Source organism: Lytechinus pictus, chromosome 18 (assembly GCF_037042905.1).
Source record: "Lytechinus pictus isolate F3 Inbred chromosome 18, Lp3.0, whole genome shotgun sequence".
NCBI classification, from domain to species: Eukaryota; Metazoa; Echinodermata; class Echinoidea; order Temnopleuroida; family Toxopneustidae; genus Lytechinus; species Lytechinus pictus.
Window position 1 is genome coordinate 4,841,483 of NC_087262.1, and position 72,089 is coordinate 4,913,571.

At 36.8% G+C, this 72,089-nt stretch overlaps 4 protein-coding genes across 4 annotated transcripts in view; 2 read left to right on the forward strand and 2 right to left on the reverse strand.

Moving 5' to 3' along the window:
- The first annotated feature begins 14,759 nt into the window (after positions 1 to 14,759).
- On the forward strand, positions 14,760 to 17,320 carry LOC135157526 (kelch-like protein 2). The gene is made up of 4 exons (XM_064113414.1): positions 14,760 to 14,832; positions 15,565 to 15,690; positions 16,405 to 16,633; positions 17,285 to 17,320. The coding sequence occupies exons 1-4, from the start codon at positions 14,795 to 14,797 to the stop codon at positions 17,318 to 17,320; spliced, it is 429 nt and encodes a 142-aa protein (XP_063969484.1). The 5' UTR covers positions 14,760 to 14,794.
- Positions 17,321 to 20,717: 3,397 nt separating this feature from the next.
- LOC129265124 (uncharacterized) lies at positions 20,718 to 33,479 on the reverse strand. The gene is made up of 9 exons (XM_054903113.2): positions 33,393 to 33,479; positions 29,014 to 29,100; positions 28,382 to 28,493; positions 27,777 to 27,908; positions 27,012 to 27,158; positions 26,082 to 26,296; positions 25,607 to 25,766; positions 24,580 to 24,686; positions 20,718 to 23,971 (listed from the first exon to the last, which is right to left on the reverse strand). Exons 2-9 carry the CDS (start codon positions 29,098 to 29,100, stop codon positions 23,852 to 23,854), a joined length of 1,080 nt encoding a protein of 359 aa, XP_054759088.2. The 5' UTR covers positions 33,393 to 33,479; the 3' UTR covers positions 20,718 to 23,851.
- A 1,501-nt stretch (positions 33,480 to 34,980) lies between these two features.
- On the forward strand, positions 34,981 to 50,133 carry LOC129281916 (kelch-like protein 2). The gene is made up of 11 exons (XM_064113415.1): positions 34,981 to 35,001; positions 35,357 to 35,532; positions 37,756 to 37,852; positions 38,658 to 38,802; positions 41,542 to 41,663; positions 42,190 to 42,307; positions 43,524 to 43,721; positions 44,594 to 44,695; positions 45,648 to 45,776; positions 46,669 to 46,809; positions 47,417 to 50,133. Exons 1-11 carry the CDS (start codon positions 34,981 to 34,983, stop codon positions 47,677 to 47,679), a joined length of 1,512 nt encoding a protein of 503 aa, XP_063969485.1. The 3' UTR covers positions 47,680 to 50,133.
- A 3,630-nt stretch (positions 50,134 to 53,763) lies between these two features.
- LOC129281394 (ubiquitin-conjugating enzyme E2 D1-like) overlaps positions 53,764 to 72,089 on the reverse strand; it is a 20,777-nt gene continuing 2,451 nt past the window's right edge. The window contains exons 2-5 of the mRNA XM_064112717.1: positions 66,261 to 66,324; positions 63,903 to 64,012; positions 60,999 to 61,104; positions 53,764 to 60,113 (exon numbers count right to left, since the gene is read on the reverse strand). Of these exons, the coding sequence (XP_063968787.1) occupies positions 59,971 to 60,113; positions 60,999 to 61,104; positions 63,903 to 64,012; positions 66,261 to 66,324 (423 nt within the window). The 3' untranslated portion in view covers positions 53,764 to 59,970. The remainder of the gene's footprint in view (positions 60,114 to 60,998; positions 61,105 to 63,902; positions 64,013 to 66,260; positions 66,325 to 72,089) is intronic.

Below are 72,089 nucleotides of genomic sequence, written 5' to 3' on the forward strand. Positions count from 1 at the left end.
AATGACGACAAGCCCCAGATACCTGTGTCACCCCTGACAACTTTGGGTCATGGGTGCATACATACAGCAAGGCTCCACACTAACTTTTTTTTTTCCGGTGGCCCGATCGGTCCACCAAAATCATCAATATCATATTTTTAGTGGCCCACAAAGCAAATTTAGTAGCCCTAAAACAATAGAAAACATAACAATTCATCAAAACTTTGGTAGCCCAACCGGGCCACCAAGTGTGGGCTTTTACAGAAATTTGGTGGCCCAACTCTCAACTTTGGTTGCCCTGGGCCACCAGGCCACTGCTAATGTTGAGCCCTGCATACAGTTAAAATTGAAGCTACAAAAATACAGATACCCCCTCTACAGTTTAAAGTAACCTTGTTTGTGCATTTCATCCTTAATCATGTCTCACTCAGCCTCTTTAATAAAAAAAGGATACAACTCAGGTCCAAGTCAAAGCCTTTATCAATGAATCTTCGCTTCTTCTTGCTCACCATATTGCGCAACTTTGATGCCATTCTTGAGCGAATGGAGCTGCACAAAGCTGTTGCGATAATCCAAACCGACTTGTATTCCTGTAATGGGGGGGGGGGATAGAAAATGGCTTTATCAATTGACCTTAGATCTACATGTACATGTATTCAAAGAAGATAATACACATTAGCCACTCTACGTAGAAAATATAAAACTACAGGTATAGATGTCTGGCATCTTAGACTCAGTTTCACTTGTTTTCACAATAAGCATATGACAATGTGAAAGTTATCTCTGTATTAGAGTGGAGACACTTTGGTTACTATAGATACATGTAGGGGAACTCGGGCCTGTTTATACAGGTACATGTAATTTATTAAGAAGTTGTTGAGTCCACTGTCTGACCGAAAGTTTCAAAATCCACTTCCAATATAATCATCATTATCATCAATCCAAAGTTTGAAATCCAGTTATCCTTGTGAACTGGGGTGGCCGGATTCACCTCACACTCGCTGCAACCGCCCTTACCCCTCCCTCCAGCTCCACTTTGCTTGATTCCGTACATCCTCCATCCTCCACCCAACCCTCCTCCTGCTCTCCTCCTCCACTTGCTTCGATTGTCTTCCCTCCATGGTCACCAACAGTTAATCAAGCACTGATGGAGGGCTTGAATAAAATGCTACAAATTCCATATTAAAACAGGCCTTTGATATTAGGGCTAGGCTGCTTTTCACTATGGCACAGTTTTGGTATTACAAATGGGAAAGTTTTCACATAAAATATCCAATCAAAGACAGTGATTTTCCGCGATCGCGGAAAACGGACGGAATTCACGGAAAGGGCCTTTTGAAACGGAAAATGGCATTTCAAACGGAAAATCACGGAAAACGTATTTTCCCTCAAAATACACAGAATAGCAACAGAAATTACTCCAAAATCACAACAAAATGAGAATATTAAATGGCCAAAAAACCCCAGAAAACACGATCTCACTTCGCTACTATCATGACAATTCACACATCGTGACTGCACTCGACATCAGCACACTCGATTGTACCCGTACCCCGCACCGTACCCGTACCCGGCCGGCCGGGTTGGGCTTCACATGCACACATGTATCGTTCAACTACATGTACACAGTTGTGTGTTGCTGCCCTCTACGTTTGAAGATGTAACAGCACGATATCGTGGTCTTAAAATCCAAGATGGCGGATTGGGAAAAGACGTTGACTGATGATAACGATGTCCAAAAACCCCCAAAATTATCGATGAAATATCATTTCACCGTGAAATAATGCTAATAATATGAAAGGTGAGGATGTATGCATGCAAAATGGGTGTGTTAAAATATTTTATTCACCCGCATAGATCCGATTAGAACGGATTTTATTGTGTTGTTGGTACAGTAGCAGATACAAATTTTGACCAGTGCGAGTGTGCATGTAAATGTGTAAACGGAATTGTCACTTTTCCGTGTGTACAAAGTCTATGGGGGAACGGAATTTCCGTTTTCTGACATGCTGAAACGGAATTTGAGATTTTCTGAAACGGAAAAGGCAATTTTTTGAAACGGAAAATCACTGTCCCTATCAAATGCCAATGAAAGGAATATTGACGGAAATCTAATCCAAGGACATGGCCTTGTGATTTATTTATTTATTTTATTACAGACCCTACAGTGTATTTACACAAAATTCCTTTATGTGTCTAATACTAGTGTATAATTCAAAACTAATGAGCTTGTACAACTTTTTTTTTTATAAGTACTTAACAAAATTATAATATTTTGAAGTATCTACACTATCACCTTCCCTGATGAAACTATTTGCTTGGAACCCTCCCACATCTCACGTTGGGCAAGTGCAGAAAGATTGGAAAAATAGGCAGCATTCATGTTACTTTGTCATCAAAACTCATTGTAGCCAAGCCTTGAAATAAGCGGGCGCTGAGCGCAAATTCGCGCTCATAAAGCCATCAATTGCGCCCATAAAGCCCCAAAATCATCCAAATTTTGACGACCGGGCGCAAATATTTTCCAGGTAATTGCGCCCGCCGTGAGTGAGCAGTGAAGCCATATCATACATGTACCGTAAGTAACGGTCTATTAACCGCACCTTTTTCTCGGCGGGATAGAAGCAAAAGTCGGGGGTGCGGTTTATCCACAGTGACGGGTCTGAGCCAGCCCGATCTAATCCCTCCCGAACATGTAAGACGTCTGCCAGTTCACAACACATCGAGTGGACGGACGTAGCCGCCCAGGGCAATGTCGTTTAGAGGGGTATGAGCCGCGGGTAATGAGAAGCGATTATTACGATTATTACAAATATTGTCCATAACAAACGCACCCACCTTCATGACACTAATTTCGACTTTATTCTCGGTTCAAAGCAGCGAAGTTCCCTTTCAAAGAGACGCCAAGCATACTCGGTAATATTTTGTCACATCTGAGCGAGCGCGAGAGTTGAGTGAGCTGAGCTAGCTAGCTAGCTTGCGTTGTATATGGTTATAATGCGACTTAAGCTGGCGCTATTCATTTTAACCCTCGATCCCCTCCAAAGTCCCGTTTCGCGGCAGCTTATTTTTTCTTTCCCGTTTGATTTTCATAAGATACCATGTACACCACGCACGAGAGAGACGGCACGAAGCCTTAAAAACAACTGTAAAAAATGCCAATTTCTTTGTTTCTTGAACCTTCCTGTAATCCCGTATCCAAAATTCATGCTAAGACATCAAATGCTAGACAAATTATGAAAGTGATTGTGAGTTTGTGATGCAAGAAATGTGAATGTTTCTTCCTCCTACGCCGGGAAAGACACAGATCATTATTTGATAAGATGTACTGGTAGTGGTACCGTATCGTAGTTTGCGATGTACAAGAACGGCATTGCTGTGTGTGTGTACACTGTGACTGTGAGGTGAGTGTAGTAGTGGCCAATATTGTCGGGACCTTTCTTTCTTGCTAACATTTGTAGATGAATTGATCAAGAACAGCAGATTTCCGCATACCAGTAATCTCTTTGGATACTTTGAAATCTTTAACTTAGTTTTTGTTTCTTCGTACCTCAAATTTAATGTGAGAAGGATTTTTTTTTTTTTTTTTTAGTCCAAAGTTGGGGGTGCGGTTAATCCACGGGTGCGGTTTATAGTCCGTTACTTACGGTAATTTAAATATCTGAAAAGCCAAAATCAAGTAACTTTCAATTTACGATAAGCAGTTTCAAATTGCCAAGTGCGTCTTTTTTTCTGTACCATAAAAAGTGAGCTACGTCCGTCTTTTTTTCTGTAATACATGTGCGCGCGTGCTTCCGGTAGCGGTTTTTCCATACTTCACCATGTGCAATTTCTAATGCACACATTTCCAGTTGGGATATCACAATTCTGCGATATAGTAACTCGAATTGCACAGGGGATAAATCCCTGTTCACAGCACATACGATGTGCAAGTCTTTTATCCTCACAGTCGCCGACTTTGCTTGTCAAAACAGAGCCTTAATAATCCAAAATCACTTAGCTTATACATGTAGTTGTGAATTATAGCTTTTTAATTTCTTTCTTGGAGAGGGGTAAATATCAGACAATAAATCATCAAACAAGGCTCCATCTAAAAAAAAAATAGGAGGACGCCGTGCACTTGAGTGTGGTGTTAGCTAGCCAGTTTGAGCTCATGTTCTCTGCCAGAGCTCTGGGTGAGAATTCTATCAGTTATGGCCTAAGACCGTTTCAGATTGAGTTTAGATTTCATGTTAATTTTTGAAAACTGTCAAAAAACTTTATGATTTCTTCATTGTGATGAATATTAAAGTTATTAATTAATACATTTTCACCGAATTTAGACTCTCCCAGAATGAAAGGCATTTTCTGTTGAGATCTGCGTTTTCCAATGACTTGTGAACCAACAGTTCTCTCCAGGACAGCGTGTACGCTTTTGGGAGAGTACTTCTTCAAGGTTCAAGGTACAATACATGTACATTGCCTGTGGCTATGTGCTGGAATTTGAATAGACTGAGTTAGATATTGATTTCATTTCTTCAATTCTTTAACATAATTTATATGCAATCCAAGTGCACCTCACAGTCACAATCACACACAAACCTCACCCACACCCGTGATTCTAACCATGAAAAAAAACCTTTCAAATGATTTATTTTTTTCTAAATTTATTATTATTTGATAAATGAACTCTCTCTTTCTCCATCTCTCTCTCTTTTTTTATATTTATATTTTATTTATTTATTTACATTTTTTTTTTGGGGGGGGTTCATTGTTCGTGGTTCATTAAAGATGAAAAATAAATAAGCCCATGTGTGTGTGGTTGTAAAGAAGATGTGGAGTGAGGGTGTCAAAACACACTTAAACATTTCTTAAATGTTTAAATAAGCCTAATACTTAGCATGCTATTCATGTACTAATTAAACAAAATTGCAGGAGCTGCACTTACTGCAAACAAATTTGCGGTGTGGTTCGCCGTTATATATTTTTTTTAATTTCCTCCGGTTCCTGTAAAAAGCCTGTGAGCCGGGGGCAATTTTTTTTGAAAAATTGCCCCTGGTCTGCAGCTGCTTATTCCAAGGCTTGATTGTAGCCCCATTTGTTAGATTTCCAAACTATCTGCATGTATAAAATTCACCTCCCAATATTGTAGGCCTGCACCTGGAAGTGTGACTTGTCGGCAAATTGCCCATATGTATGTGAAAGCGAGACATCAGAATATTTACAGCAACAAAACTTTTTTGCAGCTTTTGCTGATGGCTATTTTGCCCTCGCCAACAAGCCCCCTAAGCACGTATCAGCACTCTCAGAAAGGACGCTAATGTTTTTTTTTTTACTGCTGTTCCCTCCGACCCCCTATTAAAGGTCAAGTCCACCTCAGAAAAATGTTGATTTGAATCAATAGAGAAAAATCAGACAAGCATATTAATGCTGAAAATTTCATCAAAATCGGATGTAAAATAACAAAGTCATGACATTTTGAAGTTTCGCTTATTTTTTTACTAAATAGTTATATGCACAATTTAGTCACATGCAAATGAGAGAATCAATGATGTCCCTCATTCACTACCGGTATTTCTTTTGTTTTCTATTGTTTGAATTATAAAAATTTATAAAATTATAAAAAATTTGATTTTTTTACAGATTTGACAATTTTTACAAACTTGACTGAACCATTAAATGTTAAACAATTTTTAATAATTCCACATGTTCAGGGAGAAATAAAACTTTGTTTCACAGAACAATAGGGAGAAAATTATAATATTTCATATATCATTTAATAAAATACAAAAGAAATAGTGATTGATGTCATCAGTTCCCTCATTTGCATACCAACTGGTATGTGCATCTAAGTTCTATCTAACTGTTTTGTGAAAATAAGCGAAACTTAAAAATGACATAACTTTCTTATTTTACATCCGATTTTGATGAATTTTTCAGCGTTATTCTTGTTGGATTTTTCTCAAATTTTTGTTGGGGTGGACTTGTCCTTTAAATACTGCAAGACCTTTGGCCAGGTATTAAAGGTAAGACTATTCCTTCCTTTCAATTCATGAGAGCAAAGTCCTGATTTTTCCCCCTAATTTTACTTGTCACTGTCAGATACGTCTCAACATTTTTATTGATTCATGTACAGTATACCGTATCTGAAAAAAAAAATACTTGCATCGGCCGATAAATATCATGAATCTAACCTTAAATTTTAAGGCAAGATTCATGTCTTTCATGATTGTAAGCTACGATAACACAAAGACGGCAAGATGGCGACAATAACAGACTGTAAGTGTAACAAAGCTGCAAAGAAATTACAAAAAAAGTTAGTCTAAACTCTAACATTCTTATTTTCGTGTTTTTACTTTTTTTAATTTTGACTTGCATGACTTGTGTCTTGTGACGTTGTGTGACTTGTCTCGAACTTTAGTTTAACTAACGTTACACTGTACGTACACTTCTTAAACAAAATTGATCCAATGGCAATGTCACAAGCTTGCTAAGGTTGACCTCGGACGCAAGTCAAATAGAGGGTATACTAAAAATTCAAGTTTAACTGTGACATTTTCCTTATTTATACGTGCAGAGGCAGAGCATAAGTTACGACATTGTCCGTTGGCATTAGCCCGGTACTTTCCCGATAGTGAATCAATCAGTTTCCCCGAGCCCTCGGCTGCACGCGGCCAACACACGACTGTCTACACCTGTGTCATTGCATTCACACAGCTCACATACACACCCTCACACACGTTGACAGCACACGTCACTCCCGGTTCTCACCTTCTTGTCTCGACTTTAATATTCTTTCCTAGAATAGTCAATAAAACTAATCATGTCCACGAAAGGATGAGGCTGAAATAATGAGCACACTCCGAGTCACTTCTCACGGTGCCGGACAGACAGGTACAAACAACAGAAAAATAAAAATCCAAACATAACTTCTCTCGATCTCGAAAGACGAAAAAGTTTTCCACGATAAGTGCAATTTAATCGGAACAATATTATAAACAGAGAAGTTTGTGATGCGGTCGGCGGTCACCTTTCACAGCTCCAACTAAAATGTTTTATTGCGCATTGTAAAATAGCTCTACTAGCAGCCATTTAGTCTGCATGCCTGGTCTTGCACTGGCCAAGTCGTGCTTAAATAATATGCATTTTGAGGTATGTGTTAAACTTCGTGGTAAACACAAGAAATCTGGCCATGTTTTATGCTATCATTATTAGTTTTTTCAATATTAATTTGATTTAATTTGACACTCATCAAAAAGGGAATTCCCCTGGTTAATTACGAGAACGTTCTATTTCCGGCAGGAGGCCTACATTTTTATTATGAGGGAGTGTCGGTAGTGGCTGGCACCCCCCCCCCCCCCCGCCAAGTTGCCCCCAGAAATTTTGATGAGTGGAAAAGAATTGTTACCCTTAAAAGTGACATGAAGACTATTGGAGCGTTGATAGGTACAGAATTATCTGAATAGCTTTCTCTTTTACAATCTCGCCTCCGCCTATACATGTTTAGGTCAATCACTGATTGAATATGTATCGAATATATTAAACTTTTAGGGTTAACATGAAAATTGTTAGCCATAATTTGTCAAGAGTGACCTTAGTATTTTTAATGTTTCTTAACAAAGGTTGCAAAGGTTATATCCACTACTAAGTCCATTATATGAATACATGTGATTCACTTTCAAATATGATTATTACTTTTATCATAAACGAATTAAAACATCCTTTGATACACTTTCGTGAATATGGGAGGGGGACCTTTGTGGAAGCGGGGATTTTGCACGAAAAATATTTGGCCTACCATATTCTTCAAGTTACAATGAGTTACTGAAGACATTGATCAAATCAATGCCATTAATGAAACATTCATCTTTACCATTTTATCAATTTATAGGGGACTTTAAATCACAGTAATTCAGGGGCCGCGGAAGCGGGGGGCGCTGGGGACTTCAGCCCCCACTTTTTTCCAAAATCGTGTACAAAAACGTAAAAATGACCATAATGATTGTGATTTTTGCATGGTCAGCCCCCCCCCCCCACTTTTGGCTCAGCCCCCCCACTTTGAAAACCGTTCCGCGGCCCCTGTAATATTAACACAGCAATGTAATAAATATTTCATAAATGAAGTTTGCTCAATATGTGGAATGTTGCATCATCTCGATCCAATATAATCTTAAAGATTAAATATTGTGGCCTGTGGTGGCCTATATTATGATCATTTCATGATTTTATTTTTGTTTTGATTCTCATCTCACCTTTAACCACTAAGCAAATGAGTTTTCATTGAACAAAACTCGACTATTTAAATCCCTATTTGATCTTGTTCATATCCTTCTAAAGTTTACGTTATTGATAATATACCCTTATCATCCTCTGTATTTAATGCATATTATTTTAAACGAATGAAGCAACCTTTTTAAGGCTTGCTAAAATGCGCTCACCGCCGCAATTTCTCCCATAATTACACTTCCTTTGCTGAAAGACGATTTGAAAATCATTCTGTTTCTTCAAACTATGCAAAATTTGCTCGCTCTCTTCGCTCGCTTGCATGTTTATACTGTAATCCAGTACTTTCCGTCACAACAAATCCATTACAATATAATCATCATTGTGATATTCCTTCAAGTTTATGCACGCAGTTATAGCCCGTGATGTGATCATTACACACCACTTGAAAGGTTTTGGGGCAACATCACTAGCGTACCTAAGGGGGGGGGGGCAGGGGGGCAGACTGCCCGCCTGACGAGTCACAACTCATTCAGGGGACGTATCCCTGCCCCCCCTGACGAGTCACAACTGATACAGGGGACGTGCCCCGCCCCCTTTTGAGAAGCCAAATTAATAATTTGTAATGTAAAAATGCAATAAAAACCTGAAGACCTTGCTTTTTTTTGCTTGTCAATTTTTTTTTTATGGTAAGAAATCTTTTTATTTGTGGTGGTGGAAGACCTTTTTTTTTTTTTTGCTTGTCAGATTTTTTCGCAGACGAAATATCCTCCAAAAAAATATGCCCCCTTTCTGGAAAATCCTAGGTACGCCAGTGGGCAACATTCTTTCTTCCACCTACTGAAAATTTGCTCGCTCGTTATGCTCATTCGCCACATTAGCCAATAATCACACCTCATAAAAGACGATTTTGGTCATCAATGATCTTCCAACGACTGAAAATTTGCTCGCTCGGTTCGCTCGCTCACATTTGGACATCAACTGTAATTTAGTAGTTTATAACACAACAAATTCACTATTATGCCATCGAAAAAAATCATTAAATGAAAGATAAAAGGATTATGTACATGGTTGTATACCCCCGTATACATATAGCCTTAGGTGTGGGGGTGTCCCCCGAATTTTTTATTTCCATGTCAATATATTGCTTTCACGCCTCCCCCCCCCCCCCCCCACTGCTCGGACCGGATTTACGCCAGTGCTATACCAGAGGTTATACTTTTCTTACATTTCAATGTTTAACCTAATTGCTGTAAACTATATGACCACAGTGTGCCTTTAAAAAAGTTTTAAAACTATAAATAGTAGGAACGCAAAAATATGCGATTTTGAGAGGAATGGGAGAAAGCAAAACGATCGAAATGTGTGCTCTGCCTCTGCAAATTAAGCCAAAAGCCCTAAATACCGATTGATTAATTTTCACTTCCAATTGGTGGGGGTGTGAAATCTTCTTTCGTTTCCTCTTTTTCTGCACTGAGTTTGCGCCCCTCAACGTCAGTGCTGCCCGGGGCCCCCTTGGTGACAAAGTGCCATAAAAACACACAGACTTACCTTGACCCCCAAATATATATGACATCCACAGTGTCAGAGTCTTTCAAAAAGTACACTGGGTATAAGATAATTGTCATTGTCAGTCACCATGCAAGACGACATACCCAATCAAAAAAGGAGAAAAAAATCTGCCAACGGTCTAATGATCATAATGATGATTTCCTTTACATGAAAAAAAAAAGTTAACTTAATCGTTAATTTGAAACTTAAAAATTCGAAGGTCACTTCGAAATATCTTGGACCTTTGTTTTAGGACAGCGAACAATATAGGATCGTGAAAAACGTAAATTTCCCCATTTGATTGCTGATGTTATGTTCAGGCAGTGTCATAGCCAAAGGGGGGTGGGATGAGGAGGCGACGCCCCCCTAACACTCTGGATATCGTCGGTGAATCTGCCCTCCCGGAAAATGAAGAAAAGGGGCGAGGGGGGAATAGAAGGAAAGGATAAAGAAGAAATAAAAAAGTGGAAAGGGAAAGAATGAAAGAGAAAAGAAAAGAGAAGGAATTAAGAAAGAGAAATTGGACAACAAAAGGGAAGCAAAATGAGGGGTCGAAGAGAGAGAGAAAGGGAGGGGACGGGGTGCTGGGCAGGGTTTTGAGCAATTGACATGGTTGAAGAGCATGATTCCAAAAGGGGCTAAATCCACTTTTGACGAAAATTTATTTTTTGATATGATTATCTGAGAAGTGGCAAATCAAATGCACCATATCACATGCATTTGAAAAAATGTGAAGGTTGGTAAAAAAATTCATTGCAAATTTGAGTTTTATTATTCTAAAGGAGCTAAATCCACTATTATGGTAATTTGAAATTGGTTAATTTTGCTACTTTACACAAAGTTATGCATTCATTTTTTGGGGTACATGTTGTGGATACAAGTTCACCCATCAGTGCAAATTTTGAGGAAGATAGCAGAACCTTACTATTTCTATGAATATTTTGGGATATATAGCTCCTTTTGGAATCAGATATCGAAAATCACCGTCTTTAGAAAAGATAAAAAAACATTTTGTTTTCATTTTGTAATTTTCAAGAGATAAACATCAGAAAAGATGTCCTGTAGGCCTACTTTGCTAGCAATATTTATGTGTTACGGGTTCAATTGTTTAAATTGGCAACGATGGACATTCTACTGAGACTTTGTTACAAAATTAGCTGAATCCATGAAAAATATAATTCCAAAAAAAACACACCATTATTTAATTAATCTAAGATGATAGCACAATAATATATATCAAAATAAATCAGCAGTGGATAAGGTGAAGTGGTGAATAAATAAACCTTGATTTACAGAAAAATGCCCAAAATGGAGTTAGCTTCTTTTGGAATAAAATAACATGTGAAATGACCAGGGGAGGGGTAAATCTTGAAAAAAATACATATATGAACATGTTATTCTGTTTCAAGCTGGAATTTTCCCTTTCTCCATGCACCCATTTTTTAAAACAATTTCTGAAAGGAATGGTTTAGTTTAAAAGTAGGAAAAGTTGGATAAAAATAATGATGGCCACAATCATTATACTACCATCATCTTGATCATTATCATCTTGTATACCTCCCTCATCATTCATCATATATTATGTTCAACTGTAAATTATTGGGAGGGCGGATCCAGGATTTTTCGAAATTTGACAAGCAAAAAAAAAGGTTTTAACCAAATATTATCTTTATTTCGTCCACGAAAAGAGTAGCCAAGCAAAAAAAGGTCTTTACTTTCGAAAGGGGGAGGGTCACACAAGTTTTAACGGCATTTTTACATTACACATTTTAATTGTCCCTCTCAAGGGGGGGGGGGGCACGGGCCGGCTGTTCCCCCTGGATCCGCCAGCGGGGGAGGTGATAACGCAGACCACCCCACCTGAAATATTTGATTTGAATTGATCTGATTTATTGATATCTTCTGCATTCATCGATTATCATTCGTATAAAATATTTTTTCATAGCGTAAGAAAGCTTGTTTATTGTTTTTGTCATGAATCATAGATAAAGTGTACTAAAATATCATTCAACACAAAAAATGATCCACTACCAAAATATTTAGAACATTTGCGCTCGAAATAATAATTGTTTATCGAGGCACACAAATGGTTCTTTATTTAAAAACCTTCTTAAAATAAATTGAAATAATTTTTTGTTAAAGTTCTCACTTCGATCGCGATCACATCATTTATCAAGGATGATATACCCGTACTTTTCACTATAAGGTTCATAAAATGTCTTTTCACCAAAAGGTTCATAAAATGTCAACCCTGTTTTTAGATCTAAGTCGACAAAAAATTCAGCTCCTCGTATCTTATTTAGTGAGATCCAAACATGCTTAACAGTGCTTAAAAGTTTGTATTTCTCGTTAATAATAAAGAAAAGTACTGCTTGCGCTTGAGATAGAGTGAGCGCAAAGTGTTAGTATTTAGTGACATACCGTCCTAGTTCTGAAAAAAAAAATGATTTAAGTCCATCAATGTTCTCAGGTCGGCCTATTTTATTCGTGGCATGTGCGTATTATGTAAATTGAATTTCAAATTAAATTTCAGCTCGCGCTTCGCGCCTGCATGTAGCTAGTGTATAGTGAGATACTTTTCTTATTCATGCTAAACGAGTGCTTTAGATGATATAACAAGCCAACATGAAGGTTCAGCTCCCGCGATTGTTGACATGCACTTTTTTCATGATCACGATATGCAAAATTTGACCCGTTAGTTTTCAGGTCAGTTTATTTTTGTTTGGGGTTTATTACAAAAACAAACACAGGGGAACAGCTTTTAAAAAATGCGCTGAGATATGAATTTAAACAAACAGTCCTAAAAGTACCCCCTTTTAGGCCAAGTTACAAAATAATTGAAAATTTATTGAAAACTCGAGACCGGGCTATTAAAGTCAGATAAAGCATTGGACAGATATATTTAATGCATTGAGGACTCGACGCAAGACAACTTAGAATGACAATATATGCTTTTTACTGGCCACAAAGTAATGGAAATTCCTCATGCATGTATTTAAAACATTGAATGCAATTATAAACAGTCATAAATTAACAAAGGCCTATAATAGTATTGCACAATAATATATGTAGACAAGTTATATACCCAAACTAAATTGTTGTGAATATGGAATAAATTATAATTGAAGACAGTTTTTAATTATCCTTTATTTTTAAAGGTTAAGTTCACAAGCCAGAAAATATTGATTTTAATCAATGAAGAAAAAAAGCAAGTATAACGCTGAAAGTTTCACCAATATCGGATGTGAAATATGGCATTTTAAAGTTTCGCCATCACAAAACAGTAATATGCACAACTCAGTGATATGCAAACTCAGAGAGTCGATATTAAAGGAGAATGAAACCCTTGAAACCAGCTGAATCCATATCAAAGAGAAAAATCAAAGGAACACATTGTTGAAAGTTTGAGGAAGATTGAATGAATAATAAGAAAGTTATGAGCATTTGAATATTGAGATCACTAGTGCCATGTAGATCCTCCCATCGGCAATGCGACCAAGATCTGTGATATCACACACGTACAACTCCCTCATTACTTTAGTACTTATTTCACTTATATTCTCACTTTTATAGAGTCTATCACAAGGTGAGGTGTTCTCTTTATGAGATGACAAGTACAGAGGTTTCACAACATTATATCATTGATGAATCGTTTGTCATATGATTAGAATGAGCAAAAAGAAATGTTTTGGGGTATATTTTCAGTGTCCAAATGGGAGAGTTGTACGTGTGTGACATCACAGATCTTGGTCGCATTGCCAATGGGAGGATCTACATGGCACTAGTGATCTCAATATTCAAATGCTCATAACTTTCTTATTATTCATTCAATCTTCCTCAAACTTTCAACAATGTGTTACTTTGATTTTTCTCTTTGATATGGATTCAGCTGGTTTCAAGGGTTTCATTCTCCTTTAATGTCCCTCACTCACTATTTCTTTTGTGTGTTTTTTTGTCATTTAAATTATACAATATTACAATTTTTGAAAAAATATGTGTTTTAGTGGTTTTGCAATCACAATATTTACATGTCATTACATTGGTATAATTAATGGGGGAAAAGCAAGGTAATAAATGCAGTAATTATATAGATTTGACTGGGATATTATAATGACCAACTTGACTGAACTACAAATGTTAAAACGAAGGTAATTACACATGTTCAGAGAGGAAAATCTTTGTTTCACATGACAATTAAGAAGAAATTAAAATTTGTCACATTTCATACAGGGCCCATTAGGGCCTATCATGAAATACAAAGGAAATAGTGAGTGGGTGACGTCAGTCCCTCGATAATTGACATACCATTCATGTGCATATTTGTTTTGTGAAAATTAAGCGAAACTTTATAATGTCATAGTTTTCTCATTTCACATCCGATTTTGATGAAATTTATAGGTTGGATTTTATTCGAATCTCGGTTTGTTGGGCCTACATGTATTTGATGTGACCCCCCCCCCCCCCCCCCCCCCGCGGACCCGGACCCGGCGGCCCCTATGCTCGTTATTATCCTCTTCCCCTTTTTTTCCTCCTCTCTTTTTTTTTCTTACGCACGACTCCTAATTCATAAGGGAGACTTAATTGAACTTGAAAGGGGGGGGGGGGGCGGCTGAATACTTTTAAAGTAAAATATAGGCCTAAAATTTTAATGAATCGATGATTCAATCGGATGAGATTAATCAATGTTGCGCGCGCCGCGCCGGCGAGAAACTTCCGGGTTTTGAGCGAGCCGAGGTCAAAGGTTGCTTGGTGACATGGCGAGCTGGAGGAATCTTATTTTTATTATTATGTATTTCTTTTCTTGAAAAGGTTTGCTTAATAGTGAGTATTGACATTGATATTCAAGTTAATTTATTTTCAAATCGATTGGTTTTACTGTTGTGTCATGTGTGATTGGTAATAAAAAGTTTAGCGTTATTGAACAAGCAGATTCGAGGCGAGCCGAGGCGAGCTAGCAACTGACTACTGAGTGAGTGCAATTAGCTCCGCTAAGCCTACGGGTGCAGCAGTTGCAGCTGAGCTGCGATGCCTTTGCTTGGCTTGGGGACGATGCCGATGATCGATGATGGGGGGGACACAGTTGGTGTCGTTGCGATCGCGGTATGCGGTGCCACTGCACTAATGAACGTGTAGATTCTTTGTCTGTTAAAGTGTTATTGACATCCCTATCATGATTATCAATATCATGAATTAATCTGGCCTTATCATGAAATTTGTCACCTCCCTTTTCGTGTTAAAAACTATTAAACGTCAGTCAACAACATTGCATTGCAACATCTGAACATTATTTCTAAAACTATTTGATTTTGATCATAACTTATAAGATTAAGAAGTTTATCCTAGAAGGCTAGATTGATTACTTCATGCTCGAGGAGTCTTGCTTAACGGCATTGCCCAGCGCTCAGGCTCATTTAGCGAAAACGGATTCTGCGGCGGAATTGAAAATGTTTGACCAACACCTGTGTGCCAGGATTGGAGGGGGATTGATGTCTGGGCTGTTGTGCAGATCTTTAACTTAAAAAAACCAAACATGGCCTAATCTTTTGCTTTGGCAAATGTTTGGGTTTCTCAAACTGTTCAAGCATCAGATAACGATGATAATTATGAAAGTTCATGAGTCATTGCCTCCTGTATTTGAATATATTTCATTGTCTGACATGAACTTTGAAACAATTTATGATTATGAAATATTTATTATTGCTTCTATAAATGTTCTTGAAATTTCCACATTGTCCAGGCAAATAAGCTGTCTGGATATGACCATGATGACTTGTAAAGATTTAAAGTTTTTTGCATTTTAACCAATGATTGATAATGTTTTATTTTCTATAGAATAAGAATGGATCTTCCAGAGGCAATAGAGATGGAAGATATGGAGATCCCTCCTCCTGATGCCCCACCCTACACCAACACTCTTCACACCCAGAAGGCTTTTGAGGTGCTCAACGTCTTCAGAAAGTAAGTAGACCTCTTTAGTACTCCCACATTTTTTTCCTCTTCTTCCACCGTTAGCTTTGGAGATCAGCAGAGAGTACTACATACAGTACATGTAGTATGTATTGTAAGAGTGGTCAGTCAGAGAAGGTATATGTATTCTGCAGAGAGCACTAGGACTCCAGTGTAGGTGATCTTAACATATGGATTTTCAGCAAGAAATTGAGGGCAAACTGTGTCTTAAAAGATTTCAGTGTCTGCAGGGAGGGATTGGTTTGTGAGGAGAATTAGCAGGGCAAATACTAGGGGGGTATCTATGTGGAGACTGACACTTTATGTGCCCGGGTTGGTGTGCGTTCCTGGGTTGGTGATGATGTTTCAAAAGCTGTTTGCTGTAGCACCAAATCAGAAAAAAGGGAATGACCCCCATTATAAATGTTTTCTTTCTTTCAGTTTTTTATGAAAAAATCAAACTGAATTGTTTAAATGAAATTTTCATGGATTCTTATGGAATAACTCTTTATATTGCAATCCTGTGAGGTCTCAACCTGACTTTCTATTTGAGAAACATTTAAGTCTCATTGAATTTTTTCATACTGGTTTGTCGTAACTCTGTGCAAATTGACATGGATATGTGTATGTGATGACTTTAGTAAGTTAAAGTCATTCCTTACCAATACCCACCGATGTATAAAACAGTTTTAGCAAGTATGTCTTCCTCTGTCAATTGTTTTGCAGGCAAAATGTTTTATGTGATGTGATCCTGGAAGCGGAGGGTGTGGAGATCCCGGCTCACCGCATCGTCCTCGCGTCCTGCAGTCAGTACTTCTCTGCGATGTTCACGAGTGAACTGTCCGAGAGTCGTGCGGAGAAGATCATCCTTCAGGAGGTGGATGGCACAGCCCTTTCGTTGCTCATTGATTTTGTCTACACCTCAGAAGTGCAGGTTACAGAGGAAAATGTTCAGGTCAGTATTAGAAGTGTTCAATTTGACAGAAAATTTCCTTGACTAGCACCAACTATCATGTGCGTAAAAAAAAAAAATTTACACCTCACAAATCCCCAATTAAAGGAAAAGTTATGGCATTTACACAAAATTTTTATTTATGGCTTGAAAGAATATTTTCTTCCAAATAATTTGATACCATATTTATGTGGTATGTGTTGACGCTTGGATTATAAGGAGGTATTCTTGGCAGTGATGTAAATTTTGATTTGCGCCAAAGTAAGGCATGACTGCAGTGAATGAATCCAGATGTCATGATGTCATAATCCTACAACGGTTGCATTAACATCCATTTCAAAACACCTTTTCAATAATTTGCATTATAATTGTTTAATAAACACTTTTTAGTATCAGTTCTCAAGTTAATTTAATTGAAAAGGGGTTTGCAATTATGTTTACGGCATCCGGATTCATTCATTGCAGTCATGCCTTACTCTGGTGCAAGTCAAAATTCAGTTTTCAGTTTCAGTTTGGTTTATTTTCATATCTCATAAAATATCAAATACAATGTAACGTCCATCAAAAGACAGTAAATCATTAATAATGAAATAATACAATACATCACCATTATTCATAATAAATAAGACAAATGTTATACAATTGAACGTTCAGATTGGAGACAGATATATCAATAAGATGAGGAAGTAGTTGTCAACTTGTTTTAATATCAATATGTTACAAGAAAAGAAAGAGAAAATTTACATCACTGCAATTGATACCTAGAATGATTATCCAAGTATTAATACATACCACATAAATATGGTTTCAAATTAATTGGGAGAAGATACTCTTTCCAACCATATGATGATTATGCGTTCATGACATATTTTTTCCTTAAAATGGGGATTTGTGAGGTGTCAAGTTTTTTTTTTTTACTCACGCTTTATATTGAAAGAAGATTTTTATTACAGTCAAACTAGTACATTAAGGCCACACATGGGGAATAGAAAACGCGGTCACTGGAGACAGGTGGCCTTTATACCAGAAGGCTCTATAACACATATTCCTATCAAATGAGAAATAATCATGGTGGCCACTTAAGACAGGTGTTTACAATATACATGTAGGCAGGAGGGTGCTAAGAAGGGAAATTCAAGCCTTCGTCCACTCTGGGTGAGTTGAAGGCATTATAATTCTTTGGCGTCCTTTGGCAAGGCGTTAATCCACACTTTGCCACTCTCGACCCAGGTGCTAAATGGGTACCCGGTAGGATGCGAAAGATATTGTATGTTTGATTTTGCCAGCGCCATTATGAGGCAGCGATGAATGCAAGGTATGCTCCCCAGGGAGTGGAAATTGTGCACTTTTCGTGCGGGATTGAAATGAATCCAATGACCGGGGTAATAATATGCTGTAACGCGCTTTGAGCCATTCTGGGAAAAGCGCTTTATAAAAATTGGCTATTATTATTATTATTATAATTATTATTGTGTTTTCTAGTTGTCTTGCCATCCCCCCCCCCCCCATTCTCCATTCCTACAATAACTTCTAGATCCAATGAGAATAAACTGGGTTCACGAATGCATATGAGAGTGATAATAGACTGATATTTTAATTCTTATTTTTTAAATTAAAGTGTGCAATCATTGGATCTGGTAACGAGAGAGGCATCAATTGTGATTGGGTGCAGTCAATAATCCATCCTGTTAATTGTTTATTTTAGTGTTGACTGTTCAAAGTATATATTTTAAAAAACAAAGCAATTAATTAAAGTCATTTTTAAATGCAGTCACCAAGAGAAACAGACCTATCCCTTATAAAAAAATCAATTATGGCTATCATGGTTCACCATTGAACTTGGCCAATTGAAATTAGATGGTTTTAAGTAGAGTCTAGTTATTTTTTCCTTTGAAAATGTAAATTCCATATTTCCACATTATTCCACTTGAATTTGTTCTTTGGGGGGGCCTTTGTAATATCCTTTTATATTTTCACTTTTTTCTGTATATGTGGGTGAATTGTTTTGATGATGAGATGTTTAGAACCTTTTCATATGGCTGATGCAAGTGTGTATTGTGTTATTTGGAACGATGGCATTTTACATGGATAATGAAAATCCATGTGTTATTAGAACTGAAATCTGAAGTAGAAATACTCTGAAAATTCTTTTTGAAAAAATGAATCATGGGCCCGGCAGCCACTGTGCAGCGCCAGATTGACGTAGCTCTCCCTTTAATCGTTGAACACCAAACGGGGTAGTCGCAACTCCCATCTGGTCTGACGCGGCCAGGGCTTGAACTCCCGACCTCCCGGTTGTGAGACGGACGCTCTACCAACTGATCCAACACACCAGTATACATTCTTACCCAAAAGTGTTATACAGATTATAGAGATGGTATAAAGAAGAATTCTTATTGGTTCTTCCTGCAGTCTATTTACAGTTCTCAGATATTACATCATGATTAAGCACATCACACAGTTGCTCTTTCATAGAAGCTCTTGGATATTCAATCAGTGCAAACAATAAAAAGGAAATCCATTGTACACCCTTCACAAACTTAAATAAAAAATAATTTACCAGAGAATGCTCAGGAAGAACCAATTTAAACATTCTTCTTTGTACCTTTTCTAAACTTTTGGGTAAGAATGTAAACTGCACATATTACAAGCCTCATTCCTCTTTCACACCCCCCCCCTCTGTGTCCTTTTCATTGTACCAAATGAGTCAGTTTTAATCGAACAAAGCCCATTGTTAGCCGTAGAATTAGATTCACAATGCATTATATTTTATGTATTACAGAGCCAGGGAATGATAGATCTTTTGAATTAGGATGAATGCCACTGCCATACATGTACCAGCATAACCTATCCTTTGATTTATTCATGGGAATAATTCCTCTGCAGCATAATCCCTGCTCAAAATTCATTACTGAAATAAATGGTAAAGGAGTCGGTGACCTGCCTTTTTTATTCTATAAGTTCAATGACCTCTCTCATACCAGCCAGCATATTCTTGATAGGGACTAATATATTCTTCTGTTCATCCTCAAATAGCTTTCACATTGAATGTGGTGGTAAAAGATGTATGGGGGCTATTTTTATGTTTCTGTGGCTAAATCTTCAGAACCCATTTTTTTTCTCTGTCATTTAGGCATAAATGAACGTCACTCCTTTATCATACAACATTAAAAGTCTAAAAAATATTGTATTTTCAAGCATGTCTTTATTGACTAATCCTCTGAGATACATGCAGGTTTGAAAACAGATGTAAACACTATAGGCCTATCTCTACTTTACTCAAATCTGTTTTGAACCACGTCACATGATGGTCGTATACTCTTCAGGCACAGACTCATATGCAACATTTCCACCAATAACAGGTCTAGAGTGAAGACTAGACTATGTATGTGTCAAATAAGAACCAGCCACCCCAGCTAACAAATGGACGTTTTATGAACGTTCTTAAAACGTCCGAAGTTGGTTTTTTGGACGTTTTGTGAAAACGTTTTATAGACGTAAAAATGTGGTAGGTTTTAGACGTTTTGAAAACGTTTTCTTGGACGTTTTAAAAACGTTTTATAAACGTTAAAAGAACCAAAAAAAAACCTTTCAGAACCCCAAGACGTAAAAATACCTTTAGAAAACGTTCTAAATTTATTGTGGACGTTTTTGGAACGTGTAGACAACCTTAAGAAAACGTTTAGAACGTTCTGAAAACGTTTTTAAAACCTTAAAATGCACTTAAAAACGTCTTGAAAACCTTTTAAAACACGACTGGTACGTTTTCTAAACGTCCAAATCTTCTATAAACGTTTAAAAAACCTTTAAAAACAAGCCTAAAACGTCCATAAAACCTTTTTCCAAAAGTCAATGTCCTCTTTGAGACGTTTGAAAAACGTTTGGAAAACTTTATAAAATATGCATTGGACGTTCAGAAAATGATTGAAGAACGTGAAGTATACCTTTTAAAATACATTAAGGACGTTCAGAAAACATTTTATGTCAAAACGTTCTATTAACGTTCAAAACACCTTTATAGAATGTCTGAAAATGTCTCATGCAGGAATTGGAATGAAAAACAAACATTTAAGTACGCCCCACAAAAGCATTAAGAATGTTCAACATTTACAAACTGTATATTAAATAAACACTGGGTCACACATTTGATTGATTTCAGGTTTTTTATTATTAAACATAAATAAATGTTCAAAGACTTGTGAATACTCAGCTGGAAAGTCTATAAATACATCTAGTGTAAAAAAATTGGCAGCACACACATTGAGTTTTGATTACAGCATACTCAACAAAAGTCACTTGAGAGTGATTTATATAACCCGTAATTTTCATCTTTTGATTCCTGAAAAGATGTCAATTTGTACTGAAAACATGAACTAACTAAATGTCAAAGAAAACTTGGCATAGTTGGTGTGATTGAATCTGGTAAAACCTAAAGGGTACTTCGGGTTGAAAATGTATCTAAACAAATAGAGCAAAATGATATAATTTTCATCAAAATTTGGATAACAAAAATAGTAAAATTACTTAATCTTAAAGTTTAGCAGTATTTCATGTTTTAACAAAAGGCAGCATTAGAAATTTCATCTTCCAGGAAATACAAAATCCATCATATAACAGTTACAACCAACACATAATTATTTACATTAATGAGATGAAAGTTGATGATTTGTCATATAACTGGCAAGTATAAAAACCTAAATTTACTGGGCTATACATAGAAAAGGTACCACTGTAAATATGTGTAGTGTAGAAAATTTGGCAGCACACAAATTGCATTTTTGGTTTCAGCATACTCAACAAAAATCACCTGAGTGATTTATATAACCCGTAATTTTATCTTTGGTTCCTGAAAAGATGTTAATTTGTACTGAAAACATGAACCAACTAAATGGACAAGAAAACTTGGCATAATTGGTGTGATTGACCTCTGGTAAAACCTAAAGGGTACTTCGGGTTGAAAATATTCATATCCAACCAACACATAATTATTTACATTAATGAGATGAAAGTTGATGATTTGTCATATAACTGGCAAGTATAAAAACCCAAATTTACTGGGCTATACATAGAAAAGGTACCACTGTAAATATGTGTAGTGTAGAAAATTTGGCAGCACACAAATTGCATTTTTGGTTTCAGCATACTCAACAAAAATCACCCGAGTGATTTATATAACCCGTAATTTTATCTTTGGTTCCTGAAAAGATGTTAATTTGTACTGAAAACATGAACCAACTAAATGAACAAGAAAACTTGGCATAATTGGTGTGATTGACCTCTGGTAAAACCTAAAGGGTACTTCGGGTTGAAATATTCATATCCAACCAACACATAATTATTTACATTAATGAGATGAAAGTTGATGATTTGTCATATAACTGGCAAGTATAAAAACCCAAATTTACTGGGCTATACATAGAAAAGGTACCACTGTAAATATGTGTAGTGTAGAAAATTTGGCAGCACACAAATTGCATTTTTGGTTTCAGCATACTCAACAAAAATCACCCGAGTGATTTATATAACCCGTAATTTTATCTTTGGTTCCTGAAAAGATGTTAATTTGTACTGAAAACATGAACCAACTAAATGAACAAGAAAACTTGGCATAATTGGTGTGATTGACCTAACTGGCAAGTATAAAAACCCAAATTTACTGGGCTATACATAGAAAAGGTACCACTGTAAATATGTGTAGTGTAGAAAATTTGGCAGCACACAAATTGCATTTTTGGTTTCAGCATACTCAACAAAAATCACCTGAGTGATTTATATAACCCATAATTTATCTTTGGTTCCTGAAAAGATGTTAATTTGTACTGAAAACATGAACCAACTAAATGGACAAGAAAACTTGGCATAATTGGTGTGATTGACCTCTGGTAAAACCTAAAGGGTACTTCGGGTTGAAAATATTCATATCCAACCAACACATAATTATTTACATTAATGAGATGAAAGTTGATGATTTGTCATATAACTGGCAAGTATAAAAACCCAAATTTACTGGGCTATACATAGAAAAGGTACCACTTTAAATATGTGTAGTGTAGAAAATTTGGCAGCACACAAATTGCATTTTTGGTTTCAGCATACTCAACAAAAATCACCCGAGTGATTTATATAACCCGTAATTTTATCTTTGGTTCCTGAAAAGATGTTAATTTGTACTGAAAACATGAACCAACTAAATGAACAAGAAAACTTGGCATAATTGGTGTGATTGACCTCTGGTAAAACCTAAAGGGTACTTCGGGTTGAAAATATTCATATCCAAACAAATGAATCTTAAAGTTTAGCAGTATTTGTCTTATCAAAAGGCAGCATTAGAAATTTCATCTTCCACGAAATACAAAATCCATCATATAACACTATACAACCAACACATAATTATTTACATTAATGAGATGAATGTTGATGATTTGTCATATAACTGGCAAATATAAAACCAAAAATTTACTCGGGTATACATAGAAAAGGCACAATGAATATATGTAGTGAAGAAAATTTGGCAGCACACAAATTACATTTTTTGTTTTCAGCATACTCAACAAAAGTCACTCGAGAGATTTATATAACCCGTAAATTTATCTTTGATTCCTGAAAAGATGTTAAAGGGGAATGAAACCTTTGGAACAAGTAGGCTTGTGTCAAAACAGAAAAATCACGGAATAAGAACAAAGAAAGTTTGAGAAAAATCTGACAAATAATGAGAAAGTTTTGAGTATTTCAATATTGCAATCACCAATGCTATGGAGATCCTCCCATTGGCAATGCGACAAGGATGTGTGATTTCACATGTGAACAACTTTCCCTTTGATGGACTATAAAATACACTCAAAATGTCTCTGTTTGCTTTTTCTTATGGTGATACAAACTCTATATCCATGATGTATTATTTAAGTCTGTATTACATGCCCTCCTATAGAAAGAACACATGATCTACTGATAGATGTGATAAAAAAGGCAATTTAAGTGAAATATATACTAAGGTAATGGGGAGAGTTGTTCACAAGTGACATCACACATCTTTGCCTCCTTGCCAATTAGAGGATCTATATAGTATTAGTGATCACAATATTCAAATGCTCACAACTTTCTCATTATTTATCTGTTTGTTGTTCCAAAGGTTTCACTCTCCTTTAATTTGTAATGAAAACATGAACCAACTATATGACGAGTATATAATATATATGAAGAGTGTGATTGACTTCTGGTAAATTAATTACCCATGGCACCCTCCCCCTCATCTTCACTTGTGAAAGCAGCATCTGCACCAGTGTTGTTACCATCAGTACCGGCCTTAACATCATCAGTACCGGCCTTAACAGCATCAGGTTTCTGCAAATCGGAGCAAATATTTATTTACGAATTGAATGTTCATTTCAACTATACCATAAAAAACAAGGGGTATGGTAATCCCCCTTCCTAAAAACAATGCCTATACAAGCTCATTTGGTGACAAACTTGCTTAATGAAAAATAAGAATCATGATTGTATCTGCAATGATAAACACACATATTATTGCCTGCCCCAAAATGTTAAGTCTGGAGACCAGTGAGGTGAATCCGGCCACCCCCATCAACAATGGCAAAACTGGACTAATGGTGTGCTTCATGTACAATATTGAATATTGTTGTACAGATAATTTGAGCTGGATATTGGGTACGTCCCTTTGAAATGGCGCATAGACGTAACAGAATTTTCACTAATTTAATCAAAAGATAACCAACTTTGAAATAACACATTGTTTTAAAAACCTAATCCGAAGGGAGGGGGGGGGGGGCACAAGGGACTTGTGTGGGTTAATGCCCAAGCAAGAATTGTTAAAAAAAGTTAATGTGCCCTTTGAAATAGTAAATTGATCTGGTATTCTCTTGCAACATATTTTTGTATTTTGATAAATCCACATGATAAAAAGAATAAAAACAAAAGTAAAAGGAATTTACCTTCCATTTACTCCCTCCTGGAAGATATGGGGTTCTCTTTAAAAAGTCCCCCAGAACTTCCTCAATGTCCGTTTCTTTCACACCCTGGTGGGTCTTCACGCACGCTCCTGAAAGACAAAAGTGCCGAACACATGGATCATTACAATAACATTATTTTTGACGACACATTAAAATAGACTACACACCTTAACTAGGCCGGGCTATTTTTGGAGGTCACATAGCGGAAAACAGGGGGGGGGGGCCTTACATTCCTACTGTATTTTCTTGATTTGTTTAATTTCTTATGTATTTCTTTGTTTTTCAATCTTTACATTTATTTTTTAATGAAATTTGTTGGTGATATTATTACAATCATAAACAGCCTAATTTAATTCATATTGACCAGTGAAAGCAAAAATAATCATACATTTGTAAATTTTGACAGAAAACCCAATTTGTACATGAAATCACAGTTTTTAGCTATTTTATGCTGGATGCTTTAAAAAAAATGGTCTTAAAAGTCGTGTGATGCTTGAAAGAAGAAAGTCATGAAACGTCACGAAGAAAGCTTTTCATGAGACTTATTGCGCGAAATGTCCCCTGGCCCAGTTATGGTTAAATGACAAATGGGTCATTCCATTGCACTCTTTTCAAATGGACTAGTGAAAAATGGTATGTCGTTTCCCCTTTTTTGTCTCGCAAAAATTGGCATTTTCTTTGAATAAATACATGGATACACATCTGCACACTCTAACATAAGTAATTAACAGATCAAATTGACATTGTACATGGTGTTTAGCACTGCTGTCTGTAATACATAGTTGTGTATGGTACTTTTCAAAGAAACTAAAAGGGGATATTTTATCAAAAGAATAAGCTCAAATTCTAGTATTTGATAACAATAGCATACAGGTTATATAAATGTGTAATGCAATTAGGTTGCTGGAGGTCATCATTTTCCAATTGATCACCAATCATTTTAACTCAGGTGAATCCAGAAACATATAAAAGTGAAAATGAAATTGGCTTATAATAACTGATCACTTACTGACAATGACAGGATAAAATCTGGTCGACTTCAGACCGCGCTTTCCCTTCCGACCAAACACGTTGAAATCCGACCAAAGATTATTAGACCCCAGCTTTTTCATCATACGCCGACTTGTTTGGGCAATATTGACCCCGCCGACTAGACTCAGGTAGTTGATCTGAAATTAAAGTACCAATATCAGTTACAATGCTGCAGATTCTCACACAACTAGGATTAAACCATCTCATTTCCATACAGTACTATGAATGATTCTCTTGCTAAAACCTCACTATATGTGTCACCCTGATACAGTTATCAAAATTTACAGCATATCACTCTTTTGTTAAACATGGCTAAAAAGCAATCAAGGCATAAATCAGAAATTCAGAATATTCAAGGTTAATATAATCAAAGCTGTATAAAAAGGCAAAACAATCATTTTAATGGATGATTAAATAATGCCAAATTAGTATGCAAATGTTTTCAAACTTACCATTCTCTTCTTAAATTCTGACTCTGCAAGTTTCGTTTCAAGCATGTCAAATTCTTGAATGGACTTTAAAGGTTCAGATAAGGGCTCCTGCAGGTCGGCAGGACCTACCCAAGAAGCTGGTGATGATTTGGCCAGGTCTGCCAGCCTATCAAGTATCTGGGCCTGCACCTCTTCAAGTTTCTGCAGTTTCTGCAGAACCTGCTGCTGAAAATTGTCTTGGAAAAAAGGGGAAAAAATACATAACATATTAGGTAATTATGGTAGCTATTCATATAGTGTGACTGATATGTACGACAGCTGTCCAACTATCGCATTTCAGGAATAAATCATCCCGCTGCGTTGACAATATATGTACTTCTACAAAGCATCAGACAATGCAACACATACAAATAGAATGTGAAAGCAATTTTGCAGAAAAATATACTCCTGCTTTGTTGATAAATATAAATCAAAATTAAACATCACATCAAAAGAAAGTTCCTCCCAAAAGAACCCCATCAAATCTTCTGGTATGACAAATTATTCAAGAAACCAAGGGATAAAGATACGGTTGCTAAGAAGCGGTATTTCGAAAATACCTCCGAGGCTCCCCCCCCCCCCTGGCCTAGATAAGGTTAAATAAGTGTAGCATTTTGGTAAAAAAGGTTAATTTTGTTTGTAGCTTATGCGGCCATCATTCTTAAGCCGCCCCCCCCCTATACTCAGGCATAGCCAAGATATACTGATGATTTAGCTGGAACGATGACGAATATTCTCTGTATTTTATTGAAATGTCAATGTCACATTCTCGACGAGGTACCCGTTATAGAGGAAAATGCCCGGGCATAAAGAATGACAGCCGCATGAAATATGCTGCACACCAAAATCTAATCAAATTGACCTACTATAAAACATACTTTGAAGTTCTTGAGAAGATACATTAATACTTACTGTCCGAGCTTCTAGCCTTTGGAGTAGGCGGCTGGTCTTGTTGTGATGTTGAAGGAGTCGACAACAGTTTGGGGACAGGAAGCTCCCTAGTCTTTGCCTTTGCCTTTCTCGGGCTTCTTTGCACGGGCTCAGGTTCTAACTCCATATCTGGAAATAGATCACAGACATTACAAAGATTTCAAGCAAGAATTTTTTTTTTTAGAAATGTATTACATGTAAGATTAAAAGATCAACTGATTGCGCAGCAAAGTCCAGCAAGATATGTGTGTTTCTAGCATCCTTCTAGCGTATAAAGTCCACTGCAGCACAGCAAAGAAAAACACAACTAATTCATAAAATAGCTTTTGGGGTCAGGTTTTGCACTTACGTTAAAAAGGTACTCAAGGCTGAAATTGGAATTTTATGTTACCAAGCACAACCCTGAAAATTTAATTTTGATTAAACAGTTAAACTTAGCCTAGTCACATAAGAATTTGATGAGCAAGATGATGCAACATCTCACCCATTTCTTTTACATTTTATCATCTGAATTCCTAATATTTCATTTTTCACACATTTTGTATGTAATATATATCCCTTATTTGAAATACATACAAAGCAATCATGATCCTTAACATTCTACAAAGAGTATTTCTTTGTTATGTTCTTGGAGCAGAAAAATTAATACCTGTTTTTTTTATTAGAAAAAAGACGGGACATCATCAGCTTGCTCATTGAACATTCATGAGAATATGCATGGAACTGCTTTGTGTTAAAATAACTTACCGGCATCACTGTCTGATTCACTCAGTAATCTTAACGGTGCATGCCTCTTCCTTTGGCTACTTTCCTCATCTGTGTCCAGATTTGAAGTTTCCTCTGCCTTCCTGGCCTTTGATCTGGCTTTCTCGTAGTTACCTGTATGTAAACACAAAGCACATGCAAAATGATAGAGAACATGCATGCAGAACAGGCAATTCAGTCATATTGAGCTATTACCAATTGAAACAAATCCTTTGTTGCTACAGCAGGGAGCCAGAGAAACCCCCTTTTAAAGTGAAATTATGGCTATGCAAACATTACTTCAAGCAAACAGAACTGGCTTTATTCCTTACTAATTTTTCAATGGAATTATCATACGAAAGGGCAGAAAACTAGCTTCACAGATACGTTATTTTCCCTTTGAAATGTAGATACAGCCTGCCAAATGATTTGATATTCCTCTTTCAACATGTTTTTATTCACTCACGTGTGACATATGCAGGTTCCGAGATGGCTCAAATGAAAGAGGATCTCAACCATTTATTAATGATTGTGATTGAGATATAATGAAACATTAATAATTATCCGTTTTGTCTTATCTGGGAAACCGTTATGTTCATGAATCTTACTTGTCACTTTCAACACGCGAATTTTGTGCCTCCCCCAAGTCTGCTTGTCAGGAATGACATGCCGCTTTGCTCTCATAGTTTGCTGGTGACCTGGCCAGTAGCTGAAGTGCTCCTAGATTTAAGAACAATAACATATTTTCTTGTTAAATTGTTGGGATTCATTTAAGAATTATTCAAAACTCTAACTTTAATGACAAGTTTACTATAAACAAATACAAATTTAAAATGTTGAGACATAAAAAAAGTTATGTTGCTCTTGACAACAGATAGTCTTGTCTGAGGCTTTTCTGCATCAAGCATGTAGCAAATAGTTTTTCCTCTGCCGATGAACATTTTTTTAATTACCGGTACATTTTCGAAGTCATTGGTACCCACACATGAAGATTCATAAATAAGATTGCTTAAAATGATTCATTTGTGAATGCAACATGTACGTCAAAGCTAATTTTGAACATGCATTTTCAATCATATGCCCAATTATCTTTGAGAGTTCTGGTTGTCTGAGACGCAAAGTAAAGAGATAGTACAATTACAGTTCGCACCTACATTTAGTGCTGTAGATTTCAACAGTGTGTATTATTATGACCTCTGCATTGAATCATAAGATAAAACAAAATTGAAAGTAGACTTACCCCTCCTTCATTTACAATCCATGACGCGGACACCAATGCGACTGCATCATCTTCGTCTTCAAATGCCACAACTGCATATTCATTCATCTGTTGAGATAAGAACAAATTATGATGAAGCAATATTTGATTACTTCTTACCTGTACTTACAGAAAAGAGCCTGCATTGCATCCCTGTACAAATACACCTGTCAATTTACTTGGTAAAACATGTATGCTTAACATCTTTGATGGAAGAAAGGTATCGGATCAAAGGTGAATAACTTTGCCCATATACATGTAGATCAAACCTGAATACATTTATGTCCCATCTAAAATTGTATTAACCTTTATTTTTTTGCTATACTACACTTTAGTACACTGTACCTCAGGTATTTGCATTGTGGTACATGGCTGAATATGGAGGAACATGATGGCTAAAAAAACCAACCTACACCCATGTACATGCAAGGTACACATCTCCACATTAGTTGAACTCTTATCAATAAAAAAACTGCACAACACAGTTTTGGTATAAAACTGAACCTATAATAAAGTCAAACACATTTTCTTTTCCCCAAATTTCAACTTCGTGAAGTTGACTGTATAATTTCTCATGTTTTTATTTACCATTCAGCAATGCAACAATGCCATGAAGATGAATGTATTTCTGTCAACATCAAACTTCAGTGCTTTCTTCTTCAGAGATTGGTGTGGAACCATCCGCATACTGGTATTGCGTTTGCTTACTTTGTGGACACCAATTATTTTGGAGTCACATGGTAAAGTGAAGGCATTTTCACTCTTTGTGTAGACTCTACACAGGAGAAGTTTGTCATCATTTTCGCTGGTCTCATTGGTTTCCTCTTCTACCTCACAACACGAAGATTCACTAAGAATATAGCAATTATCAGGTTTCTTTGTAGATACAACAGAAGCCTTAGATGTTGAAACACTTTGAAATTGTTCGCCCTCACACAATCGCTTGATTATTTGTACAACAGGTCGCTTGCCAGATCTCACTAGTTTTTTCATGTACTGAAGGTAATTCTCGAAAGGGAATGCAGCGCACAAGTTCAAGTTTCCAAATAGACGCGCTTCATCTGCCAAGTGGACCATACTGTGGACATTATATACAAGGAACTCCTGACCATACAATGCACATCCCTGGTCATTAAAGTACACCAAAAGTTCTTCCGCAAATGCATGATATTCTGCAGTAAGCCTACTGTTCACAAGAATGCATGTAGCCACACTCAGCGCCATGAAAAGGTTGTATTGGACAGATGACAATACTCCTTTAAGGCAAACTTTCCCAGTGTACAGGAGAAACTGTCGTAGCTCTGTTGCCTTCCATCGATCTATCTCGGAGAGATGACGAGGCTTTCTTTGAAAGTCATTGGTTATGGAGCCCCTTAGCCCCAGAAGTTTCTCACTAACAATTTCCACATGAACAGCGCCCAATTTATAATTGAGCAATCTTCCCTTCCCGCGCATCCAAATAAGGATCAACTTCCTCATAACACCCAGGCACGATTGGTGCATGAAGTCTACTGGGAAACACTGAATCATATCAATTGGCAACTGGCAGAAAGGTGTATCACCATTATGGTGTTCTGGAGATTGCTTGGCCCGAAATGAAGCATCTGTTCTTTTCTCCAAATTACTTGTCTCAGGGTATGTCATTCTGCCCTTCCATTCTCCTCTCTGTTCACACTTATCACATCCGTGGTATCCTGCAAACAACTTAGTACCCTTCACCATGGCTCTAGCAGGAGCATCACAGACAATGCATTTCAGGTGAACTTGGATTGCTTTCCCATCCACAAGGAGACCGTCTGCCATAACATTGCCCAAGTCTCTAATTGTGTCCTGAAGAAAATCAAGGTTTGAAGGTTTCGAAAGGCCATACGTTAATGCCACTGGAAAGACGTGCACAGGTGAAGCATTTGTAATCGAACACAATATCGGCCATAAACTCTTTGATGTGTCCTTGTGAAGTGGAATTCCGTCAATATTCAGAGCAAGATGTATAGAGTCAGCATCGTCGATGTTTGTGTTGCAGGTCTTGTATGCTTTGGACAATTGTTCATGAACTCCCAGGTATACATATTCCATTCCAGATGCAATGTCAGTCTCAACAGTCTTAGGAGTTTGGAGCAATGTACGAGCTGTAGCTGGTAAATCTGGGTGTCCATGCCTCTTTAAGATTTTTAGAAGACCATCAACTGCATTATGTTTAACTTGGTAGTCATTTGCCCATTTAGCCAACTCATTTTGTACACCGATGTGCGGCTCCTCACCCGAGTGATCTGAATGTTCGTTCTCTGACTCTGAATCAAAAGATAAAGGCGGATCATCACTATAAGAGCCAGAAGACAATGGGGTATCAGCACTACCATCTGCCAAACTATCACTCGAATCATCACCAGCAAGAATGGCATTGTCAAGTTCAATTTCCCTTTCTGGCTCAAAGAGAAGTCCTTCTGTTCCATCTTCCACTGCGAGAGCTTCTACATCACTCTCACTGCTGCTCGCTACAACATTGCGTCTATTTTTTCTCGATGCACGATGAGCCCTCATCCATCTTCTGTTGTATTCATTTTTTCCTGACCATGATGCACACATTTTTGCGATCGATCTAAAAATGAATATAACAAAGGAACATGAACTAAGCAATGAGGCAAATAAAGCATTTCCTCTATTCCACCATTGCCTTTAAAGGCTTTAAATCAGTAATTCCAGAAATATACATGTAGTTTCTTTCATTACGGCAGGTCCAACCGGTTCGAACAATTTTCCCTAAACATTCATTTACATTGTTCTTTATAAAGACTTTAAAATATTATCGTACACAATGTTTGTTTTGTTGTGAATCTCACAATTTTTCCTTTGCCTTTTTAGAGGCACCATTGTAAAGTTACAGACGTGTGCGTCACGTAACGTTGGCGAAGAACAATAGTAAACAAGACGGCAGCGTAAACATCGGGCAAGTTTCTTCCATCTTTGCATAATATTTTTCTCATTTTTTTAATGAATTCTTGTTTAAAGATAAAATCTATGGCGTAGAAATGTCGGAAATGAAGTTGTATCCCATGAACATGATTTAGGGCTAGATCTTTTTAAGTAGAAATCTCGGGGGCGAAATTTTCAGGTTTTTTGGCGGTAGACGCAGATAAATGGGAAGGAATACCTGGCTTCAATGAGAGTAAGCATACGTCAGTAAATAATTTTTACTCTCTAACTTAGAAGTACATGTAGGATGGGGGTCGGGTGTCCGGACACTTTATATTTTTGAAGCCTTCTTTTTTGTCTTTGGATTACACTAAAAATATGAATTCAATAGTTGTAATCATCTTTTATTTTGTTCTATTTAATAATTCCTAACATTTTGTACTAAACATTGATGAAACTTTGCTTGTAAATTTTTCCAAATGACTTTCTATAATTGATCGTCCGGACACACAACCTGTCCGGACACACAACAACTGGGTATAGAACTAACGTTAGAGTAGAAGCCTCCAGGCTAAGTCAAATGGAAAGTCATAACTTAACTTAAAGAGAAAATTCCAGTAGTTGCAGTAAACACTGATTTCATGAGAAAGTCTGTAAAACCAGGCTTAATTGTCAGTATATCATCGAGGATCTAGATCTGGTACAGTATAAACTGAACTTTGTGAAATCTTGAAATCTACGCTGAAAATGTTCAGACTGAACTTCCCCAACACTGATAAGCGCACGTGGGACAGTGTATAATTATTGCTTTGAGCGTCGGGCCCGACGCTCTACCCGAATCCTGTGCTTATTTGCTGATTTCTCAGTAATTAGACAATTTCTTCCAGTTCCAGAATCCTTTGGCACATGCGTTTTATTTATACAAACAGACACTTTGGTGGTCATTTCATTGGATTCTGTACGAACTCATTTTGATATCGTTACCAAAACTAGCATTTACCTTTAAAGTTAAGTGCAGCGCTGACGGTAGAACTAGAAGGAGTGGAGAGGTGAACTAGTAGTGACCATAATGCTGAATTATAGGACTTGTTTCTTGCTAAATGAAATGTCTTTACAAGTGATAGACGTTAGACTTATTAGTTCTAACGTTCCGCCTTAATTTTTTTCTCTCGTTTTTGTTTGACATGCACGTTAATCGCTATGAGTATTGCATGCAGCGATTCCTGCGCAGCATGCATGCATCATTGCATGTAACCCAGGGAGCTCCCGCCCGCTGCGCGGGCGGGAGCTCCCTGGGCCGGGTTAGCATACATGCAGACATTCATGACCACAACACAATGCACAATCCTACACTCTGATTTCAATCATGTCTTCCCACATTTTGTACGTCTCAAATTCACTCAAAAACATTTAAACACCTAACACATATCAAAATTGTAAATAATTACCTTGAAGTCTCACAGATTTGGTTGAAAGTTCAGGATTTCTTGAAAGATTGTGAAAGGCACACAATGGTTGACACACGGCATTCAACGGGAAATTCGAAAGTATATACCGCATGGGATGAGATGACGTCATCGATCAGTACAAGGCTTGCGGCCTCGTTCGATAATGTGTAAATTAGAATTCATGGTACAAACAAGTAAAAATAAAAGAATTTAAAATTACCAAAAAATGAAATTAAGCAAGGAAAATTAATAAAAAAACATGTTATTTTTAGGTTTATTTCATCGTGTATAATTATTGGCATGTTTTAAAATATAGCTATTTGATTTATTGAACTGGACGTGTAAAAACGTTTGGTAAACGTATATACAAAAAGTTTATTTTTGTAACGTCTAAAAACGTTTTGTAAACGTCCAATATCGAACGTTCTGCAAAAGGCCTACACTAAACGTTCTGTAAACGTTCTATACAAAACGTTCAATTTTGTAACGTCCACAGAACGTTTTTAAAACGTCCTAAAAAAACTCAACTTTGACGTAATATGAAGTCCAACCTTAAAACGTTTTAAAAACGTTTTCAAAACGTTCATTTAGGACAAAGACGTACAGGACATAAAAAAAACGTTTTCAAAACGTTCTGAAAACGTTCTTTGTTTGCTGGGACAGTACATAGGATCAAATATAAACTTCTCATATTAACATTCAAATGGATTCATGGTATATTGCCCCTGCTTATCTTCAAGAACTTGTCCAAATTCATAACCCAAGCATAATCTCCGTTCTGGCTCTCAAAATCTTCTCTCCGAAATTACTGTCAAGACCAAATCATATGGGGATCGGGCTTTCCTAAAAGCTGCACCAGCACAATGGAATTCTCTACCACCGACATTACGAAATATTACCCAGCTTGAGAAATTCAAAGTACAATTAAAAACCCACCTCTTTCAGAATGTTTAACTGAGTCACATGTAGGTCCAATCCATGTTTAATATTCTTTGATGTTATGTATAAGTATTTGATGTCTAAATTTTAAATTTACAATTCTAACCTCATTTCTTGCTTTCCTCGCGCATAGAGACCTGTAGGTGTTATGTGTATTTAAGAACTGTACTATTATTATTATTATAGTGAATATACACATGTAGTCTTACTATTGCAGACTCTGCATTATGCAAATTGCGAAAACCAACGGTCTGTGCCTGCAGACTAGTGGTCATAAGGAGTGTTGAAAGAAAATATATGCAATCAATTGCAAATTTCAGTTGCAAATTTACAAGTGGTGGATCATTTTTAACTTTGGCAAATAAAATCATAGTTGTTGGTACAGGATCAGATCAGCGGTCAATTGCAATTTTGCAAAAAAATTAATTGCAAAACTTCTGATTGATTTTGGGGCCTGAAAATTAATTGACTTGCAATCGATCGCAAGTTTCTTGCAACACTCCATTAACAACTTTTGAGTTGACCACTTCATTTTCTGGTGCAGAAATATGAACTACATGTACCTGTGGTTTCAATGTTGTATCTACATTGTAGGAAAAACCTTGCCTTGTACTAATGTTAATATAACACACCAGTCTGATATTGGATAATGGCAGGGCAAGCACTACATGTACGTTCTAGATTTTTTCTTTTACCAGTGACAAAACTTATATTTTTTCATATCACTTTGAGACAATTTCTTTGATGTAGTTTCAATCTCATGATGGGGGGGGGGGGGTTCACAAAGATTTAAGTATGACTTACAATCGCACTTAAACACTCACTGATGCATATATGTTATATAACGCGCAATCTTATTGATTAGTACGCAGTAGTGTGCGTCCTCTTGGCAAGATCTGACCAATGCGGTACCGGTACTGCCTTTTTAATGCACGCAACTGGGCATTTATTAAGTGCGATTCATAATCTTTGTGAAACACCCCCCAGAAATATTAACAAACATCCTTACGTTTTTCACACTGCAGACATTGCTGCCTGCTGCCAGTTTACTGCAGCTGAATGACGTACGAGACGCATGCTGTGACTTCCTACAGAAGCAACTCCATCCTACGAACTGTCTTGGTATCAGAGCGTTTGCCGACGTGCACTCGTGTAGCGAACTTTATCACTATGCCCAGAATTATACCATGCAGCATTTCAGGTATGCTCCTGTTCTTATCCATGCAAGAAAAACCGCTGTTTTGACATTAATCATAATAGAATAGATATATTCCTATAATTATAATGGAATAGATATATTCCTATCTGATGTTTGAGCACACAAATCCAAATTTGACTCGTTTGAAGAATATTGTGTTTTGGACTCTGAAGAAAACATATTTTGGATTTTAGAAAACAGAAAACTGGTGACTTTAATCAATCACAACAGTTAATAGTATGCCACAATTGAAAACTACATGTATACTATATGGATTTCATGCCATGCCATTAAACAAGATCTAAAGAGGTTTTGCTTCAGTTTATATTTCTGTATCATCCTGCATATTTTGTGTGTGATCGTTGTAACTTGGATAGCTGTATTTCAAGTACATAGAGCACTTTTAAATGTGTTTGAACTATACAAATGTCAGATTATTATTATTCCATTAAATTATCCTTTTTGTATGTCTGACTTCCATTTTTGTCCATTCTCATTTCACTTCCTGAACTGCCCAAACCATGACAATTTGGGAGCATTACGGAAAATCACGGAAAACGTATTTTCCCTCAAAATAAACAGAATAGCAACAGAAGTTACTCCAAAATCACAACAAAATGAGAATATTAAATGGCCACAAAACCCCAGAAAACACGATCTCACTTGGCTACTATCATGACAATTCACACATCGTGACTGCACTCGACATCAGCACACTCGATTGTACCCCGTACCCGGCTGGCCGGCCGGGTTGGGCTTCACATGCACACATATCGTTCAACTACACGGTCGTGTGTTGCTGCCCTCTACGTTTGAAGATGTAACAGCACGATATCATGGTCTTAAAATCCAAGATGGCGGATTGGCAAAAGCCGTTGACTGATGATAACGATGTCCAAAAAACCCAAAAATTATCGATGAAATGTCATTTCACCGTGAAATAATGCTAATAAAGTGAAAGGTGAGGATATATGCATGCTAAATGGGTTTGTAAAAATATTTTATGCACCCGCATAGATCCGATTAGAACGGATTCTATTGTGTTGTTGGTATACAGTAGCAGATACAAATTTTGACCAGTGCGAGTGTACATGTTGTGATTTTGCTATTCAATGTGTAAACGGAATTGTCACTTTTCCGTGTGTACAAAGTCTATGGGGAAACGGAATTTCCGTTTTCTGACATGCTGAAACGGAATTTAAGATTTTCTGAAACGGAAAAGGCAATTTTTTGAAACGGAAAATCACTGTCCCTAGACATACTGTACTTCTTGGAATTGCCCTATTAGTATTATTAGATGCAGCTCTGTTTGATATAAAGCATACCATGCTACATATGTTTGAACCATGAAGTTTAATACCCCTTTCATACTGCCCTCTTCATTTTTAACCGGCGGACTTCTCTGCCTTGCATTCCTCACTTCCCCGGCAAAGAAAAAAATTTACCCTTTCGCACTGACATTTCTTCTCTGGCGAAAGTCAACGGGCGATTGGCCTCATTCGGCATTTCTGCGGCACCACGATTATTTATTTCCTTTAATTGTGGAGATCTTACTTGTTAGTAAAGTTGTCAAGATGATGGCTAGATCTAGTAAACAGTGTCAGTATTCCCTTGATTTAGTCAGTGCTCGGCACGTGCAGAACAAACGAAAGAAAATTGTAAACATTTCTTATTACCTATTACAAAAAGGTATTAAAAAAAAATTAATTACAACATATTTTGGAAGTATTACGAGAAAAACAAACAATATCACTATGTTTTTATATTTTAGCGCATTTTATACATGTAAAAAGTGCTTTTTGATAAATATTGTTAGTAAAAAAAAATTATGTTCGAGGGTATCTACTTGGCCATAGCATTCAGCTGAGCTTGCAACTATCGCGCGTGGAATCTTGGTACAGGGGACTTCGGGAGAGAAAAAAAATTGACCTCTGACGTCATTAAAGAGGAGAAGTTCTCCGGTTTGCTTTCATACTGGCCTTTTCACCGGCGAACTTCGCCGGTGAAACAGTTTCGCCAGCGAAGTTCTCCACCTCTAGAGGTGGAGAAGTTCGCCGGCGAACTTCACCGGGGAAGTTCTCCTGTGTACCTTTCATACTGGACACTTTCCCCTTTGCTGGCAAACTTTGCCGGTGAAAAGTGCAATATGAAAGGGGTATAAAATGGAATTTCCTTGACATTTCATGTCTGTTGAAGATATTGTTATATTTCTGTTTTGATGTACAGTGCGGTTGTCCATAGCGATGAGTTCTTTGCACTCCCTGCTGCTCAAGTCTGTGAATTGATAAGCAGCGATCACCTGACAGTTCATTCCGAAGAAGAGGTAAGATATCACGTGATATCAGATCAAACCTGTTGCAGAAAGAGTTTTTTTTTTTTAAATCAAACATACATTCCAACTGTCCATTCCTCATTGGTTGAAAGTGGTCACCTGACAAATCATTCAGAAGGAGAAGCAAGAGGTCACATGATATCAGACCAAACCTGTTGCAGAAAGAGTTCAGTTTAAACTCAATTGAAGAAAAATAATCAAACTTTTAAAAGTCACAAATGCCTGCTTCTGATTGGTTGAATATCGTGTGATCACCTGACAGTTTATTCAGAAGAAGAGGTAAGAGGTCACATGATTTTAGACCCAGGCCTGGTACACGTGACAAAACATTATGACTGATTATACCATAGAGTTGATTTGTATGCTTAATTCAATATAATGAACTTTGCTATCAAGTGCTATTAAAATCAGCCTTATGATCAAATGCTAAGATTCGTATTATGGGTCCCAAATCTGCAACCATTCTGAATTGATTAAAGAATCTAAATTTAATAAAAAATGATAATAATACATGAGATTTGTATAGCGCACTTTCCATCTTGATTAGATGCTCAAGGCGCTTCAGAGCAGAACAACAAAAAGTATTTACATGTAATACATGTCTGAACAATAAGTCAATGTCTATCAAAAACACTCTTATACAGGTATGTTTGGACCATTCCTAGGTCTTTTCCTGATATGTATTGTCTATTTTATTGATAATGTGCGTAATACACTCCTCCTTGTATGTTATATCCTTTTCTGTCTGTTCAACCATTTCACATTGAAGATTTATTGCATTTTCTTTTGTTGTTAGGTATTTGAAGCCGTGGTATCGTGGGTAAAGCAGGATCCTAGTAACCGTAGCGACTACATGCCTCAGCTGGTTGAACATGTCAGATTACCCCTCCTCTCAAGGGACTACCTCATCCAACGGGTCGAGGAGGAACAGCTCATAAAAGGTATCTCGTCTGATTCTAATTTTCCACAGGGAGTGTTGAATGTGCGTACATTGCAGGCGGGCAAGCCTCACCGAGTCTGATGACCAGAGTAACAATATTCATATGAAGTATTGACAATATTCCTACAAAGCTTTTAGATAGATAAACTGCGGCTAGTATAGTGAGTGATTGTATTACCGACCGGCCTTGTATTACTGAATGTGCGCATCATATGTGTCAGAAAATTATTTCATGCGCTCAAAACTTTGCAACATCCTTCCAAAGGGAACTTGAATAGAAAGATGATGAAAAATGGTCTAAAACACATTTTCAAAGTCTTTATATTCTCAAAATGAAAAAAATATGGTCAAAATAGCTCATCAGTGATTTTGTTATTTTCTCAACTTTTCCCATAGAAAACACACATTCCATTACACGATACCTTTTTCAAGTGACCAAAATATTTCACATGCGACGAGGGGTCTGATTGGAAGCTGATATCGTAAAAAAGAAAATTGATTTCGGCAAAATGTTCACATATTTATATTTTGTACATGTAGGTATTTGTGTATTTATGGTGAAAGTTTGGTGAATTTTACGAGAATAATGTGTTTGATATAATTGAATTCATGAAAAGGGTTCGGTAATACGATCCACTACCATACTCCACAGGGAGTGGAGAATGTGCATGCAAGACAGGTGGGCTAGTCTAATCTGATGACCTGAGTATCAATATTCATATGAAGCTCTTTATAGCTACGTCTGATTGTAATATTCCACAGGAAGTGTTGAATGTGTGGACATTCTAGGCAGGCAAGCCTAATTGAATCTGATGGCCAGAGAAACATTCATCTGAAGCACTTTGGTAGATTATCGAGTTCTTATTCATGAGCAGACTATTTATATATAGATAATATTGCTCTAATTGAATTCATGTAAAATTTCATTCACTGATAATTGAATTCCAAAGTGAAACAAAGTACAACGGAAGGAAATGATAAGAAAACCCAAGTAAAGTAAAGTTTGTTTATGAATGTTCCAAGAAATAAATGTTTATGATTCATATAAATATGAAAGTATTACTTTATGATGCAGAACAAAAGTAGAGCACAGAGTTTAGTAAATTTTATAATATACCTTCTGAACGGGTCTTCAGAAAGCAAGATTTTTTTTTTCCTGAACACAGAGCTCATTGACTGATCTTTCATTGTGGTCAATGCAATTAATTTTCAAAATTTATTCTGCCATCAATTCGGTGGATTCACAATATGGTGCACATCTAATGGTTGCAGCAGACAGGCCAAAATTTGCATTGCATCATGGGAAAAAGTTGACATCTGTTGCGCGTGCTAGTACTAAAGTGAATGCATGCATGCGATTATTCAGCGACCGGATATGCTGTTTACTAGGGTCCTGGTGGGTGTTTCATAAAGCTGTTCGTAAGTTAAGAGCAACTTTAAAAACGACTGGTGATCCTTTCTTTTGGTAAATGGTATACACCATTGGCGATGGTTTAGCGCGTAAGAAAGGTTCACCAGTCGTTCTTAAAGTCGCTCTTAAGTTCTGAACATCTTTATGAAACAGCCCCCTGGAGGAAGGAGAGAAATTTGCCAGCATATTTCTTTGCGATATTTAAACTGTTTTCGGTGAATTCTTGCCGTATGGTTTTCATTTCTGAAGCATTAGCACTGTGCGCTGCCTGCGCGCGATGTCAACCCCAAAGTTAGAAATTTTGCCTGTTCGCTGCAAATGATAGATGGCGCACCTTATTGTGAATCCACCGTATTGATAAGCTCTGAGTTATGGGGCTCAGATCTTTGAAGAAGCAATAAAAATCTTGAAAAAAGGATGTTTCTGAAGATTCGATATACTTAAAGTAAACAGATCAGGGTCCTGGTGGGTGTTTAATAAAGCTGTTTGTAAGTTAACAGCGACTTTAAGAACAACTGGTGATCCTTTCTTGTGGTAAGTGGTATACACCAAAATGTTCATTGGCGATGGTTTAGTTCACAAGAAAGGTTCACCAGTCATTCTTAAAAGTCGCTCTTAACTTACCAACAGCTTTATGAAATGCCCCCCATGACATAACGCCTAGCAATTGATTGTGGGGCTAATTTTACGATTGATCATACATAGAAATCAATAATAATGATAATAATAATAACGGTATATTTACCCAGGGTAGCCACTTCAGTTCCGAAAACTGTTTTCCCAGCAGGCCCTGCTATTATTACCCGGCTAAGCTAGGCTACCTATTCAGGTACACACAGCTTTTTGAGGAATTACATCCTGCCGGTACCCATTCATCTCACCTGGGTCGAGTGCAGCACACTGTGGATGAATTTTTTGCTGAAGGAAACTACGCCATGGCTGGGATTCAAACTCACGACCAACACTTAACTGTTAAGTGATATATTTAAGTAAACAGATCAGGGTCCTGATGGGTGTTTCACAAAGCTGTTCGTAAGTTAAGAGCGACTTTAAGAACGACTGGTGATCATTTCTTGTGGTAAATGGTATACACCAAAATGTTCATTGGCAATGGTCTAGTGCACGAGAAAGGTTCACCAGTCATTCTTAAAGTCGCTCTTAAACTTCCCAACAGCTTTATGAAATGGCCCCATGTGACATAATGCTTAGCAATTGATTGTGGGACTAACTTTCTGATTGATCTTACACCATGATCAACCGCTATGCTTTATGTTACGGGGCCAGTTTCAAAAGTAATTTTCTGTATATGATGTTTTTGTTCCTTCTCAGGCAATAGTGACTGTAAAGACTTCTTGATAGAAGCCATGAAATACCACCTATTACCTAAAGAACAGAGAGGTACAATGAAGAATCCTAGGACCAGATTACGAACACCTATTGGTCTACCAAAGGTGAGAGGAACAGTGCTTTTAAAGTGATTCTCCAGTTTGCTAAAGCCCGGCGAACAATACATTATCCGTCGCTATTTGATATTCAGAGAAATTGTGATGTCTTTTGATATGAACATTTCAACCTATTAAATTTCAAAGATCAAAGTTCCCAATAGTATTACTCGTGTTTTGCCAAGCTTCAAATTAAATAGTTTAACTTCTTGGAATTTTCATATTTAATGCAAAATTTAAATTTTTTCTCAAAAATCCCATCGTGGTCAGATCGTGTAATTTGTGGTGGGCTTCAGAGGCAGTCTCCGTGACTTTTTTTTCGCCACTGCCTCGAAGGATGCCTGAAGCATATATTTTAGTGTAAATTCTCTGTTACAGAATAGTATTAACACTGTTTTTTCTACATCCTAATGTTATCTTTTTTCATGCAACTCATGACTTATATATATCAAGGAGATTTCAATAGCAGGAGTACCAAATGGCACCATATTGATTCCACCAATTGACCTTCATGTTTATATGTTTGTTGATATAGTTAATGTTGGTAGTCGGTGGACAGGCCCCCAAAGCTATTCGCAGTGTTGAAGTGTATGACTTCAAGGAAGAGACCTGGACGCAAGCAGCTGAAATGCCTTCCAGGAGATGCAGAGCAGGTCAGTACAGTTTTTATCTGACTTGCCACCGTGAAACCTAACATCATCAGGGAATGTTTTCAGTAAATAGGTACTCTAAATAGAGCCCTGAACACATGGGCCCGTATTGTTTAAATTAAACCCTGGTTTAAAGTTGTGGTTTAACTATGTATACCCAATAGGAGCACAAATCCCTAACAGTACACATCCAATTTATTAACTCATATGACTCCCACATTGTTTATAATTGTCTAGGAATGATAGCTGAAGTATTTTTCTTCATTATGAAAGCATAAGGAAACAAAATAGTTAACATAAGAAATATTCAATATAAACAGAATTTTTGGCGCCCCATAATGTTAGCACAGAGTAAGACCGTGGTCTAAGTTATACCTGACTTCAGAATACGGGCAATGGTGGATTAAGAAAACTCTAAACGGACATGGTGGCTCAGTGGTTGAGGGAAGCTGGCGTAGTCGGTAAAGCGTCCGCCTGTCGAACCAAAGCTCGTGGGTTCGAGTCCACCCTGGGCAGATGACTGAAGCGAGTGCGTTGTGTGTAAATGTCTCTCCCCTATACCGCGAGGAGAGACCTGCGGGTCATAGTATTCAGTTCGCTTTTCGCCTCCCAGGCACTGGTGACGCCAAACAAATAATAATAATGATAATAATAATAAGTCAAAATAATCATTTGCTTTTTTCCAAAAGTAAACAAATGAAATTAGCTTGTCTAAAAGAGTAAATCTTTTTCATATGGTCTAAATTTGAAGTTGTAAAGTTAAATAAAAGACAAGGTTCCAGTGTTTGTTTAACACCATTTTTTGGGGACTATGCAGTTTCACTGAGGTTGTACAGTGTACACATTTCATGCTTGAGTGAACTCTGAACTCAAAACCTTGTTTTCTCTTGAATTTTAAAGGCTCTCACTGAATTACTTCATTTTAAAGCGTGGGATATGATATTTAAATCTCAATAAAAATCTCAATATTGATTTTGGGCGACTTATTGTTGATTGGAGGAAGGCATGTCACATTTATGTAAACCTCTTGTTTAGTGAAATCAAATAGATTTGAATGATAATATGTACAGCAGTTGTAATGTGCCATGGATGTAGTATGATAACTCTGGAGGCACAAAGGGATAACGATTTTTTCTAATGATAATAGTGCACCTCATAATAGAATATTTCTCGATTGATGGTGCTCTTTAAATGCCAATTATCATTATTGTTATTGCAGGAGTTGCTGTTCTAAATGGCATGGTGTATGCCGTTGGTGGATTCAACGGGTCACTGAGAGTGAGAACAGTCGATGTCTACGATCCTGTTAGAAATATGTGGTCTTCGGTCGCATCCATGGAAGCGAGACGTAGTACGTTAGGCGTAGCAGTCTTGAATGGGATGATCTATGCCGTAGGAGGATTTGACGGCACCACAGGTTAGCATCGCTCGTTTTTCACAACACACCACAATCCTTAGAGTTCCAAAATCTATACCACGTCTTTCTTTCTTAGAATTTGAATACAACAGAATGCTATGTCAGGGAAAGCTTACTCAACATCTTGATATGAAATGTTAGTGCTAGTCCTAGTGATGAATAGGAAAGGTCATTTGAGAATAGTTGCTCATGAGCTTACTACGAACTTATTTTTTTTGCTTTTCAACATTTTCATTTAACCAAATTTTAGTAGAGCATTAGGACAAACCTGCAAACACCATATTTGACTTGAATTTGTTCATGAGGTTCATGAAGGCCTAAGGCATGACCAAGTGATTACCTAATAAGCACAAATGATATTGGTGTTAATTGGCCTGGTTAATAAGTGTTTGAAAGCAGGTCAATATACAATGGGGCTAAGTAAGTATTCTTAGACCATATCTTGGGCCCCAGTAGATCACTTCCCGTAAAATTTTGGTTGTGGATATTTTTCATCATGCTCCGCCTAGATGTGGTATAAATAATGATGACATGCAAAGAAGAGTATTCTGATGACATTTCTTCAATACTCTATCTATAGCACTTGTGTAATACGGATAGAGGGATGAATTAACTTTGTTAAAGGTTGAAAAATTTGCTTCTGTGAGAAGGAAAGCTACTTTGTCACGTCCTAGTGTATAGTTAACAATACCTGAAGTTTTAAGATGAAATGAAAGTAATTTACGATCTAAAAATGTGACAGATAATTGAGGTTTGTCATACACTGCCTCAGAGAAGTTTGCCGCTTATCCCAATAGAGCTTTTCCAAGGTGTCCTAAAATCTTGAGATAAAAGGTTTTAACAGCCCACTGATGATTTATTTCTTATTTCAGGTTTGAGTAGCGTAGAGGCATACGATCCTAAGATAAATGAATGGAGACCAGTAGCACAGATGAACACAAGACGGAGTAGTGTAGGAGTGGCTGTCCTTAATGGTAGGTTTTTTTGCAGAAACTATAAATTCCAGTTGTGGTAGTGATTATAAAATGAATTTGGATGAAACTAACTGAATGACCACTAAAGTGTTTATATGTATAAATAAAACGATATGTGCCCAAGATTCCAGTAGAAACTGAGCATTACCGGATAGATTGGTCTTTCCTGTATCCACATGTGCTTATCCAGGGGCGGAGCCATGACTTTCCAAAAAAAGGGGGGGGGGCATTTACCAAGGAAAAATTTGACAAGCCCCCCCCCCCCCAAAGTTTTTTAGCCAAATATTAAGGACATTTCGTCCACGAAAAAGTTTGACAAGCATTTATTACATTACAAATTTTAATTGTGCCTCTCAAAAGGGGGGGGGGGGGGGGTATGGGCCGGCTTTGCCCCCCCCCCCCCCCCCCCGGATCCGCCAGTGTGCTTATCTGTGTATGCGATTTTCAGTATGCTCAGATTTTAGTAAAAATTTTGTTATTTTTCCATGTTTGCTTTATGTAAACTATGTCAGAACTTTATAGATCTGTCTATGAAGATACAGTAACATTAAGCTTAGATTTTGAAGTACCCAGTATTTCTTTTGATATTATTGCTCACTGTAGTTACTGTGTTTTTATGACGAGTTAGTAGTGTCTGCTAACGGATGATTGGTATAATAATGACCAAAAATCGTTCTCGCTTTCATCTGAATTTCATGAAAATATCCATGCGAGAGACCATTTGTCATTTTACTCACATAATCTGTTGACTTTTGGTAGAATTATTCAATTTCACATAGCAGCTGATTTAGTCTACGCAATGCTCGAATCATTTCTGCAGGCAGCTACCCGCATTGAATGTTCACGCAGCTAGATCACACACGTATTCGCATAAGCGGAAACTCTTGGTTCTACACACAAGTGGCATTGAACGATAATCTTTAACATTGATATGATGTATGTTTTTGTACAGGGTTCCTGTATGCTGTAGGCGGTTATGATGGAGCTTCAAGGCATTGTTTAAGCTCAGTTGAAAGATATGACCCGGCTGAAAATAAATGGTCTACTGTGGCTGAGATGAGCACAAGAAGAAGTGGTGCAGGTACACTTAATCATATCTATGATGACAAAATAATGAAACTTAACAGTTATGGTCTGATGATTCCACAAAATAACAATATCAATGAAAAGACAAGGCAAATAAAGCAATGTTATATCTGACAAAGTAGTTCAAATTTTTCCTCGTCTTTCATTTATACAACGGCGACAGATGCATGGTCATCATTTTTTACAGATCATAAAGTTACATGGACTATCTGCTTTCGGGAGACACAACATTTATTGCCCTGAGTAGAATTGTATGGCCCGAGTCAAAGACGAGGGCAATATAAATCTGCGCAAGGCAAGAAATGTGTATCCAGAGAATATAGTCCATATTACTGTTATTAATCATTTCTTCTAAGAACCATTTGGTCCAACATCCATTTGGTCCAATCATCACTTTGTCTAATCACCAGTTCGTCTATGACCATTTCGTCTCATAACCAGTTGGTCTAATATTCGTTTTATTTTCATTCATTTTGCCCAATTATCACTAAGTCTAATTGGACCAAATGGTATATGGACTAAATGGCTATTGGACCAACCTGTTATTAGACCAAATGGTGAATGGATGAAATGGCAATTAGACCATGTGGATATTGTCATGTACTTGGGCACGCCATGGTCTAGTGGTTCTGACTCTCGCCTTTCAAACAGAGGGTCGTGGGTTCGAATCCTAGCCATGGCATGTTTTCCTTCAGCAAGAAATTTATCCACAATGTGCTGCACTCGACCCAGGTGAGGTGAATGGGTACCCGGCAGGATTATTTCCTTGAATGCACTGAGCGCTGGTGATGGTAGCTCGAGCTAAAGCTGGGGTAATAATAGCAGCGCTTTGTATCCTCAGGCAAAAAGCGCTTTATAAATCCAGCTATTATTATTTGTATCTCTAGGTGTCGGTGTGGTAGATGGGTTGCTCTATGCAGTAGGCGGCCATGATGGTCCGATGGTTAGGAAGAGTGTCGAGGTGTATAACCCAGATTCAGATAGATGGTCACAAGTAGCCGATATGACTCTATGCCGGAGGAATGCAGGTATGGTGTCCTCAATTTTTTTTTTCTTTTCAACAAATATGGTGGTATTCTTAAGGACTCCATCCATGTTGGTATTGATATTGATATTAAGTGTAAAATCTCTCATATATTTTGTTCAATATGTTTTGTATATTTAACTCCAGACTAAACAAGAATATTTTTTCTCACTTGTATGGAATGCTAAGTTTCATCTTACTTTCTCAATATTATACAATTTTTCTTTTGCAATGTTCATTGCAAAAATAATGTACCACTTAATTCATGAAAATTTATAGTTTTTTTTTCACAGGATTTTAGGGCCCCCGAGTCCCGTTTCATACAAGTTCCAACTATATTTATTTCAAACTTTGCTATTATGGCAACTACATGTAGCATGGTAAAAAAGTTCAACAACCAATCAAAATCAAGTTTTTCATCTTCATGGTAGCTGCCACAATGGCAAAGTTACAGTAATTGTAACTGCTGATAAAATGGGCCCCAGTATAAAAATTTATTGAGTCAAACCACAAAATTTTGGTTGATTATCCTGAATGAGATCAGGTATCATGCTGGCACTGTCATTTTTATCATCGTCCTTATTTTTCAATGTTGTTTTTTTTTTTTCCAGGTGTCGCATCAGTGAATGGACTCCTGTACGTTGTAGGCGGGGACGATGGAACGTCAAATCTTGCCTCTGTGGAATGCTTCAATCCAAGAACTGACAATTGGTCGTTGGTACGCTCTACCATGACGACGGGGCGCAGTTATTCGGGAATCGCGACCATCGACAAGGTCCCGTCCCTGAACGCTTACCGGGAAGGGAATTCGCTGCAGTGGGATCCCGAGAGCATGAAGTCGGAAGGAGCTTATGCCCAACTACCAAACCCATGATGAATGATGAGGAGCATTATCAGCATTATTTGGACAAACCACATGAGGTTTCACATGCAGAGCGAATTGCTTGAAGGACATCGTCGATCGCAATTCGACGTCGGGTCCACGAACGTGAGCTTCACCTCTACGTGCATGTAAATGATTTTATTTGCGTAGTGAGCAATCAATCCGCATGGAAGAACAATTTTTCATGGACTTTTATTTATCTGGTTGATAAATGATTAAGTATTCGAGTGTATATTTACTGTTATATTCAACTCCTGATGGCAGTGCAATGGGCTGAATAGGTCTCTTTCTTGCTTCACGCTTTATCAAGAACGAGGAATGCGTGAAACCACCGACTTCACCTCGTCCCAGTTAACTGTATCTCTCATTTGCAAACGAAATAGGAAAATTATCCCGTGGTCCTTTCTATATGGTTCATGTAATGAGTAGTATTCACATCATCTTTTCTGTTATTAAGCATTAATTGCTTTGAAATCTACAATTTGAGGAATCAATAACATCTGGAAATGTTGAGGCTTTCCCTCGGCCCTGTCTTACAAAGAGTTGTGATTGGTCCAATCAATCGCAATTATGGAAGGCCAGCAACAACATTAAGTAGAATATGTATATTCTTTCAAATCATGTCCTCTAAAATTTGACAACTACTCATGCATGCATCATTGTATTGGCCCATTAACATGATCCTTGTTTGCAAAGGGATAGTCGCATACTCTTTTAGATAAAGAGTTGGGCTTGATAAAGAACATTTCTCATATTTATTTAAGTTTAAGTGGAAAAACATGGCATTGTTTTATACGCAGATTTGTAAAAAGTATTTATTGACCTTATTTGTGTTAGATGTGGTGCGAAACTGGTCTCTCCGCAATTATTTACATGTAAATTGAAGTAAATGTACACTATAAAAACAACTGAACATATTGTGCGTATGCAGAACCAAATCATGTGACCAAATTATTACTTCTTTATTTCCAACTGTATGATAATACTTGAGTCGAATGATCCAAAATATTTCATTTTTTCTCTGTGTTTCAAGATCTGGGCAAGAATGAAATCACATTTAAAAGGTATCCACAGTATTTTCTATACAGATTATTATGTCTTTGTCAAAGTCATGAGTTCCCTCAAAAGTCGAATCTGCCGAAGTAGCAAGATTTTTCAAGTCATCTGTAATAATCTGATTTTGAATGACAATCATTTGTTGTCAGACACTAACATGTTCATCAAAATATCTAGTTGCATGGCTATGGGGTCGTTTTCACCAATGCTTTGTTTTTATGAGCTTCTTTTTGTGGGGGATGGGATATAGGTACCAAACTTGGGCAATTGCAGAAAATCACTTTCATGTCACTACATGATAGCGGGTATTATCCACAACGAGAGAAAGGTTATCGATATCTCTAAGTGGAAAAAACATGCGATTATCGACAAGACTAGCGATAAAAAGAAGTTATCAATAACAGCACTAGATGGGATATAGGTACCAACCTTGGGCAGGTGGCCAGTTTTAGCTAGGGCCGTTACTTTAACGTAACTTATCAATAATTTTGCCATCCCAGTGGTACTCATGACATGTATGGTAACAATGATCATCAGCCATTCAAAATCAAGTATTCCATGCAATTAGTAAACACAAGTGGCAGAGTTCCCTTTGAGGTAGGTAAGTTTACTGCAGCGTGGCTTCGGTTTGATTGAAGCATAACGGAAGAATAAAGGTGCCTGCATGCTGAACACAGTTCGGGCCATGGTCCCTCAGTTCTGTTTATAAAAAAGATGTGGAAATTATTTGTCTAGAATAAATAGAGAATCATGATCACATCAATCATTTACTTTACCCATAATGGAACGCAATTACTAGAAAGATATTTATACGATCGCTTTCTGAGCAAGTTAATATGCGGTTGGGACACGTACCTAGACTCTCTTTGGTTTGCTAGCACCCTTCACATCTGTAACTCCCCACAATCTTTTATATATTGAATATCTAAACTATGCAGTAGATAGTCGATGTTGATACGATATATCCACCATGAAAACTCCCCTCGATCCTATACATAATGGTAGCTTTTAGAATTCCATCTCACGGCAAAAAATTAATGTTCATGAACAAGCTAAAAAAGGTCACCTTTTTATGCAAAATTAGAAGGATCGTGTGTAGATGAGGTTGATAAAGAGTAAGAAGACTTGGTAGTAATCGCTAGTACATTCCCCTTGTTTACAGTGTATTGTATGTCCTTTGTTAAACAGGCTTTGAAAGAAATGAAGATATGAAGAAAACAAAATCAGCCTGAATGAATTGTAACTTGCCAATCATTATTGCGTATGATTATTTTACTGAGTCGGATATCACACATGTTTTCACCATGCAATAACTATGTGCTATGTTGAGCTTTGATTATTATTGTAAGATATTGATAACTGTTCATTAAAAAGAATGTCACTGATGAATTTCCTTTCCTGTTCGGGTGTGTTATTGCAGTTCGAGCATTTCACCATGATACATGCGCCACAAATGTTCATTATAAGAAGCTTGCTTTTCCAGAATTTACAAAAAAAATTTTTTCACAGGGCAGGTAATCTGCCTTTGTTGATAAAGTTTGAGTCTACTCAAAGGGGGTGTAGCAGGAAAATATTTGTAATCGATTGCACATTTCAGTTGCAAATTTTTTTAGTGATGGATCAATTTCAACTAAAGCAAATCAATTGATACTTGTTAATAGAAAATATTTGTGATCGATTGCAAATTTCAGTTGCAAATTTTTAAGTGATATATCAATATCAACTTGAGTAAATCAACTGATACTTGTTAATAGAAAATATTTGTGATCGATTTCAGTTGCAATTTTTTCAAGTGATAGATCAATTTCAACCAAGGCAGATCAATTGATACCGGTTAATAGAAAATATTTGTGATCGATTGCAAATTTCAGTTGCAAGTTTTTCAAGTGATAGATCAATTTCAACCAAGGCAAATCAATTGATATTTGTTGATCCCAGGAAACAGACCATCTTTCAATCGTAAATTTGAAAGAATGCTGTATTTGCAAAACTTATGATTGATATGGGGATCTAATATTGACTTGTAATCTATTGCAAGTGTCTTGCAACACTCCATTCACGTTTATTAATTAATAGACTCGTTTTTTGCCCGAATTTTACAAAGGCAGTTTTTAAATTGTACCATGTACAAAACCATGGACTATGCCGATCTTAGGCACGCTTTCTTCATCGCATACACTAAAAAATGATCAGCCTACTTTTCATGTTAGAATGAAACGCAATGAAGAAATCTGCAGTCCATGGTTTTGTACTACGGTATAATTGAAACCGCCTTTGGGGCAATGCCATACGTGTTGTATGGGACATTTTAAGAACAATTTCTAGTCTTTAAGTTGATTGCTTGAGCAATCATTTTTTTGTCAATGATAAAGATATAGTAGGTAGTCATGTGAAAAACTGATAACCAACAAAAAAGGTTTATTGGTGAAAATGTTGTGCGACGTACAGGACTCCAAAATGTCCTGTACGACATGCAACATTTTCACCTTTAATTCACCCATGGACAACATAAAAAAAAAGAAATTGAAGTTCCTTGTTTGTTTGGACAGCAGGTTGAAAAATGTGAAAATGGCTGATTTTTCTAGCATGGAATCGTTCCTTTTTTAATTTGGACCAAAATTTCAAAAATGTTTTTATCTATTGGCTCATTAACATGTAGAGATCAAAGCAACAAATTTGAAATTGGTGCCCAGTCACAAAAGCAAGCATTATTGCAACCCTCCCCATTTTGCATGGTAAATAGAGCAAAATTTATGCTTGAAATCTGCATAAACTATGGTTTCAGACCAATGAGCATCCAATGAGCATCCAATACCACCTTTGCAAATTCAGGCTTTTAGGTGTTTGTAAACCAATTTGCAAAATTTTCCCCCTCTGAAGATCTAGCTTGTCTCATCCCAATATGAGGAAATAATCGTTTTGAAATGATATAAAATATCATGTTTATAACGTGGAGAAGGTTTACGATTCACCAAATGTAATGTGAAGAAGGGAAGGAAATACAGGCAGAAAGATTGAAATTGAAAGACAAGATAGGCTGAAAAGAGGAAATTAGAAGTATTCTTTCTTGAAAGTGAGTGAAGTCCTGAAAAGGACTGTAAACCAGATGAGATGAGCTGAATATGGCTCGAGTAGCAAGTAGTAGCAGTATGGAGTGAAGAGAGGTTACTCGACGTTTCGGGCAGGTCGACTGTCCTTCCCTTCTTAACATTACACATGGTGAACTGTAAACCTCCACGTTATTAACTCCACCATACAAACCTACAAAGATCATCTGAAAATATGTTTAGTTTTAGGAATAATTTTGTCCATTTTCATCTTCACGATAAATGAGAGTAATTGTAGTAAACATTGATTTCACATGAAACCCAGTAAAACCAATGTTAATTGTCACTGTATCATCGAAGATTTAGATCTGGGACAGTAACATACGGTATATGTATCTCCATATCTAAACTGAAAGAGGACCCCACTGAAGATCACCGACACAGATAAGCACATGTGGGACAGCGTGTTATCAATGCTTGGAGAATACCAAACACCGTGCCCGAATTTCATGCTTGTTTTGCTAATTTCTTAGCTATTACACAATTTCTTCCAGAATCCTTAGGCACATATATGTAATTTACACAATGATACAGATACTTTTTGGTCATTTGGTTGGATTCAGATTCTGAACTCATTTTGAAATCGTTATCACAACTGGTATATATCTCTACCTTTTTGGCCCTCAGAAAGCCCGTAAATATACCGGGGGGGGGGGGGGACTTCCATTCACGAGTGGATACCGTGCGCAACCAAAAAAACACGTAAAAAGAATTTCTTTTTTCAAGATAAGGCACGTTATGTATGTAACGTAATAAATTTTGCAAGGGTAATAAAAAACCTAAAATACTTTATTAACTAAAAGGAAGTACTTTTTGCCCCAACACTACGTGTTTAAGGTCCGATATGATAGTGACATAACAAGATATTGTACTTGTCAAAAGTACCGCTTTGTTTCCAATACTTGTTAAGGGTGCTTTTCGACCCCATGGTCACGCATGGTATCCACCCGCCAATGGAAGTGCCCCCCCCCCCCCCGGAACTATATGAAAAGAAAAAAAGACACACACTAAAGCCATGATTCCTTTATACAACCATTCTTTAATCCAAAATGAATCAAAAGTATGGGCAGCAATTATACTGTAAGCAAATAACCTTTTGTTTTCTGTTTAATCAGCACACTTTAAAATAATTTATTTTATGTTACATGGAATCCTGCCCTGAAACCATAATAATACATGTAGTTATCAGACCTAGTTGTCATCTAAGTAAATAATGGTCAGCTTAAATGAAGCTGCTGGATTTAGCTAAAGAGCCCCCCCCCCAAAAAAAAAAAAAAAAAAAAAAAAACAACACTGAAATTAAAGGAATTGCAACCCAATCCCATTGAAGCCTATGCAAAAACATGGGTCTAAATTTGTACAGCAGGCCAGCACCAAACGTTTGAATAAAACAACTTTGAATTGTCAAACCTTTATATGGATTGTAAATGGTGATTACCTTTCTCATATTCTTTTCATGAATTCTTGATATAGGAAAACAATGCAATTTTTTTTTTGGGGGGGGCTTCAAATAAGAAAAGAGCCGAGTTGGTTCTTGGTCAGTAGCATAAAAACAACATCCAAATTGACAAGGGCCCCATAGCCGTAATACAATTGATCACACTAGCAAATAAATGCAATCAATTGTAAAAAAAAAAAAAAAATGTCAATCTCATTTTAATTTTTGCAATACAGGCCAACCTTTAAGGGTTTTTTTGTTATTTTTTAAAATTATTTATTTTTTATATATTTTTTTATTGTTTTTTTTTAGTATTTTTTTTTACTTAATTTCCGATTCCAGGACAGGTTTCCAGTCTCCAGAGCATCCCATTCCCCCCCAAAGATTACATTTTTTATGGTACTCTACACAAGAAGCATACAACCAAAATGAGTTGGGAAGATTTACAAAAGGAACATATGCAAACAACATGAATGAATGAATGAAGCAAACAAACTATTTAATATCAAATATGGTCACATGGCATTTACTTTATCGACAATTGCTCCCACATGAAATCCGGCCCATGTAACTTTGCGATATTGATTGCAGGGCTGAGCTTTACATTTGATTACACTTGTCATTACATTCGATCAAGTGTTAAACTTTCTGAACCTCAAGTCCCTCTAAGAACCCCATCTTCTTTAATCTTGTGTATTAAAGAAATCAACACAGAAGCAAATGTCACAGGAGTAAATATTAGGAGCTTGTTGCAGAAAGAATTGCGATCAAACACAACTGCAAAAATCAAAGACAACTTAATTTTCAACCAATTAAACGTGTGTATAAGGGACTTGCGTTTAAATGCAAGCCTTTCTGCAACAGGGCCCCAAGTCACCAAAATCATAAAAAACGGTCAAAGACCGACTTGCAAGAGCCCCGTGTACTAGATTGAGTGGTAACATTCAAAGTCACCCCCCCCCCCAATATCTCAGGCAAGCTTACGGAGAACACCTACTGTGGCAAAACAATATTCATGGCACTGGGGTAATATAATAAATATATTTCTTTAAATTAAAACTCAAAAAGCTATACATACATATGATTAAAATGATTATTCCACTTGCTTTATAAAGAAAATACTGTTGATTATACATAATCAAAGAAGATATTATTTTCCCCAACAACATCTAGAAGCATTTTTCATTCAAGGTTATCTGCATGAATTATGACGGGTCATAAAGAAGAAAAGAAACTCGTCAGCTCAGTTTTCAGTAAACAGCACGACATCCCCAAAAAAGGATAGAAAGGAGATAGAGAGCAGAATGTCAATGTCACAATATAACTTCACTTTTCATAATTTAGAGCAACGACACAAATAGTTATCAGCAAACTAAAATCAATTGTAAAGGTATGATAAAGTATTGATGCATATCTTTGCTTATAACTTGTATCTGTCTGTCCCAGATATTAGGAAAGTTAAATATATTCACAAGACTCCCATCCCTGAACACCCCCCCCCCCCCCGAAAAAAATACTGAGACACAAAAAACCCATCTAAACCATTTCCAACAGCCTTGATATTCAAAGCATTTTACAGAACTCTTTATTCCACTTAAACAGAAGGGCCCATATTCCGAAGTCAGGTTTAAAGTTGTGGTTTTAAGTATGGATAGCCAATTGTTGCATAAATGACTATCAGTAGAGATATCTTATTTCAGCTCATTTGGCTCTCAAATCATTCATAATTATTTATATAGGAAGTATTAATAGATGATTGTCTTCACCATTGATGAATCAGGAAAGAGCACAGCAAACATAAGAAACATACAACTTAATACAAATTTTGACACTTTTGACACAGAGTTAGGCCATGGTCTAAGTTAAACCTGACTTCAGAATACGGGCTAAGGAGTTTGAGTGCAAATGTTACTTGTAAGGCAGGTGAAGTAAATCTTAATTTGCAATTCGGTGATTTCAAATGAATCATATCGCCTCTGAAAGCAAGCTCTGAGTTCACCCAACACCAAAATCCCCTTGATTTTGTTCAAACCATATTTAAAAGAAAAGAGTAAAACCTAATGAATTGACAATTCTGTCAACTTACCATACCCAATTTTTATTAATTTTTCATAGCAAACTTTCTATGAGCTAGAGTAAGTGCTCCTATTGCAAATGAAAGATAAAATCAATTTAAACAAAAAAAAAACATACGAAAAAGGTGAATTATACAAAGAAGTGCTTCAGTGAAACTTTACAAGTACTCCGCATGAGGTGTCACAATGAAAATGACATGTAATTCACACGATGTAATTCACACGAATTAATATTGTGCATTTACATATCCTTTCGCATAGAAATAGCCACATGGCTGATGTGTATGCTTAGAGCTAACATTACACTAAAAATGATTAACTAGATCAAAATCTTCAGTCAATTTGTATCGTCGGTTGCTCCCTTTGACTATGTGTAGCTCCACTGATCTTTCAACTCAGATCGGGCAGGTTGACAAATGACAGTTTGAATGATTCCCCCAAACAGGTGCTTTCTTCCGTCTCATAGCAGATGTATTTTAAGACAATCGCTACTCCACCTGCTCAACAGAGACTGCAGAAGCCATATTGCAAATCAATCCAACAAAGGATAGCAAATAAAGACGGGTCGACATCATACAAATTTCTATAAACTTCTGGTATTTTGCTTCTTAGAAATATAGGCCAGTTTAGCCATACCTATGTTGAAAGTACATGAATTTGGGGTCTCTTAGCTTCCTTGCATTATACAATCGGAGGGATTTGACAATTCAACCTTATTCCATCGGCAAGTTTGGCGGTTAATTTGGCGGTGAGTAGTGTTCAGAATTATAACATTACAAGACACATCAAGGGATTGAACAACTGTTAAATGGTTTGCAAAAAGCTGTGGGGTTCTGCATGCCATCAGTGCATGCAATAATCTTTCAAGAGAAAATCCTGCAAATTTTTCTTCTGAAGCATCATTACTGGACATGCTTCAATTAAGTTAAAAAAGTTATTATTTTCCCTCTACAGTTTTACCCTGCTGAAGACTGTCGTTTCGATTATCACACCAATTTAAAAAAAAAGCAACTGATTAGCTGAAAAGTGTCAGTTGATCCCTGTCTAACATAAAGGTTTGCAACTACGATTACATCATTAAATGCAAGAGAGAAATATTTGTAGAACCTGAATGAAGTTGAACAATCCCTTTAAAGAGGAATAAATTTAATTTACCTTTGGTGCAAAATAAATGCCCTATCACACAATAAGAAATTGTTGGTCAGCTACTAGTACCTTCTCACAAATCAATCGTGCATTTTCAAATCTCAATAAAAATACAACAATTAGAAAATGAAAATCATGCAACTGAAATCACTATTATACACACTTCTGTTATTTCTATTCCTTAGAAAAAAATACACTCACACTCGTTTCACAAAGGAGTACCACTTTCCTCCGAAATTGTGGTAAAAACATGTATGTACCATTCATTTTTTTCCCATTGTTTCATTTGTGTATACCTTTTCAACTCCATGTAGGTGTTTGGTTTATAGAAGAGTGATATGGTCGGTGCCCTTTGACAAAGAAATCAGCGATGGTCATTTGAATGATTGTTACTATTGATTGCATACTTTATTACCACTGCAACCAATCATGAAAATCAGTTTCAAAATCGATTGTTAAGCTTTGTATAATGTGATCATGGATGTCTTCATTCATAAATTGCTGGCAAGAGTCTGATTACATTAATTAATTTCCATGACGACCAGGAAAACTGAGACAGAAGAGAATGCAGGGGAGGGGGGTGGAGCCCCCAAAATACAAAGGAGCTACGAAGCTCCCCTTAAAATAACCCTTGTAAGATGGAAGAGATAAAATGCTATAATTGATTTTGAAAGAAAAAGTATGAAAAATAGCGCCAATATAGATGATTCTAGGCAAGAGAGGATGGGGGGGGGGGTAGTATTATCATATTGGATAATTCTTCAGAATATTAGCCTGAAGTAATCTGCTCCATGCCCGACTAACTTAAAACAAACTTAGTTACAATAATATTTTTTGGTTGAAAATGACAACATTCATATACTCTCATTTAATTATATTAAACAAATTACATATTCATATAAATCAAAACACACTTATTTCAATGCTCGAATCTTATCGGTTGAAAAAAAAAATCAGGAGTGGCTGCCCAGTACAATTTCTTAAATATACATGAAGATTTTACAGGTTACTCTACCAGCTTTTGTGAGACTAATATCATTAATTCAAAATAAATAAATATCTTGGTGGCATATGGCACAAGAAACAAAGAAGGAATTGTAAGTTTTGAGTTAGTATACTTCTGATTGTGCTCTCTAGTATAGTGATTGATATTGTGCAGCGATTTTTTTTTTTTTTTTTACAATGGCAGGCTCGAGAATTAGACAATTACACCACTGTAAAAATGTCCATCCTTTCTGCATTGAAATAACAAGTATTTTAAAAAAACCAACAACAAACGTCATTGTTAAAACAGGAAAAAGAAAACATCCAGTGAAACGTCTACACGTTGGTAGACATCATACATGTAGAATCCATTTCATAAAACTTGTTGCAGTAACAGTTAACAGCTACTGTCTGAAATCCTTTATTCTGATTAATAGCTGAGAGTAAATATGTCATAGAAATTGTGCATTTGTTGTAATAACGCAGGACCGTGGAGTAATATGATTCTGCCATCAAAAGCCAAGTATGCGTTCACTACAAATGTTACTACACATGTTCGTTTCATCGTCTCAATCTTGGTTGAACTTGATATCAAATTTGGTTCTACAATATTAAAGCAAATACAGCACCGTATATTACAAAAATAGAGGGCGCTATGCTACAAGCTTCCAGCTTAAGCTAAATTAAATCTACACGTAGGTTCTCCAAAATGGCAAAGAATATCCCTATACACTTGATTTTCCAATGGTAAGAATGATATACATAAAGAAGCATGGATAATGCCTGAAACACATAAAATGATTTCTTTCATTCAATGTCTATATATAGTATACAAGCAGAGGATTTGTGGCATTTTCATATTTACTAGAGAGAGAGAGAGAGAGTGAAAGATACATGAAGAGAAGGAGAGCAAGCGTGAGAATATCATCTCTGTTGTGTACATTCATACCATTTTTAATGGTAAACATGAGCTGCAGAGGAGCTGTGCTGACATGTATAATACTTCTTTAGTAATCGCGAGAACGAAAAGGGACGGACAAAATGCCTCCGACAAACTACAAACGGTGGGCGAAAGCACGACAACGGTTTGGAAATCTCCAGACTTCAAACAAGCTCTTACATTGGAACTAGATTGTAACATCAGGTTTGCTCTTATATAAGCAGAATAGAAAATAGAGAAAACATATTGATGAAAGTTTCGTGAATATCCACCAGAGAACATAAGAGTCATGAATTCTTGATATTTTTAGTTTGTGATGTCATACGCGAGCAGTAGCCCTATAATTACGTATAAATGCGAATTCCAAAGATTATCATTACATTACTCATTAGTTTATGTCATATACGAGCAGTTCAGATTGATTTTACATGTGCATTTTCATCAGTCATAATTTCATACATGCTTCTATGAAAACAAATACAAACCATTAGGTAAATGGAAACTAATTGAATCTATATTATATGAAAAGTGGGGAGCTGCTCGCATTTAACAACACAAAATAAAAACTCCATGATTTAACATTCTTTCCTGAATTTTCAGCACAGCATCATTAATATCTGCATGAAATTTTTCTGCTCATAAAAGTAACTTGATATCAGGGTGAATTCTTCCCCTCACAATAAGATTTCTCGCGAAAAATATATATAAAAACCACTGTATCTAGCACAAAAATTTCAAAATTTTTGAACCCTTTCAATGTATCAGATACCTTAAACAGAAATAGTAAATACTCTTGAATGTATACTGTGTTGATTTTTTGCAAAGACTTATATCTGTTTCCGCATATTTTGAAGATAATTATAATAATAAATCCTCAAATTGGCAACACAATGACAAATCAATCAACTTTTTGTTTCAAATGAAAACTGACAACTTTTCAGCAACTACATTGCCTCCTTGCATTTCCACAGAATTTGGGTTTTAGTTATCAAGGAAAATATTTCACCATTGCCAATTTGAAGCATCCTCCAGAGAGATTTAATGATCCCAACATTATTTTACATAACAAAGAATAACCCTCTAAATGCAACTCTTCTCGATATTTCTACTGAAGACACAATAACAGAACTCCTTGTGATTTTTTAAACTTGCCTAGAGTTGCTCTTACATGACAAACTTGACAGGAAAAAGGATTGTGATTATGGTATTGCATATAATAGGCAAACTGGGAATATAAATCCGAACATTACAAGACCGGCATACGCAGAGAATCAAGGGAACAGGACTACTGGGCCACCAGATTGGGCATCGGATCCTTTGATGGGCAAGTAGATTTCAGAAAGCCTGCCGAGCTGATCACGGCCCTGCTAAACGAAGCTTGGCCATTGATCTTGGGGATGATTTATACGATTGATAACACACACTAATTGATGCAATTAATCATAGAAATCAGAGTTCACGGTCAATCGCCAAGCTTTACGTTACAGAGCCCAGGCATTTTTTACAACGGAGATTCCCCTCCATTCCACGCCACGATTAGCACATTGCAAATTTGTTTGTCCATTCTCTGGCGGTTTTGTTATATTTAATCTTGTCCGTCTTGTAGATGCGAGCGATGTCGGGTACGAGCGGATCGTCTGGGTTGGGGTCCGTCAGCAGAGAACAAATTGACAGGAGAACTAGTGGGGAAAAAACAGAAAAAGAAACAGTACCATTTTAATATTCCCAAATTAATCAATCACGAATGTAGACAAAGTTAATTACAAACATGAAAAGAACGTTCTGCAAACATTATTTAAAGCTGGCAATGCTTTTAAAGAAACATGGAATTAGGCTGATTTAATGTTGATTAGTAAGCAGAAAATGTCTTAGTCTTTGTATTCAAACAAACTTCCAGTTGAGCATAGTTTATTTTGTAATGACCTTGAAATGAGTTCAAACATAATCAATGAAATAAGTAGTTGTAAATAAAAATGTGCTAAATGATCCAAGTAGAAAATGCATTTTAGCACTTCCTAACAGCCATAATTTTTTAAAATTTTTTATTATTCTTTCTCTAATTTCTTTCACTATTCTCCCATCCTCATTTTTCTCCTTTCATACCAAACACATTGGCCCGAATTCACAAAGGTGGTTTTGAAAACCCACGGTTGAATCCATGGTTTATGCAGATTTCCTGTATAAATTACGCTCAATTTAGCGTGTATCGGGCGCTTGTATAAAAAATGTCCAATGCTGTTGCGCGCTTTTGTCAGTGCGCCAAATTGACGCCTGTTACCATGGTTAGATACACTATTTTTATTCATGAGTCCACTGTTTGAAGAGTGGACTCAAGAATAAAATAGCATGGATAACCACACCAACAGCGTCAATTTGGCGCACTGTGACAAAAGCGCGCATCAGCATTGGATTTTTTTTTTTATACGCGGTAAAATAAGCATAATTATACAGGAAATCTGCATAAACCATGGACTCAACCATGGGTTTTCAAAACCATCTTTGTGAATTCTAGCCTTTTTATTGTAAGGGTGAATTCCCTGTAAACTTAGATTAACTAGGCATACCTTTTGAGATGGTGAGAGCCGGTGACCACTGTGATCGAAGGATATCCAGACAAATGCTTCCGTTGCTGTTTATATTTGGATGGTAGATTTTTGTTGTAAATGCTACCTACAATTGAAATGTCAACAAAATAATAATAATAGTCATTTATACAGCGCCATCTATCTAGAAATATTCTATTCCAAGGCACAATGTTATTAATACCCGGGCTTTAGCTCGAGCTGCCTTTCAGCGCTCATGCATTCAAGGAATTAATCCTGCCGGGTACCCATTCACCTCACCTGGGTTGAGTGCAGCACAATGTGGATAAATTTCTTGGTAAGAAAATTACGCCATGGCTGGGATTCGAACCCACGGCCCTCTGTTTCAGAGTCAGAAGACTAATCCACTGGGCCACAACGCTCCACGAAAACTCCACGAAATAATGAAAACTTTTCGACTAAAATTCATACATGAATATATGACACGAATGGCCAGAAAGAAATCTCAGTCAAGTCTACATAATTTGACATTATCAGTCGATAGGCAGGTCCAAATGTGATGAGCAAATAATGTACAGGAGTCATCCAAATTCTCTTGTGACCTTATCTTTCTCTCTACAAAATTCCATTAATCAGGAGACTTTTATTCGTTTAGAATTTTATTTGAATATTTTATAAACAAGTTTTATCTCATTGCACCAGCGAAAAGAGTATATGTTACATTTCTATTTTTGGTAATTTTTTTTAAAGTTTAAAAGTGAATTTCATCTGTGCTTAAAGGAGAAATATATTGATTATGAATATGGCCTTATTATATATCAGTGGAAAGGAAATGATGTGAGGATTACCGTTAGGTCATTCAAAAATAACGAAAATAATACATAAGGTGGAAATCGCTGATTAAAAAGCGCTAAAATGCCTCTCCGAAATATGCCTCGCATCGGTCTCTGAATTGACTCGAATTTGATGACGTCACTGTCTGTACGAGAGGCGTGATTGGCTCTCCCACGTCAAGCTCCACTTGCATGCAAAACCTGTTGCGAGGGTACGTTTTCTCCACACTAACACTGAATACTTCGATCATGAAATGAAAGAAAACCCAGAAATTTATCTAGATTTGGATTTTCAAATTGATGATTATGAAGATGAAGAGAATGATGATAAAGTTTCTAACTCTAGAAAAACAAAGTGACGTGGATGGTGGTAAATTAAGGGAATTACGCCGGTGATGATGAGTTGAATTGTCCGACTCATAATCACCGGCGTAATTCCCCTAATGTATACCTCTATCCACGTCACTTTGTTTTTCTAGAGCTAGAAACTTCATCATCATTCTCTTCATCTTCATAATCATCAATTTGAAAATCCAAATCTAGATAAAATTCTGGGTTTTCTTTCATTTCGGGATCGAAGTATTCAGTGACAATGTGGAGAAAACGTACCCTCGCAACAGGTTTTGCATGCAAGTGGAGCTTCACGTTGGAGAGCCAATCACGCCTCTTGTACAGAAAGTGACGTCATAAAAAAATCCCTAATTTCGCGGACGTAATTCTGCGTGTTTGAAGCATTCAGAGAGAGAACTTTAAACTATCAATTAACTGAGTTCCATCGGTCTCCATGATAAATGATTTACACCATCGTGTTCTCCTTATTTTCTCCTTTAATTTGATATATATGATTCTCCATTTTTACGATTTTCAATATAGTTCTACTTTAAAGATGGCATTTTATTCCGATAGATTTTCTGGCTCCTGGTACATTTTGAGCTGAATCCATTTTTACATCATAAATCTTAAAGTCAGTAATTTTCTTTCACAATATCATCTACATGTACAATATAAGGCACCTTGAATCATGCTTTGCACGAGACAGGAAGATTAAACTTCCTTGCATCATATCTTGTCCATCTTTGCGCTCTATATTCCTTGTAATCAAGTTTTATGAAGGTATTGGAGATATATCTGCATTTGGTTTAAATACAATGCAATAAACCATCATCGGCTATTTGATGAAACATACGTAATGTGCAACGTCAGAGCTATGCTGCCCAACTTTGGCAAAAGGAAGCAAGTGACACATCAGTCAAATTTGAGTTATTGTTGTTTCTGAAACAACCTTTGTATGTTGCACGTTCAGGCAAAATTCGGGGAAGAAATGATCGCTCTATGGAAAGATATTGAAGAAAATATGCTATTAAATTGCACTGACGCCTACATGTATGTATTTATGACGAACACGCATTGCTCATTTACAACAAATGATACTTTTGTAACTTGCTTCCTTTTGCCAAAGTATGGCAGTAAAAATGGATTACAATGTTTCCCAAATTCCTTTTAACTGTGCTTGCCTAATGAAGCAACAAGCTCCTTGTTGTAGCCCATTGAAAACAACATGGCCAAACTCTATAACAAAGGACTCTGACTGCATCCAATTCGAGGGCAAACCAGTGTGAACTGCCATCTAAGCAGGCAGTGTGTAATGGCCCCCTTAATTATACCATCACTTTCATCTAGGGCCAAACTCTTAAAAATCTTTAAAAATTCTTACTGGTTGCCATTACATATGGTCAGAGCCCTTGTTATCAGCCCCTATACTCTGGAATTCCCTACCTTTAAATATTAGAACTGCATTGTCCTTTTCCCCCATTTAAATCCGTTCTTAAGTCCTATTTATTTTTAAAATAATGTTTAAAATGTTGGCTATGGTATGTACATGTAGTTGCTAAATATGATCTATTTTCATTTAATATTTGTAATTTCTATTATTGATGTCATTTTCTCTAATTCGTATGACATATTTTAGGTCTAATGTATAATTTAGAGATTTGATATTTGCAAAGCACATACATGTAGACAGTGTTTACAGATTATTACTGTATGCCCTATATAAATTCCAAATATTAATGTAATTATTGTTAATACTTACTCTTGGTGGTTTGAAGGGATAGTCTGACGGGAAGTGGATGTTGAGAAAAAATATACCACTCTCATATGCACTGTTTGACGGTCCCATGATTGTGGCCTGCCAAGTAAATACTGCAAATGAGGGAAAGGGAATGGATAACATAATACTTTAAAGCTACATGTACATATACATGTACCAACTTCAGAAACTGAAGTGAGAACACAAAGACAAAGCAGGATATACATGTAAAAGGTGATGAAATATTAACGGATTGAGTGACATGACAAAGAATTTTTTTTTTCCTCAACTGCTGGAGAATTCTAAGAATCCACATGGTGGTGAACTTACTTTCAGCCATATTTGTTTGGCAAGTGTGCTTCCTCCGACCAAGATACTCCTGGAAGCCAGTAGGAGTATCTCGGTCAGAGGAAGGTCGGAGTAACTCTGTCCAGTCAGGCACTACTCCGAGCTTTCCTCCGACGGGGCTTCCTCCAACCAAAACAGCCTCACATGCTTTTCGCACTGCATTTCCTTCACCCCATGCTATCTTTTTTTTTTCACACTGTCTTTCTTTGCCCCATACTATTTGCTTAGCCGGTGTTAACTCCTTAACCCCGGACTATCACACAGCTCATGAATATTGATGATTTTACCATACAAAGCGTGATCAACATGCAATTTAGACTTCTGTGATTGGCTAATGCTTAGCCCCACTTTTCCTTGGCCCAGTTTCGTTTCACACTGCATCTCTTCGCACCACAATAAGCTGGCTAACCCTGCTTTTTTGCAGGGCCAGATAGTACTGTACTATTTACCGTGCTAGCCCACTTTGCTAAAACGCAGTGTGAAAACGAAGTGGGCTAAGCTTCACCCCCAAAAATTGGTGGGGCTAAGACCCCCCCTTAGCCCCACCAATTTCATGGGGTTAAGAAAAAAAATTTGTAGTGTGAAAAGCATATTAGTCTTGGTTGTGATAAGAGAAATATCTTTGGAAGTTTAATCCATGCATAATGGACTTTACCCCGACTAGGATTTCATGTCTGAACAAGGCTTGTGAGGCTTCCCACAAGCAGCCATGTTGGAGGACAAACAATAAAAACCTGTGCATTATTAATTTAATGATTAAAACATGACCAATCATTGTTTTTATGGTCTAATACAAACGTTTTTATTACTTGTTTGACATATACATAATGTATGTATTTGCTTATAACGTCACTAGCATCCTGCTCAGCAAAAAAATGCTAATTGAAAGTTGTGCAATTTAACACAAGATATAAACTACATGTACATGTATCAGCAATTTTTAAAGCAGTCAGCAAACCTCACATTTTCAAAATCATTCATTATGTACTCTTTATTATCCTTTGCCATGATCATTTTTATCTCAAATTCAAATAGGGAATATTCTTAATTTGTGCAATGAGTTGAATTATGGCATTTGGGGAAGAGTTATACTATTAAAGTTCAATGCCTCGGTGAATAGATTATCATTATTTCACCTCATGCAAAATTTTATACGTTCGCACTTGTCTATACACTATCTGTACTATGTCTTACTGTGGCAAAGGGAAATGAATATTTGTGTTGTTTACCCACTGGTAAAGTACAGGGAAACAAAATTACACGGGGCTGGGGGACATTTAGCCCCCCAAATGCTCAAAAGAACCCTGAAAACTAGAAAAAGGAGCCCTGCAAACTGAATGAAGGCAATACAGTTTTGCATTTGCACATGTGCAACATACTGTATAATCCATCCAGGATAGCAAAGGTGCTTTTTCTATATTAAGGAAATGTTACCATTTCACTAACTTCCTCTTGCCAAAGTAAGGTAAATAAGTGTCAGAAACCATATTTAGACAAATAATGGGTCGGAAATGCAGGGGTCATTTATTCAACATCATCTATAATAGGAAAGCTGCATTTTTCTGGCTATTCCAACTGGTAATTTTAATTTCTTCATAGCAATGAGCAATGTTATAATATACATGTACAGGTAAACTCTGCCCGGAAATTGTGCAATGCCCTTGTAAAGTTTGATCAGTTTCTTTTGGAATGCAGTTTACTTGGAATAATCTGGTCTAAACAAAAATGCCTCGACTAAGGTGAATATTCGACTTGTAAAAGGTCGACTTAGGCGGAGTTACCTGGGGAGCGTTTCATGAGAGGACTTGACAGACATTTTATCTGACAGGTCCTGCTTTATACGACAGTTACCATAGTAACAGTGCCTCTCTGCCAATCAGAATCAAGGAAAGTTTTCAGATCTGACAACATATCGGACAAAAATGTTGATGACACGCTCACCTCTATTTACATTTATCAATTATAAATCATTTCAAAATGGGGAGTTAAGTGGGAGGGGGAGAAGATACTTACAATCATCATTCACAGGGCCAGCGGAACATGATGCAGGCGGGTCCTTTTGAAAATCATGAAGTTCCTAAAAAGGGGGGAAAATGCAAGAATTTTTAACTTCCAATTTTTGCTCTCTATCAAATTACTGGAGTGTAAAAAAAATCTAATACTGTACATGTACATGGAAAATTGTAAGGAAGTCCACCATGAAAGCAGATGAAATCTTACAAAGCAGAGAAAATTGCAAGTTTTATTATATTTAAAAGTATTGTAGTATCCCTTGATAATAAGGCCACCTACGGCGAGTGTAAACACATTGCACGAATATGATAAACCACGTAACTTCAGAGATTTCTTACACAGATTAACCCATCTAAATAACTGGAATGGACAATCTCCAAGTTTGATCTTTATGTGTATGTAAGGCTACACTACAAGTATTACCCCCCCCCCCCCACCTTATTGTTCCACATGTGTATTACATGAAGCCCCATTATCTCTGTGGCCTCGCTCTCATTCTGTTTTATTTTCAGGGTCTGTGGGTGACTAAATGTAAGGTAAAAGAAGATATTATACATTGCTAAAATTGTGGATTGTGGACTAAACAAACACTTTTTGAAATATAAATCAAAATACTTCTGCGAGAAGTTTACAACATAAAACAGGAAGTAAAAGTCAAACAATAACATGTACTTAAAATGGAAAATTTATTTGTAACAATTGTATATTGTTCTAGAACTCTAGATTATAAAGTTATTTTGGATAGGAGCCAAAAAGGAACTTACACAATGAGTATGGTTTTGAAATATGTATTTGTCAGAGATAAAAAAAAAAGTATAACACTGATTGCCTATAAAAGGCTCGATGTTAACATTTATGTACAGTACAAGGAAACATGGAAACTATTAAACACATATATGATTTTGTAATTACATGTACCATGACAATTGTTGCTTCATGATTTATGATCCATGAACTGTAACTTTTGATCTGAACATGAATAAATCTATTCATAGAGGCAAAAAAAAAAAAACTTGACACCTCACAAACCCCCAATTTAAGGAAAAAATATGTCATGAACACATAATTAATGGCTGGAAAAAATATCTTCTGTAGTTTGATATCATATTTATGTTGTATGTCTTCACCCTTGGATAATCAGTAGGTATTCTTTGCAGTGATGTAAATTTTTACTTGCGCCAAAGTAACGCATGACTGCAATGAATGAATCCAGATGCCAATGGTGTCAAAATACTTCATGAGTTTAATAGTCAACATATCTGTTCATCCATTTTCAACAAAATTAACTTGAGAATTGATATCAACATGTGTTTATAAAACAATTATAATGTAAATAACTGAAAAGGTGTTTTGAAATGGATTTTAATGCAATCGTTGTAAGATTATGATATCTGGATTCATTATTGCAGTAATAAATTAATTTTGGCGCAAATCAAAATTTACATCACTGTAAAGAATAGCTACTGGTCATCCAAGCGTTACCCCATACCACATAAATATGGTATCAAATTATTTGGGAGAACACACTCTTTCAGGCCATATATAATTATTATTTGTTCATGACATACTTTTTCCCCTCAAATTGGGGGTTTGTGAGGTGTCAAGTTTTTTGTGACTCACATGGTATATTTAGATTGCCACGCAGTGTTCTTCATGTCATAACAGAAAAAAAAATCATGAATGCTCAGCAGTGGCGTACCTAGGATTTTCCACAGGGGGGCAAATTCGTCCGCCAAAAAATTTGACAAGCAAAAAAAAAGGTCTTCAACCACAAATGAAGACTCTCGTACCAGAAAAAAATTTGACAAGCCAAAAAAAAAAAAAAAAGTCTTCAAGACTTGTCAGGGGGGGGGGGCAGGGATATGTCCCTTGCATGGGTTGTGACTCGTCAGGGGGGGGGCAGTCTGCCCCCCCCCCCTAGGTACGCTAGTGATGCTCAGACTGAGTGATTGTTTGAAAAATCTGTCAGTTTGGAGCAGCGGAGCTGGAGGACATGGGCATGGATTGCATAGTCGTGCGTGGTCGTGGTCTAGTGGGCACGTCGTGTTCTAGTGGTTTTGACTTTCGCCTTTCGAACAGAGGGTCATGGGTTCGAATCCTAGCCATGGCGGATTTTCCTTCAGCAAGAAATTTATCCCCACTGTGCTGCACTTGACCCAGGTGAGGTGAATGGGCACCAGGTTGGAAAAATTTCCACGAATGCTCGGACGCCTGATCAAGGTAGCCGTGCTAGAGCCGGGGCAATAGTAACATTATCATGTTAAGCAGGACCCGCTGGTAGAACAGTTGGCTACCCTGGGTGAAATATGACGTTATTTCGTTTTCAATATCTTATTATAATTATTAGTGTCTGCTTCCCTCATGGGTCAACTTTGTGTAGTGTCAAACTTGTGGAGCTTTAGCCTTTATTTTCCTAGTGTCTATCCCGTAGGCTGTCAGATTGTGGGCCTACTTTATTCAATGTCTATCTTGTTGACCTAGCCACTTGACAGTGTCAAGCTTGAAGGTCGCATGACACCAGTAGCATAAGCAGGATTTTCGAAAGGGGGGGGGGTTTGAGTTGAATGGAAATTTGTCGAGCAAAAAAAAAAAAAAAAAAAAAAAGGTTTTCACCGAAAGAATTTGAAAAATCAGGTCTTTTCGTAAAAATTTGACAAGAAAAAAAAAGAAGGTTTTCAAAAAAATCTGAGGGGGGAGTGTTTGAACCCCTGTAACCCCCCTTCCCCTGCATACGCGCCTGCATGGCACGCAGGATGTCTGACTTGAAGGCTGTCAATCTCATGGGTTGTCAAACTCTTGGATGATGGTCTCAGGGATTGTACCCCATTTTCTGATTCATGAACTTAGCCTTAAAGGTCAAGTCCACCCCAGAAAAATCTTGATTTGAATTTTAAATAGAGACAAATCAAACAAGCATAATGCTGAAAATTTCATTGAAATTGGATGTAAAATAAGAAAGTTATGGCATTTGAAATTTTGTTTATTTTTCACAAAACAGTTGTATGCACAACTAAGTGATATGCAAATGAGAGAGTCAACGATGTCCCTCACTCACTATTTCTTTTGTTTTTTATTGTTTGAATAATACAATATTTCATTTTTTACAATAAGGACCAACTTGATTGAACCACAAAATACAATTTTGTTTCACATGACAATGAAAAGGAAATATTAATATTTCTTATTTCATATGATGAAATACAAAAGAAATAGTGAGTGATGTCCTCAGCCCCCTTATTTGCATACTGACCAGGATGTGCATATAACTGTTTTGTGAAATTAAGCGAAACTTTAAAATTTCATAACTTTCTTATTTTACACAGGTTATGCGCAATTCACGATTGCCATTTTGGATATGTGAGGGGAACTGCGAACTGGCTTCAAATCACCGATTTTGAGACGTTTTCCAGAAAGGGCAAGGAGTGAGTCAGTGTTTGATAGTGATAGTATGACCTAATTTTGCGCACAGTCAAATATCTCTTTATCTAATTAATATCTTGAAAAACTGATATCACCAACAGAAAAAGCGACCCAAAATTACTCAGTATGGTAATTTTCTTGAAGGTAAGGTCTCAAATTGTGAAAATATTGGCGAATTTTGTTATCTTTTGCGTCCGCTCCGAGAAAATCTGATCTTCTCGACAGGCATCACGATATCGCCAGTTTGCAAGCAGAGGTTTCCAAATAATTAAAATGTGATACCATGTTACCAACCAAATTTATGGCATTTTAACCTCCATCTGATATAAGGGAGATTGGGATTAGTTGGAACGCGGGGTAAGTTGAAACATTGTAATTTTCTTTAACATCTTATTCAATACTGCCCTCGATTTATTGCCATTAGCAACAGCCATCCACCATATTACAGACAACACATGTGCAACAAGCCTGGTGAAGCTAGGAAGGACCGTTTGTTTTTTAACCTTCAGAGTAATTTTTTTTTTCTTTCAGAGAAGTTTATTACTCAAGTTGGCCAGTTCGGGGGTATAATAGACACTTGTACCAAGCTATAAAATAAGGTTAGTAATATGCCATGGTGAAGTCCCTTTTTTGTGCTGTAAGCTTGTAAATGTCACATGGGCCTCTGGGGTTAGTTGGAACAAAATTGAAGGGTCTATTTGGAACAGCAAATGTGTTGGTTTGAAATCTTAACTTCAATATATTTAGTAATTAGTTGCCAAATTAATTACCCAATGTATTTTTGTTTTACATGCTAGTTGCATTTTATTGGGTGCGGTATCACACTTTGTATCTCATGTTTGACAACAATGTTCATTAGTTCTTAGCATAATTCACCTTTTCATTCATTCAGTTCTGACCTTTAATTGTTGTTGTATGGTATAGATAAATAGTTCAAAGTTCAGTTTAAGGTGTGTGTTCCTATATTCATCCCCAACTTTGCCCCTACCTAATGAGTAATAAGATTGTGGCATCATACATTTGTCATGAAAGCCACTATTTATATTTCATATACAGTGTTAGCCTCCATATCTATTTTATTACCGAGTTACAGTAAAAAACAAGTGGAATGCCTCTGGCCGTCTCACCTGCATCACGCGATTCAATATAGCAGCAGTGCTGATTTTGAAAACTACTATAACTCGCACAAGATGTTCAGTGATACTTGGTTACTCTTATTTCCACGTTTTATGAACTAGACCAATACACTTATAGAGATATGATGGCAATTCAACAAATACCCCCAATGTGGCCAAAGTTCTTTGACCTTACATGACCTTTGACCTTGATCATGTGACCTGAAACTCGCACAGGATGTTCAGTGATACTTGATTATTATTATGTCCAAGTTTTATGAACTAGACCAACACACTTTCAAATTTATGGCTGTAATTCAACAAATACCCCAATTTGGCCAAAGTTCATTGACCCTAAATGACCTTTGACCTTGATCATGTGACCTGAAACTTGCACAGGATGTTCAGTAATACTTGATTACTATTATGTCTAAGTTTCATGAATCAGATCCATAAACTTTCAAAGTTATGATGGTAATTCAACAGATACCCCCAATTCGGCCAAAGTTCATTGACCCTAAATGACCTTTGACCTTGGTCATGTGACGTGAAACTCATGCAGGATGTTCAGTGATACTTGATTAACCTTATGTATAAGTTTCATGAACTAGGTCCATATATTTTCTAAGTTATGATGACATTTCAAAAACTTAACCTTAGGTTAAGATTTTGATGTTGATTCCCCCAACATGGTCTAAGTTCATTGACCCTAAATGACCTTTGACCTTGGTCATGTGACATGAAACTCAGGCAGGATGTTCAGTAATACTTGATTAACCTTATGGCCAAGTTTCATGAACTAGGTCCATATACTTTCTAAGTTATGCTGTCATTTCAAAAACTTAACCTAAGGTTAAGATTTGGTGTTGACGCCGCCGCCGCCGTCGCCGCCGCCGTCGCCGTCGCCGCCGCCGCCGCCGTCGGAAAAGCGGCGCCTATAGTCTCACTCTGCTATGCAGGTGAGACAAAAACTAAATTGTATAAATAATTATCTGATTAATGTTATGTAAATTTGGTGCAAAAGTACATGAAATTGCTGATACACTTAAATGCTTGTAAAATCAAACGCACACAAAATAATATGCACAATTTTAATACACAGTCGGCTTGTGTGAGTGGCTGTATATGTGTAATAGAAAACATCAAGTTCAACAAATCAGAATAAATACTTTTAATATTTTGAACATGAAAAATAAGCAAATAAGCTACATGTAACATCATGTACATGTACCGGGTAGTAGTTTTAGTATAATTCTTAATTGACCATGCAGTGGTCCAACTTTAATTACCCCTT

What these genes read in the sequence shown, in the direction of transcription:
- LOC135157526 (XM_064113414.1), top strand. Translation starts at nt 14,795, where the DNA reads ATGATGGGGGGGACACAGTTGGTGTCGTTGCGATCGCG. An exon ending in TTGGTGTCGTTGCGATCGCG is followed by an intron (nt 14,833 to 15,564) that starts GTATGCGGTGCC and finishes TATTTTCTATAG; the next exon opens with AATAAGAATGGATCTTCCAG. An exon ending in GTGCTCAACGTCTTCAGAAA is followed by an intron (nt 15,691 to 16,404) that starts GTAAGTAGACCT and finishes ATTGTTTTGCAG; the next exon opens with GCAAAATGTTTTATGTGATG.
- LOC129265124 (XM_054903113.2), bottom strand. Translation starts at nt 29,100, where the DNA reads ATGAATGAATATGCAGTTGTGGCATTTGAAGACGAAGATGATGCAGTC. An exon ending in TCGCGTGTTGAAAGTGACAA is followed by an intron (nt 27,909 to 28,381) that starts GTAAGATTCATG and finishes GTTTACATACAG; the next exon opens with GTAACTACGAGAAAGCCAGA. An exon ending in CAGAATTTAAGAAGAGAATG is followed by an intron (nt 25,767 to 26,081) that starts GTAAGTTTGAAA and finishes CTTTAATTTCAG; the next exon opens with ATCAACTACCTGAGTCTAGT.
- LOC129281916 (XM_064113415.1), top strand. Translation starts at nt 34,981, where the DNA reads ATGGCAGGGCAAGCACTACAT. An exon ending in GGAGGAACAGCTCATAAAAG is followed by an intron (nt 38,803 to 41,541) that starts GTATCTCGTCTG and finishes GTTCCTTCTCAG; the next exon opens with GCAATAGTGACTGTAAAGAC. An exon ending in TCTATGCCGGAGGAATGCAG is followed by an intron (nt 46,810 to 47,416) that starts GTATGGTGTCCT and finishes TTTTTTTTCCAG; the next exon opens with GTGTCGCATCAGTGAATGGA.